Source organism: Oratosquilla oratoria, chromosome 12 (assembly GCF_046742065.1).
Source record: "Oratosquilla oratoria isolate Oo_2021 chromosome 12, ASM4674206v1, whole genome shotgun sequence".
Classification (NCBI taxonomy): domain Eukaryota; kingdom Metazoa; phylum Arthropoda; class Malacostraca; order Stomatopoda; family Squillidae; genus Oratosquilla; species Oratosquilla oratoria.
The window spans coordinates 33,644,045-33,716,133 of NC_134788.1; the positions used below are offsets into that span (position 1 = coordinate 33,644,045).

General features: G+C 35.6%; 3 protein-coding genes across 8 annotated transcripts in view; 2 read left to right on the forward strand and 1 right to left on the reverse strand.

The window, feature by feature from the left end:
• The first annotated feature begins 1,988 nt into the window (after window positions 1–1,988).
• On the forward strand, window positions 1,989–33,515 carry LOC143031309 (uncharacterized). 3 transcript variants are annotated; one of them, XM_076194982.1, is made up of 5 exons: window positions 1,989–2,158; window positions 6,238–6,321; window positions 13,326–13,415; window positions 15,472–16,856; window positions 32,845–33,515. In XM_076194982.1, the coding sequence occupies exons 4-5, from the start codon at window positions 15,480–15,482 to the stop codon at window positions 32,872–32,874; spliced, it is 1,407 nt and encodes a 468-aa protein (XP_076051097.1). In that variant the 5' UTR covers window positions 1,989–2,158; window positions 6,238–6,321; window positions 13,326–13,415; window positions 15,472–15,479; the 3' UTR covers window positions 32,875–33,515. The 3 variants fall into 3 exon arrangements, 2 of the variants coding, with proteins under 2 accessions (XP_076051097.1, XP_076051096.1); XR_012966994.1 differs by lacking the exon at window positions 15,472–16,856; XM_076194981.1 differs by lacking the exon at window positions 32,845–33,515 and having other exon boundaries at window positions 15,472–18,480.
• Window positions 33,516–36,853: 3,338 nt separating this feature from the next.
• On the reverse strand, window positions 36,854–55,460 carry LOC143031326 (uncharacterized). Of its 4 annotated transcripts, none has more exons than XM_076195017.1 (3): window positions 54,743–55,148; window positions 53,370–53,601; window positions 36,854–42,945 (listed from the first exon to the last, which is right to left on the reverse strand). In XM_076195017.1, exons 2-3 carry the CDS (start codon window positions 53,584–53,586, stop codon window positions 42,269–42,271), a joined length of 894 nt encoding a protein of 297 aa, XP_076051132.1. In that variant the 5' UTR covers window positions 53,587–53,601; window positions 54,743–55,148; the 3' UTR covers window positions 36,854–42,268. The 4 variants fall into 4 exon arrangements, with proteins under 4 accessions (XP_076051132.1, XP_076051130.1, XP_076051129.1 ...); XM_076195015.1 differs by having other exon boundaries at window positions 54,759–55,147; XM_076195014.1 differs by lacking the exon at window positions 54,743–55,148 and adding an exon at window positions 55,273–55,460 and having other exon boundaries at window positions 36,855–42,945; window positions 53,370–53,597.
• Window positions 55,461–64,426: 8,966 nt separating this feature from the next.
• Window positions 64,427–72,089, forward strand: part of LOC143030327 (uncharacterized) — a 14,606-nt gene continuing 6,943 nt past the window's right edge. The window contains exons 1-3 of the mRNA XM_076193480.1: window positions 64,427–64,706; window positions 68,002–68,218; window positions 70,260–70,472. Coding sequence (XP_076049595.1) covers window positions 68,017–68,218; window positions 70,260–70,472 — 415 coding nt within the window. The 5' untranslated portion in view covers window positions 64,427–64,706; window positions 68,002–68,016. The remainder of the gene's footprint in view (window positions 64,707–68,001; window positions 68,219–70,259; window positions 70,473–72,089) is intronic.

Consider the following 72,089-nt stretch of genomic DNA (forward strand, 5'->3'; position numbering starts at 1 on the left):
AAGTTATATGAGCTTCTTTGCAGATTATGCAAAACTGTTGAAAAAAGTGAAAACGGATGAAGATTGTGAGTCACTACAGAATGATCTGAACAAAGTACAGGAATGGAGTAGGAAGTGGGAGATGGAGTTCAACACTAAAAAGTGTAGTATAATGGAATTTGGAAAAAACAAAAACAGAATAATAGGATCATATAAATTGGGAGAAGAAGGATTAAAAAAAGTAGAGAATGAGAAGGACCTGGGAGTCATTGTTATGAATAATATGTCACCTGAGAAACATATAAATAAGATTTTTGGAGAAACTTATAATTTGATAAGAACAATCAAAGTGGCATTTGCATACCTGGATGAAGAAATGGTGAAGAAAATTCTAACCACTCTGATAAGACCAAAATTGGAATATGCAGCAACAGTATGGTCACCAAGTACAAAAAAATGTATAAAAAAAACTTGAAAGAATACAAAGAGCAATTACAAAATTGGCACCAACACTCTCAAAACTATCATATCAAGAGAGACTAGCAAAACTTGAACTACAGACATTAGAGCAAAGAAGAGAGAGAGGAGATTTGATAGCCATTTACAGAATCATGAAAGGCATAGAAGTTATTGATAGAGAGAATCTGATAAAATGGGATGATGGAAACACAAGAGGACACGGAAGGAAAATCAAGAAGGACAGCTATAGAAGAGATCTGAAAAAGAACAGCTTTCCTCACAGAGTAATAGACAGTTGGAACAAGTTGGATGAAAAAATAGTGTGTGCAAGAATAATACATGAATTTAAAAATAGTTTAGATAAAATGAGATATGGAGACGGGATCCCACGAGCGTAGCTCTCCTTCCCGTGAAATACAACTAGGTACAACTAGGTAAATACACACACACAAATATATATATATATATATATATATATATATATATATATATATATATATATATATATGTACACGCACACACATACATTGGTACAAAAGAAGTAAAAAGTAAGCTCGAAAAGGGACCTAGGAGTAACTATCTCAAATGACATGACACCGGACATACAAGTCAACAAATAAGTCAGAGAAACTTTTAACTTATTAAGATCAATAAAAGTAGCCTTAGACTACATGGATGAAGAAATGGTAAAGAAAATACTAGTTATACTGATTAGACCAACATTGGAATATGCAGCGTCACTATGGACACCTAGTTAAAAAAAATAAAGAAATTAGAAAGAATTGAGAGAGCAACGTCAAAGATGGCACCAACAATTTGCAATTTGACATTGGAACAAAGATTGAATAAACTAAAGTTACCAACCCTGGAACAAAGAAGAGGAAGAGGGGATTTGGTAACCGTTTACAGAATTATGAAAGGAATGGAAATTCTTGAAAGGGGTGACATAATAAAACGGGACGGATATACAAGAAGACACGAGAAGAAACTTAGAAAGACAGTTACAGAAGAGATCTGCAGGCAGAAGAATAGCTTCCCCCACAAAGTGATATATATATCTGGAACAAACAGAATGAGGAAATAGTGAGTGCTAAAACTATACATGATTTTAAGAAAAAAACTGGATGTGGAAAGATACAATAGCGGGCTACGAGCGCTCTCTTCCCGCATAATGGAACTAGATAAATACATACACATATTCCCGATTTCCATGGGTAGGCTATTTGCAATAAACCCTATCCTAGGTAAAGTAGGGTTAGCCATTTTATTTATTTGTTTATTCATGTTCTTTAATTAATTCTGTATATCATTAATTCGGCAATTTATTCACTCGTTTATTATTAGTTTTTTATTCTCTCAGTTTACATCTCATCACTTATTTCAAATATTCTTTTTCTTAACGCAGAAGTCGAGCAACACAATGGGTGTTCTCGCGATAATCACATCTTTTAACTTTATTTCTTTCCAAATTAAAATGTAAGTGCATGAACAAAAATCAAGGTTGTTTTGACACCCCGTTAATAATGGTGTACACAACTGATGTGGTTTAGCGTCCTCAATTTGTGAACTGCAACTTGTGCTTGTTTATAATAAAACGATCAATTATATATGTTAGAGAGATAGAATTGATATGGGAAACCAATTTATTTCGACAAGGAAGAGTTGTAGATTCAAATACGTGCAACAAGCTTGATGTAGTTTGCAGTTCTACCGCAGGCAGGTAGGCCTAAAATAACAATGTCATGTCAGCCAATCGGAAAGACTAGGTCTACCGGTCCCCAAAAGTATGAACCTGTTGGTTAATTTGTCTTTTAAACAACAGGGTATGTGGGGATTGGTGCAGATATCAGGATATTCGTTTCATGTTTAGGCTAGTCTTAACTTGGTGTATTATTTTATATTATTTTTTGTCAGAATTCATTTTAGGTGGAGCTAACTTGTTTAGGCAAAGTTTTAAGTCACACAAATAATATAGACATCATCACACATTGCACATAAGTTACAGTAACAGTGATGATGTAATGCTACAAAGGACAACTGTGGGTAGTTGCATTAGTTATACAGAGAAATGCAACTACTGCAATGAAGACATTCCAAATTCACACAGTAATGTAAAATATAAACTATTTAACTGATCCTAAGCTTGTCTGACATTGACACAGGCATTACCTGGTAACAGTAATAGTATTGAAATAATGGGGCTTGATATTTATTTGATGGTTGTTGTGAAGAAGGGGAGATTGCTGCCCAGTCTAATATAAATTTATGCGATAGGGTGATGGTATTTATTTTGGGATTTTATAAATTGCAGACTTCTAGAATTTTTCATGTATGATGTCCCCATAAAATCTGGTACTTTATGTTGAATGCAAATTGGTGTTAAACCTTTCAAGAATGGTGACAACCTTTTTTTGTCCAAGGACGGGTGAATTAATGGAAGGAGCAGATGGACTCTATAGAGTAAAAGGAGTTCTGATTTAGTTAAGATTTACTTTAATCAGAAATCACCTACCCATTGCTAGAATAAAACCCTCATTGATTTTTTTTAACCAAATTACCCTTCCTGCATCTAATTCATGTATTGCTAGGACGGTAACAAATAGATGTGCAGAGGTAATTATTAAACTCTATCTAGCGATAGTTAGACCCATCCTTGACTATGCAGTACAGTTTTGGTCTCTGTCCTACAGAATGGACATCAATTCACTAGAATCAGTACAGAGAAGAATGACCAAAATGATACATGGACTCAGAAATTTGCCTTATGAAGAGAGGCTACCTTAACTTACACTCTCTAGAAAGATGCAGAGTACAGGGTGATCTAATAGAGGTGTTCAAGTGGATCAAAGGCTTTAACAAGGGTGATGCAAACAAGATCATCATATTAAAACAACAGGGCAAAACTTGCAGTAATGGTTATAAACTGGACAAATTTAGATTTAATAAGGAAATAGGCAAGAATTGGTTTACTAACAGGGTGGTTGATGAATGGAATAAACTTAGTAACCACATAGTAAGCGCTGAAACTATCTGTTGCTTTAAGAAACTATTAGACAACTTTATGGATGGGGATGACAGGTGGTGATGGATATGGAGCTGCCTAGTGTAGGCCTTATGGTCTCTTGCAGTCTCCTTTATTCTTATGTTCTTATCCATGAGTTTATTAACATGTTTGTAATTAGGTTGATTAGATCCTATTTTGTTAGTCATTAATTCACTAACATTTCAATCCTTGTGGACAATATCACCATGGACTGATTAGACCATTTCTTTAAGTTCTCTTCCTTTGGTTTGAAGTTCCCTATCTGCATTTTACACCCTTCATGTTTTCCTTATTATTTGGTTGTAAATTTACCCAGTTTATAAGTTGCTCTTCCAATGTTGAAGTCTTGTAACTATTTTTAATAGCCAACATATTTTCTGTGGTGCTTTTTATTATAGTTCCATGGTTTAATGCATCTCATGCCTTTTTTGTATACTGTCCTCATCATAATTTTATCCTTACCAGAACATAATTTGATGGATGTTGTCTTCAAATTGCTTCTTGTTTAGCTACCACATCTTCCATACTGAGGATTGCTGTCTCTTCTTGTTGTTCCATCCCATTTACAGCAGCTTCTTACATCTAGCAATTTAACTTTGGTATCATCATTAGGTTTTGTTGCTATAAGAAATGTATCAGGTATTTTCTTAAATGTCCATGATATGGAGAAGCTTTTTAGACAGATCAGTTATTGTTATCTAGAGATATTTATTACTTTCCCCACTTTTATTGAAATCAATCTTCCTTACATACCATTTGAAAGCCTTACCCTCCTTTGCTTTGTTGAAGATTCCTCTTCTTCTGTGTTCCTCTCATTATTTAATCTTTTGTTTCATTGGTTTTCTCTGTGTTGGTTGTTTGTCCATTGATAAGTTGTCTGAGTTTTATTTATTTGGATCCATCTTTATTCAGTTTTGGGCCCTTTTTGGTCATTTAGTCAATGTGCTGCCTTGGTTCTCTAGCAGGACACTTTCACCACAAAGAAAATGGCTATGGCCACCTGGTTATTCCATAGGTAACTCAGGGAAGATATTTTGTTTAATTGTGTGGATTTAATTCAGGACAGTGGAGGATACTGTGATTTCTCCTCTGTGTGGTGATTACACCTTGGATACATAGTGTCTGTTGCTAGGTCAATTTTGTCCAGGTATTCTTTTAGTATTGGGTGATGACATGAGTGTAGGTATTTTAATTCTACTCGTGCATGTCTTGGGAGTGATTTCCCGGCAGCATTGATGTCTGGGGGTGTCAGGTGAAGGAATTATCATTTAGACCATTGTATTAAGGATTTTTATAAAAAATTTGAATAGTTTAGCTTTAACTCCTGTGTATTTGCCATATATTTTGCCATAAAAGGTTTCATTCATTTCAGTAGGAGAATTTAGCAATTTCATTTGACTCTTGGGTGCAAACATATAATCTTTAGCCCACACATCAAGGACCAATGAAGCAAAATAAAAAACTGAAGATTCTGAAAATAGTGGGGATTTGGACAGTAGAAAGAAAAACTTATCACTGTACAAATAACTCTTAAGAACCAAATTATGCTTCCCAAAGCATGGTATCCAATGATGAAGAAAACAAAGATATCCTTCAAACAACTCAAAATAAAGCATTAGAAATAATATCAAGCTGTACTAAGATATATATATATATATATATATATATATATATATATATATATATATATATATACACACATATGTATCTGATATACTCAGAAACTAAAGTCCTTGTTATAGAGTGACACATGAGAATGCTAGATATAGAGCTCCAAGAGCCGTGAATCTTTCTCACCCTTCACCACATCACTCAAATATTGCCCATGGATGCAGTAATAATAATTCTGCCTGCCTTCTACTCAAACATCTGCAATTACTTGGGGGCAATGTGGTGCCCATGGCCATTTGGGGGTCATAGATCTTCTGCAAAAGAAAACCAATGCAATAGATTGATTGAATCTATTCATTTTGAAATTTCAAGGCCTTTTTCACAATTTCATTTTATGATTGATAAGTTGATGAATTATACAAAGATTGGAGAAATTACATATAGAGGGGATTAACATTTGAGTTATTATTACACTTTGGACAAATGTGAAATAATTTAATTGGTACAAGTAAATTTGTATGTCAGTTATAATCAATTAACACAATTGGTCTTTGTATGATATATTCTGTTTGGTAAGTGGACAATTCAGCTCCTGCTGTTTCAGCTGCAGATAACTCGGCTCCAGACAAATTGGTGGTGTTTTTTCACCCTAGGCACCATTCAACCTTTTTTACTGAGATATGGTACACCTTTTAAAATAATCACATAAAAAATATTGCTACATTAACCAATATGTACATATTCAACAATACATCACATGATATGGCTCACAATCATATTTAAGATAGCATTCCATTAATAACACACATTCACATTTAAGATATCACATCAGCAGGATTTCCATGATGTATAAAATGGCTTTTCTTAAACCTTGGTGTGGCTTATCACCTTTAGATACCATGATCTCAACAATTTATGTTTGAAATATCACCCATAATAATTATATCAGCTTCAAAATATTTTCAAAATTTGGCAACAAGTTGTTCAAAGAGTAAACCTTTGTGGTGTCAAATTCCTGAATGCTGAATAGTCTTTAGCCAAATCAGCAGAAGCTAATTTGCCCTTGATTCACTTAGTATGGTTTGTTGTATAAGATTTTCAAGCATCTGTATAAATATTCATGTCTTAATGCTTTTTGCCCCCAGAACTGTGGTGTGAATGTTGTATTACCATGATGGTTTCTGCCTGGCACTGACTACATCTTTCCCAAGGAATACTGGATACTCAAGGTTAGCTGATATCCACATAAATTTTATTGATGTATTTATTTGTTTATATGTATTTGTTTTTCCTGTTGTCAGTATTGTCTAAAGGGCTGCCCCCAAATGTCATTAACCACTTTGGTATGAGTCAAATTTTTGCATGCAGCATCAGCTGCCATATGTACGATTCATCACACCACTCGCATTATAAAATATAAATTCACTGCTGTATTACTCATTCTCTATTACTCTTAATGATAAACACAGAAAATGTGATCAAACCAGTTCATAGAATCTGGTGATAATTGATGTACAACTACAAAAAATATAATCAAGACGACAGTGCATCCTCAAATACCCACTTTTGCCTCATGACTCCTACGTAGACATCAACGTACTGAAGTGGTTAAAGAAATCCAATAGTAATGACATCTCTCTATCATTCAGTGTGATAGTGCTTTTATTTTGTTGTGGGAAGATTTTATTAACTAGTGTTTCAATCAATTCATGTGATATCAAGAGAAAAAAAATGATAGGCGTTCCTGAAATTTAGTATTCTTTTTAGGAGTGTTGCATCCAGGAAGTCCAGTGTGAGGGAATTTTAGTTTTGTGGCCATCATATATGGATGGAAATAACACAATACTCATGGGTGATTTTAATTGCAAAGAAAAATATTGGGAAGAGATGACAGTGAAAGGTGAAGAGGATCAATGGGGAAACGTATTACTCAACGTGACCATGGAACACACAATGACACAATGAAGAACTATTGAGACTAGATTTAATATGTATGTCAGAACTTGAAATAGTAGACAAAATTGAATACAAGACACCAATTGCAAAGTGACCACATACTACTTGAGAAGAATTAGAGGAAATATGTATAAAGAGAAATGAGAAACACAGAAAAGGTAGACTGATATATGGCAAAATGGACTTTGAGAATCTTAAGAAAAAAATTTCTTCGAGCAAACTGGGAAAATTTCTACAAAGAAAAAACACAAATGGAAGAAAAATGGATGATTCTGATGAAGATCCATAAAGGAGTGGAGAAATATGTACCAAAGCAAAAACAGGAAAGGGTGTACATTAAGTGCTGGTTTAAAAGAAGGTGCAGTGAAATAAAGGAGAAGAGACAAAGCTTGGAAGAAATGGAGAAAAGACAGGAAATCTAAAAAGTGGCAAATACATGTTAATCACAGGAATGAATATTTAGAAATATGCAGGGAAGAAAAATGTGTCTATGAGAAAGACATAATAGAAAAATGTCAGGATCAACCAAAGCTATTCTATAGATATGTAAATGGGAAACTGAAAAACAAACAGAAAATAGTGAAACTATGCCAAGGGAATCACAGAAGATACTGAAATGGCTGAAGTTATGTGCAAACACTTCAAGTCAGTTTTCACTAGAGAAAAAATAGAACAACGGGTTGAAGTTGAGAGAAGTGAAATCCCCCCCATGAAGAAAATAATAATAACACAGAAGGAAATTATGGATCAAATAATTAACCTCAATGTCAGAAAATCACACGGCCCAGATGGAATAGTAAATTGGATATTAAAATAATGTAAAGAACTAGCAGATGAAATATACAACATAATAAGTTGCTTGCTCAAAGAAGGAAAAATGCCAGAAGACTGGAAAAATGTTGATATCATGCCAATTTATAAAGGAGGAAATAAAGAAGACCCAACAAATTACAGACTGGTTTCCCTTTCAAGTACAGTAGCTAAAATCTGTGAAAAAGTTATAAAAAGTAGATGGATAAAACATATGGAGGATAACAATATAATGAATCCGAGACAATTCGGATTTAGACAGGGAAAATCATATACCATGGATTTGATCTGCTTTTACTCAAGAATACTAGATATAATACAAGGGACAGATGGGCTGATTGCACTTTCCTAGATGTACAAAAAGCATTTAATAAAGTTCTGCACAAAAAAACTACCAAGAAAACCGGAAACCATAGGAGTGATACAAGGTAAACTATTGAAATAGATGGAGGACTTTTTGCATGGAAGAAAAATGAGGGTGGTGCTCAGAGATAAGATGGGTCATCCTAAAATGCATCCAAACGCATGTGATGGCAACCTATGGCATCCAATCACTTTAACCCCTTCGATATGATGACGCCTATGTAGGCATCACGAGGAGCAAGTGGGTACTCAAGGATGCCGATTTTGGCGTCTTGATTATATATCTTGTAGTTGTACCTGCTTGACCCCCATACGCTATAAACTGGCTTCATCATATTTTCTATGGTTATCAAAATTCACGGGTGAAAGAGAATGAGCAATACAGTGGTAACTTTATTTTTTGTAATGTGAGTATTATGACGCAACATTGCACGTCTGGCAGCTAATGCCCGCGAGATTTTGGCCCGGAGTGAAGGGGTTGAATGTTTATCAATTTGTCTAGAAACAATTCAGAAATAAAGATATATTGCAAGTGACTGGTCTTTGTGAGTTTCATGTACTTTGTGCTATTAACAGTGAAGTTGTGTACCTTGGAATTTGCCCAATCGATATAGCACCCAGACCTCCTGGCCGCCATCTTTGTTTTCATGGTTCCCGGTCGGGTCTGTGTACACATGGTAGGGTGTGACACTAAATTTTTTCCACAGTTCCTTCAAGAGTCAATCATATGGTTCATCCCAAGACTAAACATAGTGCCAGAAAGACAATTTATTTTATTATGTTTGCAGAACTTGGTTAGTTGGGGCTTGGAGGAAATATACTGACAGTATAATTGTTATAATGAATTATAATGACAGTATTCATGGTGAAACTTCATAAAGTTTTCTCAATAAAACTAATGCTCAACAAAATAGAATTAAGGAAAACATGCCAATCTGATGTTTGTGCTTATTTCATGTTTTACACCGACCTGACCGGGAACTGTGAAAACAAAGATGGCAGCCAGGAGGTTTGGGCGCTATCTTGATTGGGGAAATTCCAATGTAGATAACTTCACTGTTAATGGCACAAAGTACATGAAACTTACAAAGACGACCCACTTGCAATATATCTTTATTTCTGAATTGTTTCTAGACAAATTGATAAACATTTAAACTGATTGGATGCCATAGGTCACCATCAGACACGCTTGGATGCATTTTAGGATGACCGAGATAAGACTTCTACTTGGGAAGAGGTAATTGGTGGAGTCCCACAAGGATCAGTGCTGGCTCCAATAAAATTTGCAATTTATGTGAATGACATGGACGAGAGAGTGGAATGTTACATGAGCTTCGGAGATGATGCAAAATTGTTTAAGAAAGTAAGTACTGAAACAGACTGTGACTCATTACAGAGATCTGAACAAGGTTTGGGAATGGAGTCATAAGTGGGAAGTAGAATTCAACATAAAAAATGTAGCATAATGGAGTTTGGAAAAAGTAAAAAAAAAAAAAAAAAAAAAAAAGGATATTATGAAGATATGAAATTGGAGAAAAAGAAGTAAAGAAAGAGATATCTGAAAAAGACCAAGGAGTGATCATCACAAAAGATATGTCCCCTGACAAATATATAAACAAAATTGTTGGCAAAACCTATAACATGCTAAGATCAATAAAAGTGGCTTTTACCTACTTGGACGAAGAAATGGTAAAGAAAATACTATTCACATTGATAAGGCCTACATTGGAGTATGCAATGACACTATGGTCACTCAGTACAAAGAAGAATATAAGAAAAATTGAGAGAATCCAGAGAGCAGCTACGAAGATGGCCCTAGAATTAACAAAACTCTCATATGAAGAAAGATGGTTAAAATTGGAGTTGCCAACTCTGGAACAGAGAAGAGAAAGAGGTGAATTGTTGACCATCTATAGAATTATGAAAGGCATGGAAGTTCTTGATAGAGGAGACTTACTAAATTGGGATAGGAGAAACACAAGAGGACATGGCAAAGAAGCTTAACCCCTTCAATACGGGCCAAAATCTCACAGGCAGCATTAGCTGCCAGATGTGCAATGTTGTGTCATAATACTCGCATTATAAAAAATAAAGTTACCGCTGTATTGCTCATTCTCTTTCACCTGTGAATTTTGATAACCATAGAAAATATGATGAAGCCAGTTTACATAGTATGGGGGTCACACAGGTACAACTACAATATATATATAATCAAGACGCCGACATCGGCATCCTCACGTACCCACTTGCTCCTCATGACGCCTATGTAGGCGTCATCATATCGAAGGGGTTATAAAGGACAATTATAGAAGAGACCTGAAAAAAAAACAGCTTTCACCACAGAGTGGTGGATGTATGGAACACATTAGATGAAAGAACAGTGTGTGCAAAAACAATACAAGAATTTAAGAGCAAACTAGATATGGAGAGATGCAAAGATGGAAGACCAAGAGCTTAGCTCCCCTTCCTGTAAAATGCAACTAGGTAAATGCAATGTGTGGAGCACTTGTTCTAGCTTGGGGTCATACATTTATGGGCCTGGCACCATAGTGTACCATAAAAATCCATGCTATACAAACCCATGCATAAGGCAACTTAAGTTTTAGCTGGCATGATTCAATGCATTTTTATAAATATTGTGTTTGTGCATGTTTTTCCAACTATTGCAAGAAAGTGTTAATGTATTGAAATGCTTATGTACTATTTTTTTTTTTTTTTTTTTTTTTTTTAATATTATGTGATAAAAGTGTGATATCAGCATACAGTTGCCATGGTTAGTAAACATACTGCTAATGGTAATGCTAGTGATAGCACTCTGAAGCATGCAGTTGTGTGATTCAGCCCCCATATTTGCATTAGTTTTTATAGAGAAAGTAGGTTTGAATTACACAATTTTATTGTTTTATGGTTTAAACTTGTAGTGTTTTTTTTTTTTTTTTTTTTCCATTATGATATATCAGAGAACAACGTAATGTCAGAATCAAGATGTTGTTCTGGACATAGAAAAAAAATTCTCGCATAAGTGATTTTTATGATTACTGTACCCTGTACGTATTTATAATCATACCATTAAAGACAGTATGCATATATTGAAATAATTAAGCTGGACTGATTTTTTTCTGTAAATGGGAAACATTGTAAAAATTATTTGTATCAACTTTTATGGAAATCCATTGAAAAATGGAAAAAAAATGATAATAATGTCTTTTATCTTTTATATATTTTTTTTATAACTTAGTAACTAATAAACACTGTGATCTGTTGATTTTTGTTTGATAAAGATTATCTTGTTAACTTGTTACTATATGTCCAAAGGTTACATCATAATATATTTTTCTTTGTGAATCAACAAAATTTGTATATAAAAAAAGAATCATGTAATTGTGTTGCTAAAAGCTATAGTTTTACCCATAGAGACATAATTCAACAAAACAATTTAGAAAAAAGGGATAAGTATTGTATAAACAAAAAAAATAATACAGAAAAAGAAGTTTCTGAGTTATAAGCATGAATGTGATAAAAATACCGTTACCGAGATATTGAGCCACAAAGATAAAACAAAAATTTTCACCCTCTGTATGAAAAAACTATTAGCAGTATAGATGAAAAGTGCATAGATAATGATGAATTAGATATTATAAATGAAATGGAGTGTTGTGTAAATATTTACCTAGTTGTATTTTACAGGAAGAGAGCTGTGCTCGTAGTGACCCACTTTTGTATCTTTCAGCATCCAGTTTGATCTTAAATTCTTGTATAGTTCTTGCACTTAATGTTTCTTCATTCCGTTTGTTCCAGATATCTATCACTCTGTGTGGGAAGCTATTCTTTTTCAGATCTCTTATGTAACTATCCTTTTTAAGTTTCTTTTCATGTCCTCTGGTTTTTCTTCTATCCCACTTTAGTAAGTCATCTCTATTAAGGACTTCCATCCCTTTCATAATTCTGTAGATGGTTAGCAGGTCTCCTCTTTCTCTTCTTTGTTTCAGGGTTGGTAGTTCGAGTATGTCCAAGTTTTGTTCGTATGTCAAGTTGGAGAGTGTTGGTGCCATCTTTGTCATTGTTCTTTGAATTCTTTCTAATTTCTTTATGTTCTCTTTAGTACTGGGTCCATAGTTTCGCAGCATACTCCAATTTTGGTCTTCTCAATGTAACTGATATTTTCTTTACCATTTCTTCATCTGTGTAGTCAAAAGCCACTTTCATTGATCTTGATAAATTGAAAGTTTCTCCAACTAATTTGTTGATAAGTTTGTCTGGTGTCATATCATTGGTGATAGTTACTCCTATGTCCCTTTCTGAGTTGACTTTTTTTTTAATTTCCTTTGAACCAATTTTGTATTGTCCCAATGTTCTGTTTTTGCTTTTTCCAAATTCCATTATACTACATTTCTTGATGTTAGAAATTCACTTCACTCTCTTCTGACTCCATTTCCAAATTTTGTCCAGGTCTTGTAATGATTTGTAATCTTCCTCTGTACTTACTCTCTTAAGTAGTTTCGGATCATCTGCAAAGAAGTTCATATAACATTCCACACATTTATCCATGCCATTTATATATATGGCAAACATTATTGGAGCCAATACGGAGCCTTGTGGGAGTCCACTTATCATTTCACCCCAATTTGAATTCTTGTCTCTGAGTACCACCCTCATTTTTCTCCTGTTCAAGAAATCTTTCATCCATTCCAATAACTTTCCATGTATTCCACCCTTTGTTTCAATTTTTTTTAGTAGCTTTGTGTGTGGTACTTTGTTGCCTTTTGTAAATATAAGAAGGCACAATCTGCCCATCCGCCCCATTCTTGAATTATTTCTATTAATTGTGAGTAAAAGCATGTTAAGTTTGTGGCACATGGGGTGAGGATAGTGAGCAATGTGTTGGTAGGATGGCTCTCCAGAAAGAGCCAAGATTATCTTAGCTCTTTCTGGAGATGGGTGGGCATGGGGTGGGTGTATACCTTGGCTGGCTACTGCACTTATAAATGGAAAATAGCCTATTATTGTATAGAGATATATGTGATGTTAGGTGTGTGTGTCTTTATATGTACAATTATATTAAATATCCTCTTAAACCATTATCTTTTAATACATTTTTTTACAGACCTGCGATGTGAATGTTATGCTGCTTTTCAATGATTCCTGCTATGTGCTGATTTGCCATATTTCTCTGAAGGAATACTCTATAAGCAAGGTTAGTTTATACATATTTTAGGTGTGTTCCTTTAATTATTATAGCATTTACATGGAGCTATATTAAATGCCAATGAGGGCCTCACAAGCAATATTATTTGAACTTTTGCCATGGAGTATGATAATATTTCTGAACATATAACTTGAATTACTATAGACATGCTCTTGTGATCATTTTGGCCAGGTTAGACAAGTAGTAAAACCTCATAAGATTATTGGGCTAGGAACTCAGGGCTGTACTAAGACATATGTTGCCACAAGAGGTAGGAGACAAAATAACATTGTCACCAATTAGTGGACCACCTTGTTGAATGTCCTCTTACCTGATTTTACTATATTAGGATTTTTTGTCTAATGGGCTGTAATGGTGTAATCCCAGCTATGATGGATGTGGCAAAAAAAAAAAAAAAAAAGGATCCCCACATCCCTGTGTTATAAAGCAGAGCACCAGTAGTTACATCATTTGGGAGCCAGTGGACATGACTGTATCATTGTGTATTTACTTTTCTCTAAACCCATCCAGAAGTCCAGTAATGTGTGTGGAGGAGTTGCTTTACAGAGCCTCTGTGTTAGTATTTGGAAATTTCCCTCTCCAAGGATGATAGGATTCCTCTGCTGTTAAATAAGTCAAGAGGTCTCAGTATATATGTGTTGGGGTAGTAATAAACAAGGTGTGACACCTCAGTTATTATTATCATCAGTATCATATCTCAGAAGATAAGGATTAATCATATGAAGACAGGTTTCTTAACTCCCTGTGTATTCAGAAAGGAAAAGAAGACATCACCTGGTAGAGGAAACTTTCCTTTTTTTGCATGTGCTGCTGGAAAATATAACAGTGAGCCAATGCCTCTGTGCTCAGGCTTCTGTGGTGAATGAACAGGATTCAAGAAAAGATTAGAGTAAGCTTAAGGAAAGTAAGGATTGCTTTGGGACCAATGACAGGTACCTGTATGTGATGGTCCTGTAAAATGGATAATAAAGTATCTGTTTTCAGAACCTGTCAACACCCTATCCTCTATCAGGTGCAGCCCTGAGGAGCTAACAATTGGTTTCTGGACTGGGCCTAAGATCTTTGTCAACTTCAGCTGTATTCTTTACAGTCAACAAATGTTCCCCTTCCCCCACCACTTTCAGCTAGTGACACAGGAACTATCCACACTAATATAGTACAGACAGCAGTCCAAGGCTCTTATAGATATCTATTGGAGGACCTGAGAAGTGTTGCCAGCCGCTGTGGGGCCGTGAGTTTTCCACTTGGTGAAACTCGGGGCAACAATTAATGAATTAAGGATTGGTTTACCTCGTTCAGTACAGAACCCTACTGTTTTTTTTAAATATGTACAATTTCTTTTCACTAAAATTAGGAAGATGATACATGGCCCCATAGTATCCAGTGAAGATTAATGAACAAAAATATTGTTCATAATGTCCAGATTAGTTAAGAAATACTGTTAGATGGCATTTAGTTTTTGTACTTGAAAGTTATATTGTTTCTGGAGTTGAACCTATTGACAAGCTTAGCATGTAGTTAATAAGAATTATTGTGCTTTTGTGCATGATTAGTGTTAAAGATGGTTTATGGTTTGAAGTTATATATATATATATATATATATATATATATATATATATATATATATATATATATATATATATATATATGCTAGTACATTGTGACAAGTTGATTCAAGGTGGAAAAAGAAGTCATGAGTCTAGTCCAGAGTTTTTGAGTTTATTCCTGACTGGCTTTGCTCTATGCTTCTTCAGAAAATTTCCTCTGAAGAAGCATAGAGCGAAACCGGTCAGGAATAAACTCAGTTACTCGGAACTAGACCCGTGACTTCTTTTTCCACCTTCATATATATATATATATATGTGTGTGTGTATGTGTATATATGTATATATTATATATATATATATACATACATATATATATATATATATATATATAGATATATTACTTTAATGAGTTAACATTTTGTTAATACAATAGCAAACATGATGAAGAAAAAATATATATGTACATACATATAATAACAGGTTCCTGATCTCCATAGGTACTAAAATGTCAGATTCATCAAGTGAAAATGATATGGAAAAGGCAGTGCAGAAGTTGGAATCGTTAGAGAAGAGCCTTCCAGAAGAAAGTAATAAATCTGCCTCCTGTGTAATGCATGAAGGGCAAACAAGTTACGAGTTTGCATCCAGTTTCATGCTACCAGAAGAAGCAAGCACAGAAGCTGAATCACCCTTGCTGATGTCAGTAGAACCAAGTGTTGAAGCTGCATCCAGTTTAATACTTCCAGGTCAAACTGGTTATGAATTTACATCAGATCTTATGCTGCCACAGGAAACAGATACTGAAGCTGCAACCCATTTAGATCAGGCCCCTAAGAAAAAGAAACCTCGTAAATGTTCTTTGTGCGGTGCTTCATTTTCAAACTCCAGTCATCTTACGGCACACATAAAGACTCACACGGGCGAGAGGCCCTTTAAGTGCACTCAGTGTGGCTTTGCATTTGCTCACGCTCACAGTCTCAAAAGTCACATGGTCACTCATACAGGTGAGCGGCCCCATAAATGTCCCTACTGTGAGAAATCCTTTGCTCTGGCCGGCAACATGAAAAGACACATGCAGACTCACACAGATGAGAAACCGTTTAAGTGTCACATTTGTGGAGCTACATTTAGGGTCTCTTACAGTCTTGACAGACATATTCGGACTCACACGGGCGAAAAGTCTCACAAGTGTCCCCATTGTGATGCCTTATTTTCTGAAACGGATAAACTGAAACTTCATATTCGTACGCATACAGGCGAGAAGCCGCACAAGTGTTCTCATTGTGCCGCGTCGTTTTCTACCTCAAACCGTTTGAAGGAGCATTTTCGAATTCACACGGGAGAGAAGCCTCATAAATGTAGTTTTTGTGAGGCTTCCTTCCGTCTGCCACGAAATTTAAGGATACATACTTGGACTCACACCGGTAAAACGCCGTATAAATGTACTTATTGTGATCTTTCGTGTACTGATGCAAGTAGTCTGAAAATACACATTCGTACCCACACAGGAGAGAAACCTCACCAATGTTCCCTTTGCAAGGCTTCGTTCTCTACCTCGGGTAGTTTGACGACCCACATGCGAACTCATACAGGCGTCAAGCCTCATAAGTGTACTTATTGTGTGGCTTCATTTGCTCAGAGTGGGGGCTTAAGCAGGCATTTGATGACTCACACTGAAACGTTTACTGTGGGTGGTCGTTCAGATGAGGCATCAGAGGAATCAAATTCTGAGAACCTTTCTGGAGGCTCCAGTCCTGAAATTAGATCTGTTGCATTACATAGACGTACTATCAAAAAGGAACCAGTACAGGAGTCAGTCAATGAAAGTTCACATAACATGTCAAGGAATGAAAAAGAGGTGATGGAAGTCAAAACAGAGGAGGTAATGATCAAAATAGAAAAAGAAGAATTCGGTAATATCTTTGTAATTTAGATGTATCCATGTGTGAATGTTTGTGATAGAAATAGAAATCTTGACCTTCCATATCTAGGTATACTTGCAAAAGAAATTAATAATAGTTATTACAAACTTAACATGGTTTACAGCACTAAGATCATGTAGAAAATGAAGGGTTGTTATTGCTGAAGTTGTTACATTTAGTTATTGTAGGTTATATGATTGCCTTTAACTTATGAATAAAAACTTAACAGTAAGATGTAACATAAATAGATCAAGTAGATGTATGTAGAGCATTTACCATACTCAATAGTGTTATAAAGCAGCTTGATGTTGAGTGTATATTGTACATGTGACCCAACTTGGTTGTTCTTAGTTTGAAGTTAATCAAGTACTTACAATATTAATGAACATGTTTTTTTTTATTTTTGGAAATAAATTAACCTATCTGGAGCATCCCTCAAAGGTGGAAGTGATTCAAACTGCAGCCTGCCTCATTAAGAACTATTTAAAAATCTTATGCTTTATATTACTTTTATAATTTACTGTATATGAACCAAGGTTATTTAGAAATATTGAATATTAATCAAGAATTAATTCTTCCAATTTGTTGGAGAAAAATGTTTCACAAACTTTGGAAAGTTGGTGATATATTTTAAAATTCCTTTATTGGGACGTGGTGAGCCAGATTTCTAATTCTAAAACTCATTGCACAACAACCAGTGTGAATTAAGATGTAGAATATAGATAATGTGGGGGCAAGTCTTATATGAGGGCAATGTGTACAGTCACTCCTAAGAAAAAACTATCACTCCTATGATGACATCACACTCTCAGAGGAAGATCAAGATCACAACACCACCATTTTGATTTAATGCCTATGTATTTGAATAATGAAATTAGCCATATTAATGTGATTCCAAGTGAAAACAGTGACCAAATAAACGAAAATGGCTCCTTGAGCTTTGAAGGAAGAAATGTTTGTCATCAGGGGCCATGTGTGTATGGGCAATCCATACAGGCAAATTTTGGATGTGCTTTTTTTTCACAAAAGTGTTTACTTGTTGAGATAATGATGAAATAACATAGTACATGGAAAATGGTGCTGAGAAATCAGTGATTTTTTTTTTTCTCAAATATATTTAAAGTTCAATGAAATTACATTTTAGATGCAATATAAAGTGTCAATTAAATTGTACATGTTGCACCACACCCCATATGGGTCGCCCCCATATAGGGGGTGACCTGTACAAAAAAGATATTTTCAAATCCCCAAAAAACATATGTGCCCTAACTGAGAAACCTTGAGGTGGATGCCATACGCTAAATGATTGAAATTGATTTTGCACCCATTGTGATTTCTTTCACCTCAAAAACTGACTTTTAAGAAATATTTTTCCACTAATAGTACAATTTGCCCCAACATTATGCCATATGCTAATCCAGAACAATATACAGCTTAAATGTGATCTATCATTAAAAAATATTGTTTGTTTTATTCTTATTGTTCTTGTTATGATTATTATTATTACTATTATATATACATGTATATACATATATATGTAAATATATGTATATATATAAATATCCAAAGTGAGTTGCTAGTAGCTGCAAATATCATACAAATAATTTCCAACAGTCATCCAGGGATTCAAACTGAGGCCTTGCTTGACATCAGGCCAATACTTTACTGACTGGGCTATAAGAGCTACAAAAGACTCCAACTTGGAGTTGATCTAACTACCTAGATTCTTTGGGAGTTAGATCAATTCAAAGTTGGAGTCTTGAAGCTCCTATAGCCCAGTCAGTAAAGTATTGGCCTAGTGTTAATCAAGGCCTTGTTTTAAATTCCAGGGTGACTGTTAGGAAATATTTGTATATAATATATATACTGTATTTATATATGTATATATATATATATATGGGCTCTATAATGGTAACCAGGAGAATAGTAGGAAGAGTTAAGGATGTACAAGTTGTAAGGGGAGAGAGTTGGGGAATATCAGATAATTTTCTGGTAGAAGGTAAGTTGAGAGTGGAGGATAGATGGAGAAAGAGGAAAAGGACAGAAGGTAGGGAGGTATTTACCTAGTTGTATTTAGCTAGTTGTAATAAACAGGAGGGGAGCTATGCTCGTGGTGACCCATCTTTGTATCAAGTTTTATCTTAAAATCTTATATAGTGTTTGCACATACTGTTTTGTTGTCTAATTTGTTCCATGCATTAATCGCTATGTGTGGGAAACTTCCTTTTCAATTTTTTTCTATAACTATCCTTTTTCAGTTTTTTTCCATGTCCTCTCGTTTTACCGTTGTCCCACACTAACAGGTCGTTCCTGTCTAAAACTTCCATTCCTTTCATTATTCTGTAGATAGTCAGCAAATCTCCTCTTTCTCTTTCTTGTTCCAGAGTTGGTAGGTTCAGTTTGGATAGTCTTCGCTCATATGTTTGGTGAGAGTCGGTGATAGTTTGGTTGTCGCTCTTTGTAATCTTTCTAGTTTCTTAATATTTGTTTTGGTACTGGGTATCCAAAGTGATGCTGTGTACTCAAGTTTTGGTCTTATTAGTGTAGTTAGTATTTTCTTTATCATTTCTTCATCCATATAAGTAAATGCCACTTTGATTGACCGCAATAAATTGTAGGTTTCTCCGAATATTTTATTTATATGCTTATCAGGTTTCATGTCCTTTCCAATCATCACTCCAAGATCTTTTTCAGAGTTTGCTTTTATTATTTTTTTTCTCCAATTCTGTAATCTTTTGATATTCTGCTTTTACTCATTCCAAATTCCATTATACTGCATTTCTTTATATTAAATTTCACTTCCCACTTTTGAGTCCAATTCCATATCGTGTCCAGATCTTGTTGCAATGAGTTGCAGTCCTCTTCCGTTTTTACCTTAAGTAATTTTGCATCATCTGCAAAAAAATTCATATAGCACTACACGCATTCATTCATGTCATTAATGTATACGGCAAAACATGATCGAGGCCAGTACCGATCCTTGCGGGACACCGCTTTTTACTTCTTCCCAGTTGGAGAATTTTTCTCTAATTACAATTCTCATTTTCCTCCTAATCAGGAAGTCTTTCATCCATTCCAATAATTTTCCTCTAATGCCACCCTTTGACTCTATCTTATTTATTAGTTTCCTATGAGGTACCTTATCGAATGCCTTTTGCAGGTCCAGAAAAGCACAGTCTGCCCATCCATCTCTTTCTTGTATTATGTCTACTAATCTTGAATAAAAGATCAGATTTGTTGTACATGATCTCCCTTGTCTGAATCCAAATTGATTTGGGTTCAGTATAGATTTTTCTTCCAGGTATTTAACCCATCTCTTTTTGAAAACTCTTTCACAAATTTTTGCTATTGAGCTTGTTAGTGAGACCAGTCTGTAGTTAGATGAATCTTCTTTATCACCTCCCTTATAAATTGGTACAATGTTTGCCTTTTTCCAGTCCAATGGTACTTTTCCTTCTTGAAGTGAAGATTTAATTATATTATATATTTTATCAGTTAATTCCTCCATACATTCCTTCAGTATCCAGTTTGCAATTCCATCTGGGCCATGTGATTTTCTGACATCAAGGGTTTTGATTTGATCACTGATTTCTTTTTGTGTTACATTTATTTCTTTCATTGCTGGGGATAATTCTCTCTATCTACACTGTTAGCCGAGTTTTCTATTGTGAATACTGATCTGAAGTGGTTCATAATTTCAGCCATCTCCAGTTCTTCTGTATATTCCTTTTTATCTTGGCACAGTTTTTCTATTTCTTTATTTGTTTTTCAGTTTTCCATTTACATATTTGTAAAATAGTTTGGGTTCTTCCTTACATTTGTCTATTATCTTATTTTCATCATTCCTCTTTTCATCTCTGCGTATTTTTACATATTCGTTTCTTAGTTTGATGTACGTTTGCCATTTGCTTTGTTTCTTATCTCTTTTCCACTTTTTCCAAGCTTTGTCTCTTTTTTTTCCTTAGCTTCACTACATCTTTTGTTGTACCAGCTCTTTATGTATGCCTTTTCCATTTTTTGTTGTGGTACATATATGTTCACTCCTTCATTATAAATTTCTTTTAATATGTTCCATATTTCTTCTATCCCTGTATCTTCGTTTTGGATTTTTTCCCAGTTTGCATTGCAAAAGAATGTTTTAAGTTTCTCAAAGTTTTTGTTATACATAGGTCTTCCTATTCTATGTTTATCATTTTTACTTTGGTCCATTTGTTCTTTCAATTCCATTTCTATTAGTACGTGGTCACTTTTTCCTATCGGAGTTTTATAATCAATTTTTTCAATAATCTCAGGTTCTGTCGTAAGTATTAAATCCAATTTTGAGGGTTCTTCATCTCCTCTGTATCTAGTATTTTCTCTAATCCACTGGGTCATTGTGTATTCAATGGTCAAGTCAAGGAGTACATTGCCCCAGTGTTTCCTCCCTTCACTGTCATTTCTTCCCAGCATATTTCTTTTGAATTAAAGTCACGCATAATTACTGTATTTCCTCCATCTTTCAGTGTTTAAATTAATTCATCTTTTGTATCTTCTAGTAACTCAGAATGATCCCTTTCTGTCCAGGCTTGTGTTTTAGGAGGTACATATACCACTGCAAATTTTCTTTTCTTCATTTGTTTACCTGCTTAAACTGCTTAAATGAGAAAGAAAAGGAGAAGGAGTACAAGAAGCTGAGAGAGGAGTGGGAGGGAGTGAAGAATAGAGTAGAACTAGGAGGGGAGGAAGAATGAGGATGGTTCAAGGAGGGAGACAAGATGGGCAAAGATAGTGTGTGGAGCAAGGATGACAGGAGGAAATAGAAGGAAGGGTAATGAGTGATGGGTTGATAAAGCAAAGTAGGTAGTAGAAGAGAAGAAGCAAGTATTCAGAGATTGGTTACAAAATAGGATGAAAGAATCATATGAGAAGTACAAAAAAAAGTAAAGCATAAGATAAAGGAGGCAAAGAGGAGAGCAAATGTGAAATGGGGTAAGAATATGACAGCGAATTTTAAAAGTAATAATAGGTTTTGGAAAAAAAAATTAAGAGGAAGAGGAGGCAATTCAAGTAGAGAAGAAAAGGTAAAAGGTGGATATGATAATGGAAAAGATGGCAGTAAGAGGAAGATGGGAAGTGCATTTTTGGGAGTTAAATATGAAGGAGGATAGGGAGGGGAAGGTAGTTGCAGTGGAAAACGCTAAGAAAATGAGTCATGAGTGAAGAAAATAGAGTTGCGGTGAAGGCAGTTGTTAAGATGATGAGAACAGGTAAGGCACCTGAGTTGGATGGGTGTCATGCAGTGCCTAAAAAAGGGAGGTACAGTGATGGTGGACTGGCTGGTGAGATTATTTAATGTTTGTTTAAAAGAGGGTAGGCCTGAGGACTTAAGGAGTGCCTGTATAGTTCTGCTTTACAAAGGAAAAAGGGACAAGTGTGAGGGTAGTAGTTTTAGAGATCAGTTTGTTAAAAGTAGTAGGGAAGGCTTATGGGAGGGGATTGATTGAAAGGAACAGAGGGAGTAATTGGTGAGGAACAGTGTGGATTTAGGACAGGTAGTGGGTTGCATGGATCAGATTTTTGTGGTAAGGATGTTTTTTGGGCCTTTATGGATTTGGAAAAGGCTTATGACGGAGTAGACAGGAAGGCACTGTGGGAAGTATTGCAGATATATGGGATAGAAAGAAAGCTATTAAGAGCAGTCAAGAGTTTTTATGAGAGTAATAGAGCCTGTTGGAATCAGAAATGGAGAGAGTGAGTGGTTTGAGGTAAAGATGGGACTTCACCAGGGATGTGTTATGTCACCTTGGATGTTCAATTTATACATGAATGGGGTGGCATGAGAGGTAAATGAAGGGTAATGGGTCAGGGGATTGAAGATAGTTAAATAAAATGAAGACAGGTGGGAGATAAGACAGTTGTTTACTGATGACACTTCACTTGTGGCAGGATGAGGGGAGGGATTGAGGAAGTTGACAAGGTTTGGAGGATGTGCATAAGAAGGAAGTTGAAAATGAATGTGGGTAAAAAGTATAATAGAGGTTACTAGGCTGGATAGAGTGAGAAATAAGGAGGAGAACAAGGGTGGAAAGGGAGTTGGGAGAGTGTTGATGAAAGAGTATTGGGATGGTTTGGACACATGGAAAGAATGAAGAAAGATTAGTAAAAGATGTGTGGAAGGATTGAACATGAGGAGGCGACCAAGGATGAGATGGATGGGTTGAAATGGGCATTGGGAAAGAGGGGAATGTTTGTTGAAGGAGGACAGAATACAAGAGAGGGGTGAATGGAGAATGGTTGTGTATGGAAGATGCTGTGATGCATGAAATGGAGTGGGGGGGATAGTATATGTGGAAAAGAATTTAATGCAGCTCAAAGGGATTTCTCTCCATCTCTTTTTCTGCATAAGGAGACAGAGAGGAGGGGAGGTCACCAGTTAATTAAAGTGGCCTTGCTGTGGATGTGCTGTGTCTTGTGACACTACTTCTGACCCGGGGCAGTGGGTGAGATGCAGGAATGACCCATCATCCCGGAGGAACCAAAATAAGAGGGAGGGAGGGGGGGGGAATGGGAGTGGAGTATGGGGGGATGGAATGGGTGGGAGTGGATTTATGCCTTTGATTTTTGGATACCTCACTTGTAAGATGAAAAAAGCCTTTGATATATATATATATACATATATATATTGGAACTTTGTAACAAGTTTGAAAATGAAGACATGGATCTAGTTACAAGTTTATTTCTGACCTCTGAAAAAGCTTGGAGCACAACCAGTCAGGAAATTCTCAGAACTAGACCCATGTATTTTTTTTTTTATACCTTTTTCAGTGTATATGTATTTATGTGTATATACATATTTATATATATATATTCCAACATTTTAGAAAATCTTATTTTGTGGTATTTTATGAAATAATCCCATTCCAAGAATTTCCTGACTTCCTGGCATAGCAGTTAAAAGAAATGTGGCACTTTTGCCAGCACTAGGCTTAGCAAGGTCACCTGACTGTAGTGACAGCGCAGACTTAATTCCTCACAGATTCATTGGCTTGGAACTATGCTCTTGGATGAAAAAATAAGTGCCAGAATGTATTCTTCATTTACAGGCCATCAGTGGCCCATCACATGTCCAAAATACTTGATACCCATAAAAGCAACAGCCCTGCCCAAGATCTTCCATGCATCATAAATACACCTTCATTTAAGTCAGTTTGAGTTTATTTAAATAAGATGAAACATATGTTGCATAATTCATTGCTTATAGTTCAAAAGAATCACATTCTAGAAAAATTTACAATCTTTTGTTAAATTCAATGTTTCAGTACCTGTTTGGTCCTCAAGGTACCAAAAAAAGGACCACCATATGTATATATATTTGCTCAAAATCACTGGGAAATAAGAGACATTAACCAAATGTTTTGTCTATTAAGACATCTTCAGTTTTTTATTATTTTGCATTCCCAGCTATCATAATAGTTTAAAGTGTTTGGAATACACATCTTATTTCACAGTGAATTTTAGCAGATAAATCATATAAGGAAAGACTAAAAACACTAGGTCTGCCAATTTTGAAAGATTGAGGAGAAAGAAATTATGCAATTACAGTAACCAGGTCACCAAAAGGAATAGATTGAATTGACAGAAGAGATCTCTTGATTAAGGAGAGGAAGGCTTTCAGATTTTATGAAAAAAAAAGGAAAAGTACATGTCTGAAGGATGTGAAAAATTAGTTTTCCATTGAGATGCATAAATATTTGAAATGGCTTAGGAAATATAGCCCAAACTGTATCAATACTTAAATTCAAATTTAGATATCATTGGTAATGCCAAATGATTATGATATAGATGAATGAATATGAGGCTAGGTATGATCAATCTGAGCATTGTTCCTTTCCTCTAAACTACAATTGGATAAATACATGTCTGTGAATTGTGTGGCTTATGTAATATACAGTATATATCACTGGGACAGAATGTAATAGCACATTTGTGAAATGCACAAAAATACCACAGTGAGAACTAAAAAGAAAGTTATAATTCTATACCAGCACTTAATGTACAGCCTTTCCTGCTTCTGCTTTGGTATGTATTTATCTCTCTATAGATTTCTTTTAATAGACTCCTTTTCTCTTCCATCTTGTTTCTTCATTAAAGAACTTTTTCCAATTCACTTTTGGAGAGAATTTTCTGAGTTTCTCTGAATCCATTTTGTTGTACATTAGTCTTCCTTTTCTGTGTTTCTCATTTCTTCCCAAATAAATTTCCTCTTTTAGTTCAAACTTGATTAGTATGTGGTCACTCTGCCCAATTGGTGTCTTGTATTCCATTTTATCCACAATTTCATACTCTGACATAAATATTAAGTTTAGTCTTGATAGTTCTTCATTGTTTCTATATCTGGTATTTTCCTTCACCCATTGAGTCATTGTGTATTCTGTGGTCATATCCAGTAGTATATTTCCCCAAAGGTTGTCTCCACCTTTCACTTTCATCTCTTCCCAACATATTTATTTAGAGTTAAAGTCACCCATAATCACTATGTTTTCTCCTTTGAGTACAGGTACTCCTCGTTTAACGACCTACTCGGTTAACGACAACTCGGAGTAACGACGGGCTTTATGACATTCGTTTAACGTAAATCTCCCGAAGTTACGACGTCGTGTACGATAATTAAGTTGGCTGAGGCAAATTTGTATGTTATAAATGACCTTGTACAGTGGATGTTAGCTGTGAGGTAAAGTGTTCTGAAGCTTAGGTCTACATTACCATTCTGCAAGCTGGAAAAACTACCTGGGGTACAATATATACCGACAGTGGTAAATTTTTAGTTTCGACCAAGGGCGCAATATAGCAATAGAAAATTAATTACTAATTTTGTAAATTATAATGTATCAACGTAATATGCAATTTTGTGAGCGGAAAAAAAAGGGTGCTAAAACAAATTTCGTAAGTAACGAAGTCATGTCGGACGAATGGTACACCATATTTGTTATGATAGATGCCGATGTCGAGGAAATGAAAGGATGATAAATTAGCTTAACCTAAACTAACCTAACCTGTATTTGATAAATCATTACCTGCAAATTAAATGTCATCCGGCTCGTCCTCGTTGTCGTCGTCGTGAGAGACGTTGGCAGACGACAAGATGGCGTCCCGATCCTATGCTACCGACTTCGTTCATTAGCATATTTTCTTGTAGCATGGTATTTTTTACTTTCATTTCCGCCCACAAAATTGCATATTACGTTGATACATTTTAATTTACAAATTTAATAATTAATTTTCTATTGCTATATTGCGCCCATGGTCGAAACTAATAAAAATACCCCGGTATTCAATATGGAATGTCAGCATACGCGGATTTGGTCATATACGGTAATTTCGGGAAAATAACCACCGTAAATAAAGCTTTAATGTACTGTATAAAAGAGGGAAATACACGAAAATAAAGATACATGTATTGCTGGACATTGTACATACAGTACATGTACGTACATGTATACACTTTCGCTTAATGACCAATCCGGTTAACGACGGCGCGCTGGTCCCAATTGTCGTTAAACGAGGAGTACCTGTAATTCATTTAATGCATGCTTTGTGTCTACCAACATTTTGGAATGGTCATTCTCTGTCCAAGAATATGTTTTTGGGGCACATATATCTACAAAGTTTCTACTTTTTATGTCACTGTTTTCAACTTTTATCATAATCAGCTCCAGATTATTATTTTCTTCTGTTATCTTTGTCACATTTAAGCCTTTTTTAGTCAAGAACATGACTCCTTCCTGTTTCTCCTTTCTATTTTTTATCCAATGATTATATAAATCTTGGCCCACAGTATTAGGTGGTGGTGGACCTTTTAATTTCGTCTCTACAATTCCCATTATATCCAGTTTCTCTTCTGCCAGATAGTCATTTAATTCATTTAGTCCTGAAAACATGCCATGTTTGTATACATTATTTTTACATTTTCCCTTCCTCCTTTTTTGTTTCTTGTGTTGCTTTTATACACACACACACATATATATATATATGCACCATTTTCTCAGCCTCAGGTCTACTCTCCAAAAAAACTCATTCTTTTTGGTCTCCTCTCTCGTTTTTCTCATCTGCTCCATTTCTTAGTGCTTTTCCCCCCTCTTTTTTCTCATTGCTCATTTCTCTTTTATTCATACATTTTTGTAATTTTCGTTTTTGGTCAACTTTAGTTTTGATAGTACTGCCATCATTTGAGACTTTTTTTTTTTTTTTTTTATAGACCCATTCTATGCACTTCCTCTGTTTCTTATTAAATTTCTTGCCCCTCTTCTATTTCTCAGAATTTCTTTTGTAATTTCTCTTTTTCTCTTAGGTATCTAGCTACATCGTGTTTTTCTTTAATACCATAAACTAATATTCACTTTTTAATCCACTGGGTCTCTGATCCAGTTCTCTTTCTCCTTGATTACTTTAATAATTGTTTCTTTTGCATTCTCTTCCACTTGTTGCTGTACTATTTCTTTAAAATTTATATTCAGGTTTTCTTGTTCCACTTTCCATTGATTTCTTATTTCTTGGAGATCTGTCTCTTTTATTGTTTTTCCAACTTTCTTGAATTTGTTCTTTTACTTTTTTTTTTTTCAAAGCCTCATTTTTGTTTATATCTTAATTTTTTCATTCTTTCGTTCTCACTTTTGACTGTTTAATTCCTTTTTAGATTGTTAAGCTCTCTGTTGGTTTCAGCATATTATCTTTTCAACTGGTTCACTTCTTTATAAATTGCCCTGTATTCAGCTGTCAGATCTATAACTTAATTAATAATTCTGTCATCTGATTTCTTAGGATATTTTTATATCTTGATCCAACTTCGGTTTTTTCACTTTTATATTGCAACTTATTTTGGGGGGATAACACCTAACGGTGTGTGTATTTACCTAGTTGTATTTACCTAGTTGTATTTTGCGGGAAGGGGAGCTATGCTCGTGTTGTCCCGCCTTTGTATCTTGCAGTGTCTAGTTTGTTTTTAAACTCATGAATGGTTTTTGCGCATACTATTTCATTGTCCAGTTTGTTCCAAGTGTCCAAAACTCTATGAGGAAAACTGTTTTTCTTCAGTTCTCTTCTATAGCTATGTTTTTTTATTTTCTTTCCATGTCCTCTTGTGTTTCTTTTGTCCCAGTTAAGTAAGTTCTCACTATCGAGTACCTCTGTGCCTTTCATGATTCTGTAGATGGTCAATAGGTCACCTCTCTCTCTTCTTTGCTCCAGTGTCGGTAACTCCAGTTTAGCCAATCTCTCTTCGTATGATAGGTTTGCAAGTGCAGGTGCCATTTTTGTAGCTGCTCTTTGGATTCTTTCTATTTTCTTTATATTCTTTTTGGTACTGGGGGACCACAATGTCGCTGCATACTCTAATCTAGGCCTTATCAATGTAACCAATATTTTTTTCATCATGTCTTCGTCCAAGTATGTAAACGCCACTTTTATTGATCTTAGCAAGTTGTAAGTCTCCCCGACAATTTTGTTAATCTGTATATCATAGGACAAGTCGTTCGTGATAATTACTCCCAAATCTTTTTCGGATCCTACTTTCTTTACTTCTTTGGTTCCAATTGTATATTTTCCTGATATTCTGTTTTTGCTTTTTCCAAACTCCATTATGCTACACTTCTTAGTATTAAAGTCCACTTCCCATTTCTGACTCCAGTTCCATACCCTATTTAGGTCTTCTTGCAGTGCTTCACAGTCCTCATCAGTTTCTATTTTCCTTAGCAGTTTGGCGTCATCGGCAAAGAAGCTCATGTAGCAGTTCACGTCCTCATCCATGTCATTCATATAGATAGCAAACATTATTGGTGCCAGCACAGATCCTTGCGGTACTCCACTGATCACCTCTTTCCAGTCTGAATATTTTTCTCTGAGCACTACTCTCATCTTTCTACCAGTCAGAAAGTCCTCTATCCATTTTAGTAGGTTTCCCTGTATTCCTCCTATGTGTTCCAGTTTTTTTTAGTAGTTTTCTGTGTGGTACTTTGTCAAAGGCTTTTTGCAAGTCTAGGAATGCACAATCAGCCCATCCATTTCTTTCTTGCACTATGTCTATTAGTCTTGAGTAAAAGCATATTAAGTTTGTGGAGCATGATCTTCCTTGTCTGAATCCGAATTGTCTTGGGTTTAATATGTCATTGTCTTCCAGATGTTTTACCCATCTATTCTTGATTATTTTCTCACAAATTTTGGCAATGGTGCTTGTTAGTGATACTGGCCTATAGTTGGTGGGTTCTTCTTTGTTTCCTCCTTTGTGTATTGGTACAATGTTAGCGTTTTTCCAGTCCTCGGGTATCTTTCCTTCTTTGAGTGAGCTGTTTATTAAGATGTGTATTTTGTCTGTTAGTTCTTCTTTGCACTCCTTTAGAATCCAATTTGCAATACCGTCCGGGCCATGTGATTTTCTGACATCCAGCCTTGATAAATGTTCTGATATTTCCTTTAGTGATGCTGTAAACTCATTCATGAGGGGAGATTTCTTGTTTTTGTCTATGTCACAATTCGGTATTTTCTCTCTGGTGAAAACAGATTTAAAGTGATTGTTCATGACTTCGGCCATCTCTAAATCTTCTGTGTATTCTATGTTTCCTTGGCATAGTTTCACCAATTCCTGTTTGTTTTTAAGTTTACCATTCACATACCGATAGAATAGTTTGGGTTGCTCTTTGCATTTGTCTATAATATCCTTCTCATGGTTCCATTTCTCCTCTCTTCTCACATTAACATACTCATTTCTATAGTTAACATAAATTTGCCATTTGCTTTGTTTTTTGTCTTTTATCCACTTTTTCCAAGCTTTGTCCCTTCTGTCTTTTGCCTCACTGCATCTTTTGTTGAACCAACATTTAATGTACTCTCTCTCTCGCTTTTGTCTTGGTACATGCCTGTTTACCCCTTCATTGTAGTTTTCCATCAATATATTCCATTTCTCTTCCACTGCTGTTTCTTCCCTGTAAAATATTTCCCAGTTTGCATTCCGGAAGAATGTCTTTAGTTTTGTAAAGTCTGTTTTGTTGTACCTCAGTCTTCCTTTCCTATGCTTTTCGTTCCTCTCTATGTCTATTTCTTCCTTTAGTATAGTTTCGATGAGTACATGGTCACTCTTTCCAATTGGTGTCTCATACTGGACTTTATGCACTATTTCAGGCTGTGTGTGTATATATATGTGTGTATATATATGTATATATATATATATATAATATATATATATGTATATCATATGTATTTATAAACATATATGTGGGTGTGTATATATTATAATAGTGGAACCTTAGTTTTGCAAAATTCAGTTATGTGAAAGGTGTGAATATCCAGAGTGGAATTTTCATTCAAATATGATTATCTGCATGATTTATGAAAACATACATAAGCTCCTCAGAAAAAAATCCCTCCCCCACCTAATAAGAACCATTATGGCATACCTGCACTGAGGGACCATGTGGCATTAAGACAGTACCAACATAGAATATCCCTAGCCACAGATTCAAAGTGACTCAGATGTAACTGCTACACAGGCAATATAGAGCTATTACTACAATGCCCTGCACTAACAATCTTGAGACATCAATACAATATATCTTCCCTAAGTGACTTATGATCCTACCTGGAGGCTATTGTAGGTTACTTGAAGGCCATACGTTTTCTGCAAGAGAGACCAGTGTCAACAGATTAAATATGTGTGTGTGTGTATATATATATGTATATATACATGTATATATATGTTGAAATATGTAAGACAGATGAGTGGATGGGTGGTGAGATAAACACAGGGAACCATTAGGGATTTATTCTGATGTTTCATCCTTACCAGGACTTCTTCAGAGTACATACACCTTCAAACAATTCACACCCTAAATACCCGCCGAATCTATCCACGCTCCACCATGATCAACCTGACCTCTCGTCCTCCTACTCTCTGCCTCATGAAGTATCAAATGGCTCATTGTTTTTGTTAATTTAAGAAACCCATTGCAGTGGTTGTTGTTTGGATGGGAAGCGATGTAAGCTGCTTCAGTTATTTTTCTTCTTTTCTTAGGAAATCCTTTCTGCAGCACCTCTACTCTGCCCCAGTCTGGTAAGAGCCCATGAGTATCTACATGAACCACTAGTGAGTTTGATACTCGGTGTGCCTTGATTTCATTCCTGTGCTCAAATGTCCACTGCTGGTTTCCCCGTAGTAGCTCATAGGACAGTTTTCACATGGTATCTTGTAGACGATACTATTTTCTTCTCCGTTGGCCATGACTTTGTTCTGGTTCTTAACAATGTCTCCTATTTTCGTTCCCGTGCTGATCGCAATCTTGACACTGGCTCTAGTGAGCAACTGTCCCAAATTGCCTGAGTGGTTTGAGTTTGGCATGGACCAATACCCCCTGCTATCATTTTCAGTCACGTCTCCTCTGTTCCTTATGCTTCTTTCTGCTATCTTTAAAGCCTTTTCTCTAAGTGCAACAGCCCTTCTGGATAACAGAGTTTGGTGAAAACGTTGAAAATGTAATCTATTTCATCTTTAATAAATTCTTCACTGCAAATGCGCTATGCTCTCAGGAAGAATCCTATGACCACTCCACTCTTTATTCTCTCATTGTGACCAGAGTAGTAGTGAATGATGTCGTCTTTATTGGTACTTTTTCTATGAACCGAGAATGCGGTCTTGTTATCTTTCCTCCAGATGACACCTAGACACCGTCATTTGGAGGAAAGATAACAAGACCGCATTCTCGGTTCATAGAAAAAGTACCAATATATATATATATATATATATATATATTTATGTGTGTGTGTGTGTATGTAAATATACATATATCTATAAGTACATATATATGTGTGTGTGTGTATATACACATATATATATATATATATATATACACACACACACACCTAGGTCTCTTAATCCAACACTCACCAAAAGCCACTTGTGCAGACATTTGAGCCCAGGACATAAACCCATTTCGGGATTTGGTGGTATTTCATGTCCTGGGCCAATTCCCAATGTCCAATTTTAATCATGGTCCCAAATGTCCACACAATTAGTGGTTGGCCCAGGACATAAACCCACACCAGGCATTGTCCCAAGACATAAGACACTACCAATTCCCAAAGTGGGTTTATGTCCTGAGCCCAAATGTCTGCACAAGTAGGTATTGGTTGGCAAATGTTGGATTAGAAAGCCTAGATGTATGTACCCCAAAATATCATTCACAAAAAATTATTTGTTAACTGATTTGTTCATTAAATGGGGCATTCATTATCTGGGTTTCAATTGTATGTATATATTTGATTGATTAGATTTTCTCACAAAAAGTAAAGCAGCTGATTTCTACAAGTAATCACTGGAGGGACAAAGGTTTTAGTAATACTGGTAATGGTCAGGTTGAAATCATAGTACTTGACATATTATGTCGTAGTTATGATAACAATATAGAGCTGATAAGTTGCAGTAAGAGGTTTAGGTTATGTTTGTGTGCTATATTACTTGGGTGTTGTATTTGCATACAACAGTAAAATAAACTAGTAGGATATAAGCATAATATATGAAGTAAATGTTGTCTGCAGTAGTTGTAGTTCTGGGTGCTGGCAGCTCATTGACTTCAATAAAGAAATTTTTAATTCAGAATTTTTCATTGATGGCACAGTGTTGGCTATGTTTTTAGTCTGCAAAAGTAATCTTAAAAACTATTTATAAAAGAAAGAAGTACCATAGAAATATTGCACGAAAACATAATAGAGAAGAGTATATGTTCATCCATTTGATGAATTATAACCTTCATGTATGACAGTACTGTATACATACACTTTTAGAGTGTAGCAATGTAATAAATTATGTTTTGGAGAATTTCCAGGTCATAAAACACAAACATTAACAAAGTTATGTGGAAAGTCATGCTTTGCATAGATTAAAAATGTTTGACAAAGGTCTAAGTGTTTTATGTGGCATCTTTACAGGTTTGGTCAAATTACCTGAGAAGTCAGTAGAGCTTGCTTACAATACCTTGTAGCAAGACACTATTGATGTTGGATAAGGAGCACCTCCCTCTGCCTTATTTCTACATAGGTTCAGTGCTGTAGAATGGTGCCTGTTCACCCAAGTGAAAAGCAGCTTATCAGTAACATTTACTGTGGAGCAGCTAGTTGACAGGAAACCTTTTGGTCTACAGCAAGGTCAAGTGAAAAAAGTAATTACAGCATATGGGTTAGATATTCATGTAGCTGAATGTTAATATTTTAGCTGCATTTCATGCAATTGCCTCTGCAGGAAGTTTGTTAAATTTATTAACTATGCATTTAGTAATTATTTTTTAATGAAGCCATCCTGATAGCTTAAGCTCATTATTTCTCATCTTATTTGCATTAATTTTGAAAATATATTAATATCTGATGTTGCCTGTTCCTTTTAGAATCTTGAAGGCTTGTATCAAGTCACCATAAGTCTCTGTTTTTAAGAGAAAAATTATTCACATATTTTAGGGAATTCATTTGATTCTTGTTTCTGGTATTTGGTATCCATGTAGTATCTGAGCATGATATTTGGTATCAGATTAGTATCAGAACGCTATGTCTTGAATCTAATTCATGAATGTGTATACTGTATGCTCATCATGGTCTAATAAATATGTACTGCAAAAAAGTTTTTAAATGGCCCAAGAATAGTAGAAGTGAGAATAATCAAATACCTTACAACACCCAAGCACACTAAAGAACCCCAATTGCAGCAACCAACAAATTCTGCACCAACCACCATTGATTATTATCATACTCTAACAACCCAAATATTAGTGCTCTTCAGTAAAATTCCTGAGAACTTATCTCAACTGGAATTGGAATTAAGATCAACCAGGTCATACATTATTGATTTTTGTGGGAGAGGAAAAATAGTTTTTAAGAATATGAAAGGATAGTCGTAGAAGTGGCTGTATTGCCAATGAAAAGGTATAAGAATGCCAGAAGCTGAAAAAAGTGAGAAAGATAGTGAAAGATAAAAGAGAAATAGTAGAGAATAACCAGAGAGGGGGTTTCAAGGAGGAAGTGCTAAAATGCACACAGTACGTATGTAGGATGAGGAGGATGGAAGGAAACAAGAGAGGCAACAAATGGTGAGATGAAGAGATGAAAGCAGTGGTGTTAGAAAAGAAGTGATTATATCATGAAGATTAGTTGTAAATTAAAACTAGGGAAGCACATGAGAGGTACAGAATAGGTGAAAGCAAAATGTGAGGTGAATGATGTTAATAAGTAATAATTAGCCATATAATTAATCTTTGTTGAACAATGTCTAGTTGTTGGTTGGTGTATGTACAGACATGTCAAATATATAGAGATATGTTTTGCACATCTTGTGGGACCGCAGGCATGATTCACCAAGAGGAATACATTTTGAATGCATTTCTTAAGTGAAATCATACCCGTGTGAATATATAGGCAAGCATTAAAGGACACAGAGATGGATTATGATTTTTTATACAACTCCAATGGGATGCACAACCCTGTCTATCAGTCTCCACTGACCCTATCATTGCCCCTGACAGAGGACCTTCTACATGTGACTGGAATTGCTTATCCTTCATTATATCATCATCCCCCCTGACCAATCCTTACAATGCCCCGGCAGAGGAACTTTTACAAGTGACCCAGTCGCTTGTCTTTATTATATTGGCCCTCTTGGCCAATCCTTACAACAACCTTGACAGAGGACTCGGAAAGTGATTGTTGTTCACAATCACCTTTGTAAATAGGTAATTGCTATATCTTCTCAAAGCTTATCTAAAGTGTTATCCTAAAGTGTTATAAAGTTATATCCTGAAGTATTATAAAGTGATAAAGAAATTTTGAACATTCCACTTCTCACACTTAGGTACTATTTTGCTCTAAATGTTCATAAATGAAGTGTTAGCAATAGGATCATTAATATAATTTTAATGCATGGGTAAGATTTTATAATAAAATAACATTTGTTAAATGTTCATGATTTTCCTCCTCCCTCTGATTTGATACAGAACCCATAAATATACATTATATTAGTCTCATTAGAGAGTGGCATGATACAAAGAAAACTAAGCTATTTTTTTCCTCTGTAGAAAAATATATAGGTAAGAAATTAGATTGATTTCTATGGTAGATGCACAAAACATGCATTTGTGAGAATTTCATTTATAGAGTAGACCTACACCTACATGCATTTATGAGGATTTTATTTTTGTTGAGTGAATGAAAAAATATTATTACAATTTCTCATTACAAGTGTAGTTTCACATATTGTATAAGAGTACAAACTGTCATGTATTGATTCTAGCTATGTAGTCATGTACTAATACCAGAGGACTTGCTTTGTTTATTGTTTTTAAATAGGCTGTCTTACAGTTTTTGCTCATTGAAGAGTGATATCATTGTCTTATTATTTTCCTTCTCAGGTGTGCATGGTAAGGACTATAATGTTTCGTTTTAATAAAAAAAATATGTATATATATATTAAATCAATCTTTGTGGAACAGTATTTTCAAAACTGGTTTTCTAATATAGCTTACAGTGCTGTTTTATATGCCTTCTACCTGACATTTGCATATATTTTAACAGTATTGATAATTCAGTGATATAACATACTTTTCACAATCACTTTTATAATCATAACATATGAAGAAATTTCCAAAGAAATCTAATGCCATGTCTAAGGAAATTCCCCTCTTTCCCAATGCCCCTTTTACCCCAACCATCCATCTCATCCTAGGATGCCCCCTCATGTTCACTTCTTCCACCTCTGCCTTCCACACCTCTTTTACTAATCTTTCTTCACTCATTTTTTCCATGTGTCCAAACCATCCCAATACTCCAACTCCCTTTCCACCCCTGTTCACCTCCTCACCTCTTCATTTCTCACTCTATCTAGCCTAGTAACCCCTATCATACTTCTCAGGCATTTCATCTCAAACATATTCAAACTCCTTCTCTCTTACTCTCTTATGTTCCATGTTTCTACCTCATACAGTGCTGTCAGCACAATCACTCCTTCATACAGTCTCCTTTTAGCATTCATTCCCAAAGTAAATGCCTTGGGAGATTAAAAAGTGTAATGAGAAATATATATATATATATATATATATATATATCTATATATATATAGATATATATAGATATATATATATATGTATAAACTAATACCACAGTTGGAGCAGAAAAGACTGGAAATGGTAAGTCTATATATTTTGACTGTGAGCTACAGTACTCTTCTATATATAGCATTCTCTTACAAAAAGAACAGCAGAAAGACCAAAGATGCCTACCCTTACTCAATTAGTGACCTAGAGGTCATGTGTTGGGGTTAGGTGGAAGATGCCTATTAACAATGTTGGTGACCATAATTCTGGATGTTATGTCCAGAGACCACTGCCCCTTTGAAATATTCATAATAGAATATATTCTCAATATGAATATTTAAAAGGGGCATATCTTATTTGTGCCTTCTATGTAAGAGTTTTTAAATTTCTTTATTGCTCATTCCACATCCTTTGCTGGAGAAGGGGTGTGTGTGAGACATCTGTGTCTACTTTGATATTTTCCACAGATCTTTAGGAGGGTCCAATGACCACTGCTAGTCATTGGGGGGTTTTGAATTTCCATTTAGTGAAACTTGAGGAAAATATTATTGTAATTAGATACATGCTCACTCCATGGCACTGAAGCATGAAAATCTAAATTCTGCTGGCAAGAACTGCACTATAGAAATAAAATATAAGGTTCAATTTAAACACCTCATTTTAGTTTCAATGATATTATACACATCAAAAGATCTTGCAGATAGCTATGAAATCTTCTGTAACATATTTTGTGTAAGTCTAAATCATCTTTTATCAGAGGACAACCTTACTTAACTTGGAACACTATTCAAGGCAATAACAATTCTTGTCTTAGCAATAGTGTCCAAAATATATCTCTTACAAGTGAAAATATGACTGATGTGACCACAATTTTTTCACATACAGTACTTTTATGTAAATGAAAAATAAATACAAAGTATATTAAATATATACACTGTAACCCTGGAATAATTAAAAAAAAACCACATGTGACTCATGTACAGAAGTTTTATTAGACTTATATTTGTCATACACATTAAGGAATGGGCCATGAAGAAAAAATCCAACCTTACAATTTGTTTCTTAAAACTTACTGTACATATTAAACTCTATGCCAATGAAATAGCTATAAACAGTCCTCTGCTTCACTTAATTTCATTCCACCTAAAGAATCCTGCAGATGAATGGATTATATCATATTCCAATTCTATTCCATGAGACTGTTAGAAAAGTGAATATTACAAATATTGAGAAAATTTCCCATCAGAAAGTACATAAATTGGAGTAATCCATCCCACTCCCTGAAAAATTACTCCTTATAAAATTCAAGTAAAAATATTATTTATTTAAACCTGTACTATAAAATTTACATGTGTGATTGCTATCTAAAAAAAATCAAAGACTTTGTACAATTTTTTGTAAATGAGAGCACACAAGACAGCACAATACTGTGTGCCAAGTTTTATTTGAATGGACCACTTAAGGGTTAGATAAAATATCAGGAATGCATCTAGATATAATCCTTTTTCTTAAGGGTTTATATTGCATTGTATAAATTGAGAGCCATACAAATATTGAGATTTCACTGTACTTTACATTCAGTGCTCCAAAGATTAAAGCATCTGGCTTTTTACCTGCATATTTAAGTTTGACCAACACTGTTCAGACTTTTCCCTAGATTTTTCCATTCCTATGAGTGCCAGGAAAATATTTCTTCTCATTATGAAAAATTCACCAGATCTAACACCCTGTACATTGTATCTTCAATAAAAAAAATACTGCATTATGATTATCTCAGCAGGAGGCATCAACTGATATTAGTGTTGTTGTTATACATTTGGGTAAGGTGATGAGAGGTACAAAATAAGGGGTTGGCAGCAATTTGGAAGTAAGTCTTAAAGGAGAGAGGCTAGAGGAAGTGTATAGCTTTAGGTCCTTGGGATTGCATGTTGCAAGAAAGGGAGGTGTGAAGATGGAGGTAACTTGTAGATTGAGAGAAGCAAGTGCCTTGGGAGATTCAAAATTGTAATGAGAAATAGACATTTGGGAATGGATGTAAAGAGGAGATTATAGGAAGGGGTGATTGTAACTGTATGAAGCAGAGACTCGGATTTTAATAGAGCTGGGTGCATTCCTCGGTGTATTACTAGGTGTGTTCCTCAGTGTGCTAATTATATATATCTCAGGACACTGAGGAACTCACCTATGAATGCACTGAAGAATGTGCCCAGCTCTGTAATTTAAAAAATACAGAGAGGAAAAATTTAAATGTAGTTACCTAGTTGTATTTTATGGGAAGGGGAGCTATGCTTGTGGTGTCCCGTCTTCATATCTCATTTTAGCTAGACTGTTTTTAAATTCGTGTATCGTTTTTGCACACACCAAATTTTCATCTAACTTGTTCCAAACATCTATTACCCTGTGGGGAATGCTGTTCTTTTTCAGGTCTCTTCTGTAATTGTCTTTCTTGATTTTCTTTCCATGTCCTCTTGTATCTCTACCATCCCATTTTATTAGAAAAGTATGGTAGGGGTTACAAGGTTGGATAGAGAGAGAAACAAGGTGAGGAGGAGAGCAGGGGTGGAAAAAGAGATGGCAGATGGGATTGATGAAAGAGTATTCGGACACATGGAAAGGATGAATGATGAAAGATTTGTAAAAGAAATGTGGAAGGCAGAGGTGGATGGGGTGAAAGGGGCATTGAGCAAGAGGGGGGGATGTCTACTGGGGAAGGGAGAAGGCTAGAGATAGGGGTGAGGGGAGAATGGCTGTGTATAGATAATACTGTGATGCAAGGGAGGGGATGGGGGGTTAGAGAATGGTTGTGTGTGAATGATGATTTGACACAGCCCAAAGGGATTTCTCCCCATCTATTTTTCAGCATGAGGGAACTGGGAGGTGTGTTACTGATTAAGTGAAGTGGCATTACTTCTTACCCAGGTCAGCAGACATGATATAGGGATGACCTGTCATCCATGAGGAGCTAAGATGAAAGGGGGACTAGGAGTGGAATGGGTGGGAATGAAATAGGTGGAGTGTGTATATGCCTTCTGACTTTGGCTACCTTTCTGGTCAGGGAGAAAAAGCCTTTAGTGTATGGATAGAGTTCAGTCTTCCTCTTTGAGTCCTCTGCTTTTTCACCCTAACCACCTTTTGAAGCCATCTTGAATAATGTGAGCTACTATCCCTACTCATTGAGTCCTCCCTTACCTCTCCAGGCACTGTCACATGCTCAAAAACGTCATAATCATGAACCATAAAAAAAAAGTCATGAAAACTTTCATCATTATGATTTCTGGAAGGATTTTCAAAATCAGAATCTTCAGAATTTCTATACATTTTATTATTGATATTCCTTGTCAGAACTTGTATATCATATTTTTTCATAAATTGCCTGAGGACTTTTGCCTTTGTCATTCCTAGCAAATTTCTCCATCTTACAGTCTTCAGAACTCCCACAATATTGCAATTCTTTGAAGAGCTTTCCAACTTATACTTTTGTATTATTTTCTGAGGAACTGCTTTACTGTAACTTGAAATTGGAACTATCAAATACTCTATTTTTGGATTCTCCGAGTTATATTCTAAGTTCCCACATATGTTTGTATTATTGTTATTTGTAAGCAGGGCTGTGGAGTCGGAGTTGGAGTCGTGGAGTCGGAGTCGGTTTTGGAAGCAATTACAGTGTCACTGGAGTCGGAGTCGGTAAAAATATACAGACTCCGACTCCAGTTAAATTTACACTTTGTTTAGTCTGTAGAGTTATGCAGTGCACACTCCTTGTAAGTAGATTATATATATAAAAAAAAAAAAAAACTAATTTTATAAAATGTAATAAATTTCATCGTCTTATCTTTGTGGTCATTCCACTAAACCCCCAAAACGTCCTTGTGCAACGCTGGCTTTCAAATTTATACATAGACCAATAAGCATCCAAAGCATTACATGAATAAATTAAACACCTCCATTTTACACCTGTTGACACACACTCACAGCTGTAATATTCCTGTCAAGTTCCATATGCATCATTTCCATCACTCCATCAGTTTGGTGGTTTCTCCCACTGCTGTTTTGTCAAACAGTAGGATAATTGTGATTTCAACTGTAGACTACCGCAATAATACTATCTCTTCTCTCCTTTCCCCTCTATACTTTTTAACACTGAATTATTGAAATAACGATATTTAAAGTTGAAAAAAAAAAAGTTATATCTTTCAAACATGTTCAGCTGTATCTTGTTTTGTACTCGTATCAATAAGATCAGTTCCAGAACCAGAGTAATGTCCATTGCAATAATCGTATAGCAGTACCAGTATGTAGTTAAACCAAAAGGTACTTGTGTCAATTTCAGTACATTAAGATAAAAGGTATGAAAACATATGAAGTATAAAGATACCCAAAAAGTATGTATGATACATATAACTTTCAGTATCATACATGTTCAGCTGTAACACTTGACCTTGTACTGTACTCATATCAATACAGTTATTTACTGTTTCCTTTCAAGAAATTTGTCCAAACCTTTTATAAAGTATTTTAATTTTTTCTTTTTTTTTGTAAAACTATATATGTAAAAAAAATCTTACATTATATTTTTTTTATTATTAGGTTTGTACAGGTACTCCTCGTTTAACGATGACAATTGGGACCAGCGTGCCGTCGTTAAACGAATTGGTCGTTAAGCAAGTGTATATATATACGTACATGTACTGTATGTACAATGTCCAGCAATACATGTATCTTTATTTTCGTGTATTTTCCCTCTTTTATACAGTACATTAAAGCTTTATTTACTGTTTATTTACAGTGGTTAGGTTTCTGAAATTACCGTATATGACCAAATCCGTGTATGCTGACATTCCATATTGAATACCGGGGTATTTTTTTTAGTTTCGACCATGGTCGCAATATAGCAATAGAAATTTAATTATTAATCTTGTAAATTAAAATCTATCAACGTAATATGCAATTTTGTGGGCGGAAATGAAAGTAAAAAATACTATGCTACAAGAAAATATGCTAATGAACGAAGTCGTCTCCCAACGTCTCTCACGACGATGACAACGAGGACGAGCCGGATGACATTTAATTTGCAGGTAATTATTTATCAAACACAGATTAGGTTAGTTTAGTTTAGGTTAGACGAATTTATCATTCTTTAATTTCTTCGACATTGGCATCTATCATAACAAACATGGTGTACCATTCATCCGACATGACTTCGTTGCTTACGAAATTTGTTTTAGCACCTTTTTTTTCCGCTCACAAAATTGCATATTACGTTGATACATTATAATTTACAAAATTAATAATTAATTTTCTATTGCTATATTGCGCCCTTGGTCGAAACTAAAAATTTACCACTACCGGTATATACTGTACCCCAGGTAGTTTTTTCAGCTTGCAGAATGGTAATGTAGACCTAAGCTTCAGAACACTTTACCTCACAGGTAATATCCACCATACAAGTTCATTTATAACATCATATAAATTTGCCTCAGCCAACTTAATTATCGTACACAATGTCGTAACTTCGGGAGATTTACGTTAAACGAATGTCATAAAGCCCGTCGTTACTCTGAGTTGTCGTTAACCGAGTAGGTCATTAAACAAGGAGTACCTGTATATCCTTTACAAAGGTTACATTTCAACTTTTGTTATAAAGAACAGTATTTTTGTTTTTGAAATGTACTTATCACTTATTTGCAAAGATATATATTATGTAAAATGTCTTATATTATAGATTCTTTTTTTACTGAATTTTCTTCAATATCCTTTCAAAATTTTTGTCTCTACTTCAGTTATAAAGTATTAATGAAGAGGTCAAACATAGGAAAGCCACACTATAACATATATATTTATTCTTTGATATAAACCAGTTATAATGATATGAGTCTACTCAATATTGGAGCGTATGTGTGTTGTATAGGCTTTATAAAACATGTAGGCCATAATCGGTTAATTACATGAAGAGGAGTCGGAGTCGGAGTCGGAGGGGTCAAAAATAGAGGAGTCGGAGTCGGAAGTTTGTGTTCAGACTCCACAGCCCTGTTTGTAAGAGTCTCTAACTTGAGTTCATCAAAATTTCCTGTGTCCCTGGCTGAAACTGACTTCTGAATCACTACTATGCATATGTTCCTTTACTATAATGAACAGCTAAATTCCCATTCAGAGTATTTACACGGGCAAATTGTTACAAACAGTACAATTGTACTGTTTGTAACAATTCATTCGCCCATGTGAATCTTCCAATGAACCTTGAGATCAGAAGATTGGGAAAAAAAAATTAATAAAAAAAATCTCTAAGGTTTCATACCAGTGTGCAACATCTGATGAGACTTTAAGGTAGAGGAATGGGGGAAAGCCGCTGCGCAAAATTTACATTTATAAGGCTTTTCTCCTGTATGAACCCTCATGTGAACTTTAAGACCCGATGACTGAGAACACGAAATGTTACAATACGGACAAGTGTAAGGTTTCTCCCCTGTGTGGCTCCGAAAGTGAGTCTTGAGGTTCCCCGACGTGGAGAATGAAGCCTCGCATGCGGTGCATTTGTAAGGCTTCTCGCCTGTATGAATTCTCATGTGAATTTTCATGTAGGACGACTGAGAAAACGAGGCCTTGCAAAAGGTACATTCGTAAGGCTTCTCTCCTGTGTGAGTCCTCATATGAACTTTAAGATTGCTGTGTTGAGTAAACGAGGACTTGCAAATTTTACATCTGTATGGCTTTTCACCTGTGTGAGTTTGAATGTGTACATTTAGCTCTGCTGGACGAGTAAATTTTGCCTGGCACAGCGAACACTGATGGGGCCTCTTTTCGCCCTTTCTCTCAGAGGAGCTTGGAGTAGAAGCATAAGAAGATTTTGGAGTAGAAGCACACGAAGAGCTTGGAGTGGAAGCATAAGATGCTCTGGATTCTTCTGGTAGGTTTTTCCTAAATATTTTCTTCTGTAATTTTGTAGGATATCTTCCTGCACCTTTGGAAATGCACAACAAATGAGACACTTTTAATACTTTCTTGGACAATTATAGTGATATATTAAACAACAAATCATAAAAAGAAATTCTTTAAATCTGTCATGGTCTTTTGTCATATGGTTAGTTCATGAGGAAATCCATTATTACATAAATTGATTTCATATATAGTACAGTGGCCGCGAAAAGTTTGGGCACAAAATTATAGGCGCCCCAACTTTCCCCTAAACTCAAAACATGCGAAAAATACAACTTTCCACCCAAACTTTTCGCAATTTTTCAATGCTAGCGTTTGTACCCGTATTTAGCCGAGACAATACACACTATTTGGCAACTCTGTTTAGGCGCACTCGATGTCACATGGAGTCAGTTTCTAAACATCTCTCACGGAGAGTAGTCTTTTTTTGTGGTGGTCTCTGTGTTTGTGCCTTGATATCTCCGTAATGGGAAGTGGTAAAGAGCTGGAAAGAGACACAGTTGTTACAATCATAACCCTCTATAAGGAGGGTTATAAGTGTAAAGATATTGCTACTCGTGTGGGAATTGGAGTGCGTCAAGTGCAAAAGTGGACCAAGAAATTTCGAGACGAAGGAAGTGACATCATTCATACTCCAAAGCATCGCTCTGGTCGGCCAAGGAAGATATCAAATCGTACTTCTACGGTTCTAACTGCCTCCTACGGTTATTAGGAGGCAGTTAGAACCGTAGAAGTATGATTTGATATCTTCCTTGGCCGACCAGAGCGATGCTTTGGAGTACGAATGATGTCACTTCCTTCGTCTCGAAATTTCTTGGTCCACTTTTGCAATTGACACACTCCAATTCCCACATGAGTAGCAATATCTTTACACTTATAACCCTCCTTATAGAGGGTTATGATTGTAACAACTGTGTCTCTTTCCAGCTCTTTACCACTTCCCATTACGGAGATATCAAGGCACAAAAACAGAGACCACCGCAAAAAAAAGACTACTCTCCGTGAGAGATGTTTGGAAACTGACTCCATGTGACATCGAGTGCGCCTAAACAGAGTTGCCAAATAGTGTGTATTGTCTCGGCTAAATACGGGTACAAACGCTACCATTGAAAAATAGCGAAAAGTTTGGGTGGAAAGTTGTATTTTTCGCATGTTTTGAGTTTTGGGGAAAGTTGGGGCGCCTATAATTTTGCGCCCAAACTTTTCGCGGCTACTGTATATGTCACACCCTTATCATGAATAGAATCCTGTGGTTGTGCTGTGTCATCCCCTTGTGTAAATAGTCTCCCGTTTGTATTTTCTCCATGTCTTGTGTGAATATGTGTATTATATATATATATATAATTTGAATTGTATTTCATTATATGTTAATTGTAAAACATTGCACAATACCTTTCTGTTGGGGTAGGCCTCATTATGCACTATCAGATGATGCCAAGCTCAGAAATGTAACATATTTTGGTGGGAAAGCTCATTCTGGCTTCCCACTAGTTGAAGGAGTTTCAAATACCACTTTACAAATGTTTTGTCATCCAAAATTTTTTTAGCTCCCATTCCCAGGCTATCCAAGGTGAAGCAGAGAGCAACCCAAGAGAGACATACAGAATCAATAGAAGAGAGAATCAACAGGGAAGAAAAGTAGAGAGATCCAGAATGTGAAAGGAAGAGAGAAGACAAAAAAGAACTAGACAATCAGGGCCCACCTGAATTTATGTAGAAATTATTCTACATTCGTCCATTACAACTCCACTAAACAAGTCCTTTGGACCACAACGATTGCCTATCTCCACACATGAAGGCTGTGCACTTTGCACAGCCTTCATGTTTTTCCAAATTTTTTCGGGCATCGCCAGACTGCTGCTGAACTAAGTGCGACTCTACACTCTCTCTTATTTCTCCACTATGAAACATCAACCAATATCTAATGTGTTTCCAACTATCAGAAGCTTCACCTACCAGAGGTTATTGTACACCAGCACCTCACCTCAAACTACTCATTTGTTCCTGAGACCGTGTAATAATATTCTAATTTACACCAGCATCTCACCTCAAACTACTCATTTGTTCCCAAGACTGGAGAGTTGTCCAATATGATAAATCTGTTAGTGCAACTTCAAGCAACCAGTATCAAGACTCGTCTACACTATAATCATGACTTTGTTTTGCCCACCTGCTCTTACGTTCTGAATATAAGAGTACACCCAGCTACTCTACTTAGTACCTAATTTTCCATATTTATCCATGATAAGAGGGAGGGAGGGGGGTGGTGGATGGGAGTGGAGTATGTGGGGATGGAATGGGTGAGAGTGGATTTTATGCCTTTGTTTTTGTTTTTAGCTACCTCCCTTGTAAGGGGGAAAAAGCCTTTGGTATATGTATGTTTATAATCTATCTTAATTTATGTTGAATGAGTTACTTTTATTTATGTAATAATGTTTAATTTTAATGAAGTTTAATTATCCTGCCTGAGCTGTCACTCATCTGAATTGTGCATTGTCTAAATTTCTTTTTCTTTTCATACCACAGCTAGCTTGGCTCGTAGGTGGTCATGACAGTATACTTTAGAGTAAAGCACAGAATACAAGAAATATCCTTAACAACTGCATAAATATAAATATTGAGTGACACACTATGTATACATATCCTAGGATACGTTCTTTACTTTCCCCAGCTATATTCAATCTTTACAAGTGTTCTCCAGAATATACCACCAAAGCTCTTACTTATGCAGATGACATAACAGTGATAATCCAACAAAGTAATTATAAAACATTTGCTAAGAACACCCAAATTTACTTAGATGACTAAAACAGTGGTTATGCATGGTTACAGTGAGACAAAAACAGCATGAGAACATGGGGTGTTGTAGCTGCCAGTGTGCTGTGACAAGTCATGTGTAATTTGAATCTCAGGAGTAACTCAAGAATTTTCAACACTATATATCCTTTCTCATGACAACCCATGTATATTCAAAACGGTATATATTCCTCTCAGCAGTAATCTGTTAATCCATGTATTTTCAAAACTATGTATGTTCTTAGACCTTCCTACAAATCTCTCTGAGAAGAAACTTTGGACTGTTGTCTGTGTTGTATTTACCTAGTTGTATTACACGGGAAGGGAGCTATGCTCGTGGTGACCCATCTTTGTATCTTTCAGCATCAAGTTTTTTCTTAAAATCTTGAATAGTATTTGCACACATTGTTCCTTTATCTAAGTTATTCCAGATATCCGGCACTCTGTGTGGGAAGATTTTTTTCTTTTTTCTGATCTCTTCTATAGTTATCCTTTTTGAGTTTCTTTTCATGACCTCTTGTTTTTCCATTGTCATTTTTTAGTAAATCATTCCTGTCAAGGATTTCCATTCCTTTCATGATTCTAAATATGGTCAGTAGATCACCTTTTTCTCTTCTCTGCCCCAGTGTTGGTAGTTTCAATTTCGATAATCTTTGTTCGTATGTTAATTTGAAAAGAGCTGGTGCCAACTTTGCCATTGCTCTCTGTATTCTTTCTAATTTCCTTATATTCTTTTTAGTATTGGGTGTCCATAGTGTCACTGCATATTCCAGTTTTGGTCTAATCAATGTAACTAATATCTTTTTAATCATTTCTTCATCCAAGTAATCAAATGCCACTTTCATTGACCTTAATAGATTGAAGGTTTCTCTAACTATTTTGTTTATATGTTTTTCCGGTGTCATGTTTTGCTGATTATTACTCCAAGGTCCCTTTCTGAGTGCATTTTTTCTATTACAAAGGCAAAGGATTACAAAGGCGGAGCATGCCGACAGGAGACCTTTTGATCCATATCTAGGTCGGATGCAAAAAAAAAAAAAAAAAAAAAAAAAAAAAAAAAAAAAATAAAAAAAAAAAACTATAATAATTTAAAAAAAAAAAATTAAAAATAAAAAAAAAAAAAAAAAAAATAATAATAAAATCATAATAAAATAATAAATAAAAACTATAATAATGTAAATAAATAAAATACATAAATAAATGCATAGGTATAGTTAAAATAATAAACAAACAGGTAAATAATAAATTGACATATAACTAATGATAAATGAAAATCAGACAGACAAATGATAATACAAAAACAAATATTACAAGATAAATTATAATCATTACAGCATCCTACTTAGGTATTTATCTAAATGATTCTTAAAGCTTCGAACTGAACTACATTGCACTACCTGTGCAGGAAGTTTATTCCATTCATTAACTACACGGTTGGCAAAGTTGTTTCTATCTACTTCCAAATTGAATCTATTTCCGGACAGTTTGAGACCATTGTTTCATGTCTGATTCTCATTCAATGTGAACATTTTGTCACTTTTGATGTTGTCAATTCCCTTTAAAATCTTAAAGACCTGTATCAAGTCACCTCTGAGTCTACGCTTTTTTAGGGAAAACAGATTCATGTGCTTTAGTCGATTTTCGTATGATTTATTTTTTATATTTGGAATCAGTTTTGTGGCTCGCCGTTGTACTTTTTCCAGTCTGTCAATGTCTTTAATGAGATTCGGTGACCATACGGAAACAGCATATTCCAAATGTGGACGAACTAACGATTTATATAGCTTGTTAATGAGTGATGGGCTTTTGAAATCAAAAGATCGCGCAATCAGTCCCAGAATCTTATTTGCTTTTTCAGAGGCTGAAATACATTGCTTGGATGATTTGAGGTCGTTACTGATAATTACGCCGAGATCTTTTTCACTATCCACTTTTGTTAACGAATTTCCAAATAACTTGTAATCGTACTTACTGTTATCTTTACCTATGTGCATAACCTTGCATTTACTTGTGTTAAATTTCATTAGCCACTTTTCAGACCATTGCTGTAATTTATCTAAATCTTCTTGAATATCTAATTGGTTTGAGTGATCATTTGCCACTCCGCACAGTTTTGTATCATCAGCAAATTTGGAAACAGTAGATTTTAGTCCATGGTCTATATCATTTATATATACTATGAATAAAAGTGGCCCAAGAACGGAACCCTGAGGAACTCCACTTGCAACACTTTTCCATCCTGAAGTTTTTCCATTTAAAACAACTCTCTGTTTTCGACCATTCAACCAATTACTAGTCCAACCTAATAGGCTACCACTTATTCCATGCAAAGCTAATTTAGTAAGTAGTCTTTCGTGTGGGACGGTATCAAAAGCTTTTGCAAAGTCTAGATATATTAAATCTATATTGTTTCTTTTGTCATAATTCGAGATGTCTGTGTTGTAAAATTCGAGTAAGTTAGTCACGCAAGAACGTTTCCGTCTGAAACCATGCTGGCTATCATTTATCAAACGGTTACTTTCTAAATGATGTTCGATAGCATCTCTGATGATAGTTTCCATTATTTTTCCTACGATTGAAGTCAAACTTATAGGCCTATAGTTATTTGGTTTCTTTTTGTCACCTTTTTTTAATATGGGAGTAACGTTAGCTAGCTTCCATTCTCTTGGGACATCTCCGGATATGATGGATTTCTCAAAAATAATTTCTAATGGAACAACAATCTCATTTTTCATTTCCTTTAAGATTCTTGGATGCCAACCGTCAGGCCCTGGTGTTTTATTAACTTTGAGTTTGTCTATACACCTTTTAATTTTTTCTTTTGTTATATTTACCGTAGTGAGTAAGTTTACCCTAGACTTTTCACAAGTTTCAGTTTGGAATTCACTTTGAGGTGTTTCGTTTACGAATACTGAGCTAAAATAATTGTTTAAGATATTACACATTCCTTCATTTGAATATTCAAGTTGACCGTCAGCAGATAATAGTGGACCAATGTGATTCCTAACAACCCTTTTATCTCTAATGTAACTATAGAATTCTTTGGGATTCTCTTTGGATTTGTCAGCAATGTTCATTTCGTATTGTCGTTTTCTTTTTCTTATTGTCTTTTTTAAATCTCTCTGTATTGATACATAAGTTTCATAGTCATTAGATGCACCCGAGCACTTATATTTCTTATAAGCCTGTCTCTTTTTAGCAATACTTTTTTCAGTTTCTTTGTCGAGCCACTTTGGGCGAGCCTGATTTGGGGGACGTCTGTACTTAAAAGGAATGTAAGTTTGAATCATCTTAGTGAGCGTATTTTGAAATATTTCCCCACATCTGATCTACAGGCCTTTCATTTAATTTTGCCTCCCAATCTGTAAGCTGAAGCTCCTGACGTAGTCCTATGAACTGAGCTTTACTGAAATCAGGTATTTTAGAAGCACAAGTATCTATTCTAAAATTGTTTAGGAGTTTGAATCTGACTAAGTTGTGATCGCTATTTGCAACAGATTCACCGACTTCTACATCACTTACCATGCTTTCGCGGCTAGTGATCAAAAGATCGAGTAAGTTTCCATATCTTGTGGGCTCTTTTACATGCTGAATTAAGTAATTGTCACCAAGAAAATCAATCAAGCGATTACCTATATGGCCATGTTCAAGGGTCATCCAATCAATGTCAGTAAAATTAAAATCACCCATTATCAATAAATCCCGGTTGCAGAAACTAGACAGTTCTTGAAATAGCAGTTTGTCGTCTGCTAATGATAATGTCTTTGGCCTATATATTACACCTATATTCATTTTTTGTCCATTTGTTAGGGTTAACTCAACCCACAAACTATCATATGCATCCTGTTTCACTTTCTCTAAAACACAAGCATGAACATTGTTTTTAACGTACAATAGAACACCCCCACCTTTCTTGTGGTTTCTATTCTGATGAAAGTGTTTAAATCCCGCAATATTAAATTCAGCTACCTATTCACCAATTTCATTTTTTAAATTCTGCTTTTACTTTTTCCAAACTCCATTATGCTACATTTCTTGATATTGAAGTTCACTTCTCACTTTTAAGTCCATTTCCAGATTTTGTCCAGGTCCGATTGTAATAAATCACACTCCTCTTCTGTTCTTACTTCAATATTTTTGCGTCATCTGCGAAGAAATTCATATAACATTCAACTCCTTCATCCATGTCACTCATGATAAATATAATTGGAGCCAGCACCGACCCTTGTGGAACACCACTTATCATTTCTTCCCATTTTGAGTATTTGTCTCTAATTACTACCCTCATTTTTCTCCCAGTCAGGAAGTCTTTCATCCATGCTAATAATTTACCTGCGATCCTATCTATTGATTTTAATTTTTTTTATTATTAATTTCTTGTGTGGTACTTTGTCAAATGCCTTTTGTAGGTCTAGATAGGCACAGACTGTTTTTGTCACCAACTGAAAGTAAAAGTAGGGGAACAGTTGCCAGTTGTCAGCTATCCATGTGTGAAAAGGTGAACAAAATACAGTTGAAATTGATAAAAGATCTTGGGCTCAGTCTGGAGATGGAGTGGCAGATACTCAGGGCTTCACCTCCTGATGGTGTGTGCGTGTATCTACCTAGTTGTATTTTGCAGGAAGGGGAGCTATGCTCGTGGTGTCCCGCCATTGTATCTCGCAGTGTCTAGTTTGCACTTAAACTCATGAATGGTTTTTGTACATACTATTTCATTATCCAGTTTGTTCCAAGTGTCCAAAACTCTATGTGGAAAACTGTTTTTCTTCAGTTCTCTTCTATAGCTATGTTTTTTTATTTTCTTTCCATGTCCTCTTGTGTTTCTCTTGTCCCAGTAAAGTAAGTCCTCTCTATCAAGTATCTCTGTGCCTTTCATGATTCTATAGATGGTCAGTAGGTCACCTCTCTCTCTTCTTTGCTCCAGTGTCGGTAACTCCAGTTTAGCCAATCTCTCCTTGTATGATAGGTTTGCAAGTGCAGGTGCCATTTTTGTAGCTGCTCTTTGGATTCTTTCTAATTTCTTTATATTCTTTTTGGTACTGGGGGACCACAATGTCACCACATACTCTAGTCTAGGCCTTATCAATGTAACCAATATTTTTTTTATAATGTCTTCGTCCAAGTATGCAAATGCCACTTTTATTGATCTTAGCAAGTTGTAAGTCTCCCCGACAATTTTGTTAATCTGTTTATCATAGGACAAGTTGTTTGTGATAATTACTCCCAAGTCTTTTTCGGATCCTACTTTCTTTACTTCCTTGGTTCCAATTGTATATTTTCCTGATATTCTGTTTTTGCTTTTTCCAAACTCCATTATGCTACACTTCTTAATATTAAAGTCCACTTCCCATTTCTGACTCCAGTTCCATACCCTATTCAGGTCTTCTTGCAGTGCTTCACAGTCCTTATCAGTTTCTACTTTCCTTAACAGTTTGGCGTCGTCAGCAAAGAAGCTCATGTAACAGTTAACGTCTTTGTCCATGTCATTCATATAGATAGCAAACATTATTGGTGCCAGTACAGATCCTTGCGGTACTCCACTGATCACATCTTTCCAATCTGAATATTTTTCTCTGAGCACTACTCTCATCTTTCTACCAGTCAGGAAATCCTTCATCCATTTTAGTAGGTTCCCTTGTATTCCTCCTATGTGTTCCAGTTTTTTTTTAGTAATTTTCTGTGTGGTACTTTGTCAAAGGCTTTTTGCAAGTCTAGGAATGCACAATCAGCCCATCCATTTCTTTCTTGCACTATGTCTATTAGCCTTGAGCAGAAGCATATTAAGTTTGTGGTGCATGATCTTCCTTGTCTGAACCCGAATTGTCTTGGGTTTATTATGTTGTCTTCCAGACGTTTTTCCCATCTATTCTTGATGACTTTCTCACAAATTTTGGCAATAGTGCTTGTTAGTGATACTGGCCTATAGTTGGTGGGTTCTTCCTAGTTTCCTCCTTTACATATTGGTACAATGTTAGCATTTTTCCAGTCATTAGGTATCTTTCCTTCTTTGAGTGAGCTATTTATTATGATGTGTATTTTGTCTGTTAGTTCTTCTTTGCATTCCTTTAGAATCCAATTTGCATTATCATCCAGGCCATGTGATTTTCTGACGTCCAGTTTTGATAGATGTTCTGATATTTCTTTTTGTGATATTGTGAACTCACTCATGTGGGGAGATTGCTTTTTATTATCTACATCCCAATTTTGTATTTTCTCTCTGGTGAACAGATTTAAAGTGGTTGTTCATGACTTCGGCCATCTCTAATTCTTCTGTGTATTCTATATTTCCTTGGCGTAGTTTCACCATTTCCTGTTTGGTTTTAAGTTTACCATTCACATATTGATAGAATAGCTTGGGTTGATCTTTGCATTTATCTATAATATCCTTCTCATGGTTCCTTTTTTCCTCTCTTCTCACATTAACATACTCATTTCTATAGTTTATATAAATTTGCCATTTGCTTTGTTTTTTGTCTTTTCTCCACTTTTTCCAAGCTTTGTCCCTTCTGTCTTTTGCCTCACTGCATCTTTTGTTGAACCAACATTTAATGTACTCTCACGTTTTTGTCTTGGTACATGCCTGTTTACCCCTTCATTGTAATTATCCATCAATATATTCCATTTCTCTTCCACTGTTGTCTCTTCCATATAGAATTTTTCCCAGTTTGCATTGCGGAAAAATGTCTTTAGTTTTGCAAAGTCTGTTTTGTTGTACATCAATCTTCCTTTCCTATGCTTTTCATTCCTCTCCATGTCTATTTCTTCCTTTAGTACAGTTTCGATGAGTACATGGTCACTTTCCAATTGGTGTCTTGTACTGGACTTTGTCCACTATTTCAGGTTCTGTTGTAAATATTAAATCTAGTTTCAATGGCTCTTCATTGTTTCTGTACCTTGTGTTTTCACTGACCCATTGGGTCATTGTGTACTCCATGTGTGTGTGTGTATGGGGGGGGGGGGGTAGTTCCACTGTTGATCTTGCAGGACCACCACAAGCAAGTAATTGCTATTGGTCCAAGCAACATAAGCCAGCAGTATTTTGCTTGGACATCTACATGATAACCTGCATCCAGTGGTCAATAATAAAGATACATAAACACATACACACTCATAAGAGAAGCAATGATTTTACAAATTCTATATTTCACCAACTTCCCCAGAAATCAATCTAACAGAAAAAAGCACCTTATACTACACTGCCCTACAAACATTCATTCTAGGCAGCAACACAAAATCTCTTCACTGAGTGATTTGGGGCTAAACCGGTTGCTGAGGTTGGTTTCACAAGTACTATGGGTCTCCTGCAAGCAAGAACTTGGGGGAACAGACTGATTGATATCTAGCAGTTTTGCTCTCACCCTATTGCAGTAACTGAGTTGGTCCTATTATTTGTCATTCTGCATTCCAGGTGTCAGCATAAAAAAAAAAAGTCCTACAAATATAAAACCTGTTCTTACAGCTGTATATGTTTCTGTGGTGCCTGTGTAGTCCAAGATACAGATAAAAAAATCTTTATGGTATAAAAACTTACCAATGCAATTTCAGCATACATCTGAAATTTGTCTTTTTCCTATTTCCCATGGTCATTTATAGATGTGTGTTGTATAAATATAGCTTGAGGTATTATTATATATACAGATCATGATTATTTACCAGTATTTATAATGATGTAACTGGAGTATGGGTTGAACCCTAGGTTTGGCTTAGCCACAGATTTTGTGCTGTGAACCTCCTTTGGGTTGAACACTGGATCTGACTCAGACTTCAGTTCTGTCTTCAATATCACCTCCGGTTCATATGTCAAGTTCACCTTTGGGAATGCATCTGGCTCCAACTTTACCTGCAACTGGTTTGAGCTGCTGGATGCCATAGCTGCAGCAACTGGCTAGAAAAACGTAAAAGAGCATTACTGATTTTGCATGTTTTCTTAGGGAAAAAAAATCATACAATAGTATATTCATTTATTTCTACGGCTTTGCTCCACAACTGTTCTAATAATCTGCAGTTGCACCTTAAGTTTCACATTTCATAGTATGAGCACTTGTGATTATTAGTATCAGTCATGCTTGTGACATCAGACCATTTCTATGTAAATGACACACATATATTCACAACAGAGGGCTCAGGTAAAAGCCCAAAACAAAATTGGGTATTAAAAAATGGTTCTCTTAGAACAGGCAGAAGTTTTGAAGGAGCATGACAAATAGATTCATTGGGCTTACCAAGTTGCATACCTTAGGTAAAAATCTACCTTAATAGATAAGCTGTCAGCAAATGTTTTCAATTTGTTCAGTACCTTCTAGGACTTAACCCAACTATAATCTAGCAATGGAGAGATTGCTGTTCCCCTATCATGAACTAGTGGGAAAAAAGTGAAACAAGTTTATCTTGGACCTTGCCCTCTATTGTATAATACCCTGAAAAATATGCATGGGGGCATGACCAACATTGCAGTATTGTTTTAGAAGTGCACAACAACACAATATAGTAATAGAAAATTAATAATTTTCTAAAATTATAATATATCAACATAATATACATTACTCTTGGAAATCAATAAGAGAAACAATTGCTAAAATCTATAATGTTGCATAGACTCCTTTAAATGCCATCTTTGTTTCGATAAATTCAGAGGTTGGAGATGACAATGACAGCCTGATGACCTCTAGAACTACAGGTACCACATTATTAAATGCAGGTTAAGTAGGCAGGTTTGGTTAGGTTAGAATATACAAGTTTAGCATACTTTTATTTTCTTTACCTTTGCCTCTACCAAAACAAAAATGGTACCTCAAGTTGTCAAAGCGGCTACAGTTGTATCTTAATAGCTTTTAGCAACTGTCTCTATTATCAGTTTCTGCCAAGAATGTATATGTTGATGTATTATATTTTACATACTTAAGTTTCTATTACTATATCACATGGGTATGCAGTTCTTACTAACATTGCTACATACAGAGGGGTTGCCCTGTTACTAAACTGTAAAATGCAACAAAATTGGTTGGGTTCATTCCTGATTCATCTACCTTACATTGGGTTTACCTAGAACATCGAAAGTTAAAATCAAAATTGACAAAATGGTTTTCTCCTAAAGATTTAGGATTTCCCCAGATAATCATTGTGTGCGATTTCGTCTTTTATTCCCAGTTCCTCCACAGGGTTACAATTTACTCCTATCTCTTGGCACAGAGTTCTATTCATCTTTCTCCCTGGTTGGCTAAAACAGGGGATTCTGTAGGAATATTTCTTTCCCCGAGCCCCGCTGCTCAAACACAGCGGGGCACGGGGAAAGTTAACCATAACTACAATTCTCCGAATTCTGAATTCTCTCTTTAATGCCTTCTCGTTCTCTGTTTGGACTCCAATCTAACGAACTAATTTCGTTACTGGTTAGGACTTCATCATGTCATCATAAACATAAATCACGTGTCCCCTGACGTCACGCGGGAGCGTTCTACATTTTGTACCACCCGCTTACCTAATCTACATATCTTTCTTTAATACCTCATGTAAAATAAATTAACAACTGCATTTTACACTCTTAATGTAAGCTTGCCTTATGCCGATAGGAGGAATAATTTCAGCTGAACTGTCCTTTCATTCTGCTTTGTTTATGACATGAAGTCATCCTCCATGTTGAACATCCGCCTAGAGACATGCGCAATGTTGACACTAATGTATTGTAAACAGTCGAAAACTCGACTACTGTTGAACTTCGAGGATTCTAAACCGTCATACAATACCGGAACCAAGGTCTAAATATACAGGTCAGACCGTTTGAATTCTTCTGCGCAGCTTCTGACGTCATTTGGCTGAGTCCATTTTCTCTTTGTGGTACACTGAAGAAAACTGTGAAACGCCAAGGAAGACAGGAACTATAATATTTCATATTATATATATATATATATATATTCATATATATAGACAGGAACTATGATATTTTATATATATATTTTTTATATAATATTTGTCAGAATATAACTAATTGCGTGGAGCGGTGCGAGCGAAGGCGACGTCATTTTCGAACGACGGACCAGCTTCAACTGACAGCTATAGGACCCGCTAACCCCACTTTGAACAGCCAGGTGACGTTCACGGACCCGCTGCGCCAACTCCCTCGAAATTCGGTCGGAAGTGGTTAGACCTTATATTCTTAGATCTTGACCGGAACAAGGTTTCGGGTGATTTCGACCCAGCGAAAATAACCTTTTAAGCTTGAAGGCTTGGTGCAATGTATAATTTCAATTTAGATCATTTGTTTCATAAATTTCATTTCGTTTTCACACGGTATGTGCCAAAATATTGTTACTTGAAATGATATATAAATATTTTTTTTTTAATTCTTTTAATAAAAAAAGTTGCCTAACATTGATAACATATTATAACATGGAGTCTATGGTTGGGTTGTTCAAAAAAGTAATTCTGGCGTTAGTTTATCTTGATGTTAAATGTCATGGTAACGCTCTGTGTTACCATGATGTTTAATGTCAAGATAGATTTAACGCCAAGATAGTGCAAAAATTTGTTTTGAACAACCCAGCCCAGAAGTTCAACATCATTAGTGATCATGCACGAGGGGACCGCATCGAATGTAGGAAGTTTCGGCCCCTGACGTTTCGGCCAGAACTCTGCAAGGTAGGATGTTTCGGCCAGTCCCTCAAATGTTGCTATTATTATGTACTTATTATTGAAAGAAAATATATTATTAAAAGAAATTAAAAAAATTACTTATATACCATTTCAAGTAACAATATTTATTGCACATAGTGTGTGAAAACGAAATGAAATTTATGAAACAAATGATCTAAATTGAAATTATACGGTGCACCAAGCCAGGGCACCAAGCCAGGGCACCAAGCCTTCAAGCTTAAAAGGTTATTTTCGCGAGGCCCAAATCACCTGATCCCCCGGCAAGAAAACGAAGCATATATTTCCTCTTCAATGCAAACATGCAATTTGGAATAGAGTTTTGATGACAAAAAGTAAACGGGATAAGTAGGACGAGAGAGAAGTACCAGACCAAGACAAAAAACGTCGTCAAAAGAGGCAACGCGAATAAAGTAAAAGAAATCCTTATGAAGAATACATAGCTGGCGAAGAAACATTGCTTTACATTTAAGTTAGGTTATATATTCATACAGAATACAAACGTGACTTTTATGTCTATCAATGTCTTGGGTGTTTAGTAAGTGGTAGAAACTACACTAATGAAGAAATATAAGAAATATGTATGATGCATCAGCCACGTATCCAGAACTCAAATTATGAAAGCCTGTTTCTATCGATAAGGTTCGTCGCTGCGCTGTAAGGTGGTGGCTGACCGGACGTTGTACGGAGATACTTGTACCAAGATATGACGTTGGAACAATCTATCTGCTATTTCGCAGTATTGTTCGTCGTCCTTATCGCCGGCTAGAGCTTCCAGGTGTAAGTGGGGGGCGTCCGGCATCTTGGAGAGGTGAATGGAGCGGAGGAGTTCCTTGGGCAATGACACCTTTGCCCGGGTGTTGAGGGCGGCCATACGGGTGTATAATTGTGACGGGGTGGTGTCGCCGAGTTCACTATGCTGGATATCTCGATAGAGCTGGTCGTCGGGCCCGGTGTATAGCTTCCGTAAGGCAGTCTTGAGGGCGGAGCACTTGCCTTCTTGCGGAGGAGAGGAGTCGACGTTACGGACAAGGCCGATGACGTCCGTTGGTAGAGCGGCGATGTGCGCGCCGAAGGTTCGGTGGTCTGGCACGTTACCTTGAGTGGCTAAATAGGCCTCTGTGTGAACTAGCCAGCACTCCAAGTCACGGGAGAAACTGGGAAGTTTCACTTGTGCGTTTTCCATATTCCTGGTTGTCCTTCACCGGGGTCACCACTTTGTAGTAGTTTTAGTTCGGAACAACGGCAGGACAATGGAATTCGCCACGAATTATTTATTTATTTATTCATTTATTTATTTATTTTATATTTTTATTTATTTGTTTTATTATTATTATTATCATTATTATTATTATTATTATTATTATTATTATTATTATTATTATTATTATTATTATTATTATTATTATTATTATTATTATTATTATCATTATTATTATTATTATCATTATCATTATTATTATTATTATTATTATTATTAATTTTTTTTTTTTTTTTTTGTAATTAGCCACAAGGTGCGACACTAGAAGTGTCACACGAGGAATGTAGGTGCAGCTCGGACCAGATTAGTGGAGCTGATTAGTTATAGCTGGACGGGGAGCCTAACGTCAGAGAGGCGGTGGCAGCTGATGACGGCGAGACTCGATGGGAAGGTTACAAGACTGGACGAGAAGATGTTGTTGGTTCACGAGTCGGTAGTGTTCTGAATTCTGAATTCCTAGGAAAGACCATCCGCTTGCGCGGGATCGGTTTTTGTGGGAGGGAAGAATATCTGTAAGAAAATGAAAAGATAGTAATGTGTACCGGGTGGCTATAATGTACAATAATGGTATGATATACAATCATACCACGCTAATACAAGTGTATAAAAGAGGGCTATTGCCACCGGGCGATTTAGCGAGCGATTAGGGGCTGCTGGTGGTAGGTGGCACGGGAGAAATGGACTGGGAGCTTGGACGGCGGTATGGCTGCCCTATTTAACGGTTGCCCTCAGCTCAGTGTAGTTGGCAAGGAAGGTCACGAGTCTCTCGAGTCCGCTTTGCTGGTTCCTGATTGGCTAGCGCATATTCACCGTTTGCCAACCATGGATCAGTGTGTGACCGGTCGTAGGATGCGTCACTACAACGTCAAGGCGCATACGCAAAAGACAACAAACCCGAAGAAGACCAACGATTAATTCTTTCAAAATTAATTCTTTCTCCTTTCTCTCTTTCCTTTGTTATCTAATTTTATGTTTTATCTTTTTGATCTATTAATGTATTTCTTTGTTATATATATATATATTTTTTATCTACCAGTCTCTGCTCATGACGTCACGGCGCATTCGTAAAAGACAATAAACCCGACGACGACCAACGATTAACCTAAAATTCAAAATTTATTCTTTCTCCTCTCTCTCTTTTCTTAATTGTCTAATTCTATGTTTTATCTTTTTGGTCTATTAATGTATTTCTTCGTTATTAATTTTTTTTATCTACCAGTCTCTGCCTATGACGTCACGGCGCATGCGTAAAAGACAACAAACCCGAAGACGACCAACGATTAATTCTTTCAAAAATTAATTCTTTCCCCTTTCTCTCTTTCCTTTGTTATCTAATTTTATGTTTTATATTTTGATCTATTAATGTATTTCTTTATTATTTATTTTTTTATCTACCAGTCTTTGTTCATGACGTCACGGCGCATGCGCAAAAGACAACAAATCCGAAGACGACCAACAATTAATTCTTTCAAAATTAATTCTTTCTCCTTTCTCTCTTTTTTATTATCTAATTTTATATTTTATTTAATTCTTTGTTTTATTATTTTGATCTATTAATGTATTTCTTCGTTATTTATTATTTTATCTACCAGTCTCTGCCTATGACGTCACGACACATGCGCAAAAGATAACAAACCCGAATTCTTTCTCCTTCTTCTCTTTCTCTCTTTTCTTTGTTATTTAATGTTATGCTTTATCTTCTCTTTGTGTCTATCAATCTATTTCTTCGTTATTTAATTTTCTTTTTATATGTATTTTTTTATCTACCAGTCTCTGCCCATGACATCACGACGCATGCGCAAAAGACAACAAACCGACGACGACCAACGATTAACCTAAAATTCAAAATTAATTCTTTCTCCGTTCTCTCTTTCCCTTGTTATCTAATTTTATGTTTTATTTTTTTCTTCTATTTATGTATTTCTTCGTTATTTATTTTTTTATCTACCAGTCTCTGCCCATGACGTCACGACGCATGCGCAAAAGACAACAAATCCGACGACGACCAGCAATTAATTCTTTCAAAATTAATTTTTTCCCCTTTCTCTCTTTTCTTTATCATTTAATTCTGTGTTTTATCTTTTTGATCTATTAATGTATTTCTTCGTTATTTATTATTTTATCTACCAGTCTCTGCCTATGACGTCACGACGCATGCGCAAAAGATAACAAACCCGAATTCTTTCTCCTTCTTCTCTTTCTCTCTTTTCTTTGTTATTTAATGTTATGCTTTATCTTTTCTTTGTGTCTATCAATCTATTTCTTCGTTACTTAATTTTCTTTTTATCTTTTTTTTTTATCTACCAGTCTCTGCCTATGACGTCACGGCGCATGCGCAAAAGACAACAAACCGACGACGACCAACGATTAACCTAAAATTCAAAATTAATTCTTTCCCCTTTCTCTCTTTCCTTTGCTATCTAATTTTATGTTTTATTTTTTTTTCTATTAATGTATTTCTTCGTTATTTTTTTTTTTTTTTTATCTACCAGTCTCTGCCCATGACGTCACGGCGCATGCGCAAAAGACAACAAACCCGAAGACGACCAACAATTAATTCTTTCAAAATTAATTCTTTCTCCTTTCTCTCTTTTCTTTATAATTTCATTTTATATTTTATTGAATTCTATGTTTCATCTTTTTCATCTATTAATGTATTTCTTCGTTATTTATTATTTTATCTACCAGTCTCTGCCTATGACGTCACGACGCATGCGCAAAAGATAACAAACCCAAATTCTTTCTCCTTCTTCTCTTTCTCTCTTTTCTTTGTTATTTAATGTTATGCTTTATCTTCTCTTTGTGTCTATCAATCTATTTCTTCGTTACTTAATTTTCTTTTTATATATATTTTTTATCTACCAGTCTCTGCCCATGACGTCACGGCGTATGCGCAAAAGACAACAAACCCAACGACGACCAATGATTAACCTATAATTCAAAATTAATTCTTTCTCCTTTCTATCTTTCCCTTGTTATCTAATTTTATGTTTTATCTTTTTGATCTATTAATGTATTTCTTTATTATTTATTTATTTTATCTACCAGTCTCTGTCCATGACGTCACAACGCATGCACAAAAGACAACAAACTCGAAAACGACCAACAATTAATTCTTTCAAAATTGATTCTTTCTCCTTTCTGTCTTTTCTTTATTATTCAATTTCATGTTTTATCTTTTTGATCTATTAATGTATTTCTTCGTTATTTATTTTTTTATCTACCAGTCTCTACTCATGACGTCACGGCGCATGCGCAAAAGACAACAAACCCGACGTCGACCAATGATTAACCTAAAATTCAAAATCAATTCTTTGTCCTTTCTTTCTTTTCTTTGTTATTTAATTCTATGTTTTATCTTTTTAATCTATTATTGTATTTCTTTATTGCTTATTTTTTTATCTACCAGTCTCTGCCCATGACGTCACGACGCATGCGCAAAAGAGAACAAACCCGAAGACGACTAACAATTAATTCATTCAAAATTAATTCTTTCTCCTTTCTCTCTTTTCTTTATTATTTAATTTTATGTTTTATCTTTTTCATCTATTCTTCTTTTTTTTATCTACCAGTCTCTGCCCATGACGTCACGACGCATGCGCAAAAGATAACAAACCCGAATTCGTTCGCCTTATTTTCTTTCTCTCTTTCCTTTGTTATTTAATGTTATGTTTTACCTTTTAGTTTTGTCATCAATCTATTTCTTTGTTATTAAGTTTTCTTTTTTTCTCTTTTTTTTATCTACCAGTCTCTGCCCATGACGTCATGGCGCATGCGCAAAAGACAACAAACCCGAAGACGACCAACGATTAATTCTTTCAAATTTAATTCTTTCTCCTTTCTCTCTTTCCTTTGTTATCTTTTTGATCTATTAACGTATTTCTTCGTTATTTATTATTTTATCTACCAGTCTCTGCCCATGACGTCACAGTGCATGCGCAAAAGACAACAAACACGACGACGACCAACGATTAACCTAAAATTCCAAATCAATTCTTCCTCCTTTCTTTCTTTTCTTTTTTATTTAATCCCGTCTTTTATCTTTTTAATCTATTATTGTATTTCTTTATTATTTATTATTTTATCTACCAGTCTCTGCTCATGATGTCACGACGCATGCGCAAAAGACAACAAACGCGACGACGACCTAAAATTCAAAATTAATTCTTTCTCCTTTCTCTCTTTTCTTTGTTATTCAATTGTATCTTTTATCTTTTTGTTCTATTAATGTATTTCTACGTTATTCATTTTTTTATCTACCAGTCTCTGCCCATGACGTTGTAGTGGGTTTGGTTCAGTATGGACAAGCCAGTGAAAATGAAACTCACAATAACATTAAAACTGATGTTTAATGGTTAATATGCTCGGAGGGAATGGTCGTAGTCTCATTGGGAGAAGGTCCGGAGTGATCGGGGGCCTCATCAAGCGTCGTGGCTGTGGGCAAAGAGCCACAGGAGGGAGTGAGACGACTTGCTGGCGGCTTGCTGTAGCGAACTGGTCCCGAGGCAGCTTGCTGGAGAGGACTGGTCACGAGGCCTCTTGCTGGAGAGGACTGCTGCTTGGAGTTGAGCCCGGGAGAGAAGTCGGGAGAAATTTGAATTCTGAATTTCTAGGAAAGACCACCCGCTCGCGCGAGATCGGTTTTTGTGGGAGTGGAAGAATGTCTGTAAGAAAATAAAAAGATATTAGTGTATAAAAGAGGGCTATTGCCACCGGGCGAATTAGCGAGCGATTAGGGGTTGCTGATGGTCGTGGCACGGGAGAAATGGACTGGGAGCTTGGACGGCGGCGCCGACGCTGGGATTAAAAACAGATTACAATCACCAAAAGTTCAGAAAACGATAGGAGGCGTAGTAGGAGAGAAATGTGGAAAAACGGAAAAATCTTTAGTGGGAGGTAAACTGAAATGAGGAGATGTAGTATAAGAGAAAGTAAGTGTAGATGTTTGTGCGTTGGTCGTGGTTATGTTCGTGAGAGGTGTGTGTGTGTGTATCTTACGGGAAGTGAGTAGAGTTCACTTCCCGCGTGTAGAGCGCGTTCCTGATTAGCCCCAGATAAGGCATGAGCTCTCCTGCTTTTCCCCAGGTTGGGTTGGAGTTGTTTGTGCATGCTTGCAGGCTGTCAGTTAACGGGCTACATGCAATATTATATAAACGCCGACATTTTTTAAAGGAGGCTGGCGGGAACGTGGGGAGCTTTCCAACTTTCTAATTGGCTGACCAGCGGCGCGTCACCACAACGTCACGACGCATGCGCAAAAGACAACAAACCCGAGGACGACCAACAATTCGTTCAAAATTAATTCTTTCCCTATTTTCTTTTTTATTTAATTTATTTTTTATACTTTTTATCTATTAATGTATTTCTTCGTTATTTATTTTCTTATCTACCAGTCTCTGCTCATGATGTCACAGCGCATGCGCAAAAGACAACAAACCCGAAGACGACCAACGACTTGTAGTGTTTTTTTTTTCTTTTTTCGGGACAACGGCAGGACAATGAAATTCAACAGATAAGTATATCTAACATTTTTTTTTTTTTTTTTTTTTTTGTAATTAGCCACAAGGTGCGACACTAGAAGTGTCACATGAGAAATGTAGGTGAAGCTCGGACTAAGGCCACAGCTTAGTGGAGCTGATTAGTTGTAGATGGACGGGGAGCCTAACGTCAGAGAGAGACGGCAGTTGATGACGACGAGGCTCGATGGGACGGCTAGAAGACTGGACGAGGAGATGTTAATTGTGCGCTGGTCGGTACTGTTCTGGATTCTGGATTCCAAGAAAACACCACCTCGCCTGCGCGGGATCGGGTTTTGTGGGAGGGGAAGAATGTCTGTTAGAAAATGAAAAGATAGTACTGTTCTGAGTGGTATGGCCGCTGGTTGCCCTATTTAACGGTCGCCCGCAGCTCAGCTTAGTTGGCAAGGAAGGTCGCGCGCCTCTCGAGCCCGATTTCCTGGTTCCTGATTGGCTAGCGCATATTCACCATTTGCCAACTATGGGAACTATAAAAGGCTAGCTCCGGAGGTGTCACGTCACTTCAGTGTGAATATTCTTAACTTAACGAAAGAAAGAAAAGCTGCAAACCATGGAAACAACGTCCATAACTGCACAAACGTACACTCTAATGGGAGAAACTGGCGCATCAAATATATACAAAAATAGTGATAAAAGGAAAAAATATACATGGAATTAGTAAGAGAAGAACATAATAAAGAAAAACGAATCATTAAAAGAAGTAAATGCAAGAAAATTATCCACAGATAGGTAAGGAGCATAGAAAAAAATTCGAAAGTGTGAATTACATCAAAAGATATATCAAAAAGGAAGATTTTAAAGCAGGAATAAAAAAGTGGGGCACTAAGAACTGGAAAAATGAAATAAGTGAATAATCCAGTCTTGAAAAATACTAAATAAGAATATCATGTGATGAACATATATACGGTAATACATACTCATTAATAATAATAATAATAATAATAATAATAATAATAATAATAATAATAATAATAATAATAATAATAATAATAATAATAATAATAATAATAATAATAATAATAATAATAATAATAATAATAATAATAATAACAATAATAATAATAATAATAATAATAATAATATTAAAATACAAAGCAAGAACCAACAATCTAGAATTAGAAGTTAGGAAATGTTTCTAAATTGAAAGTACAATGTGTAAAATGTATAATATAGAAGAAGAAAATCTAGGACATTTTATTTTAAGATGTACACGCTAACAGGAGCTGCGCATCGCGACCGTAACATTACAATTTTCTTTCCGGAAAGAAGACAACACAACAAATGAAGCGTCTCTGTTCGCACACTAAGAAAACAACTCGTAGAACATAAAGAAATATTATATAAAATGTGGATGGGAAGAGAAAACATACGATAAGCTCTACAGTAAGATATCAAGAAAACTAGAAGAATCCACAAGCTGTCAGTATAAAGACCATAGCTCCGCATCTATATATATATTCTAGCTGAAACTATATATCCTATCAGCAGAAGGCAATTTTACACTGAGAATGTAAAGAAAACAGCTGTTTGTTTAATTTCCGTGAGGTATTTGACAAAGATATGTAAATTAGGTAAACTGATGGTACAAAATGAGTCCATGTTAGCCAAAGGTCGATTAGCAGTCATAAGTATAGGGATCGATTGCGTTCACAAGTTCTCATAAATTCATACAAAGTTAATGGGGACATTATCAGCTCGCATAGAAACGGTTGATGAACCACAGAACACTTCAAAAAATTCATAACATTAACCAGAATAGTACCCCCAGACTCCATGTAATTACTGTTATGGCTGAACTTTCCATTAATCACTCATAAACTCCCATTCTTTCCCATAAGGCCAAGTAAAGTAAAGTTACCCCCTCCCAGTAATAGTTCTTACAGTGGAAATTATGCTTCAGACCTAGATCCTTTCTTTCCTCATTTTATTTCCCAAGGGACTATAAACAATTCCATAAGGGAAGTACTTAATCCTTTTCCTGATATTTGTCAAGTCCAATCATTCTATTTGTCATGCTCCTTTAAGTTTTGTGTGGTCTTCCAAACAACAAACCAAAATAGACCAAAGGTTGGAGATGGCACAAATATGCAGTTTGAAGCATTACTTGATCAATATTTATATTGTTTGAAATTTTGTTTTTCAAATATTTAAGTTTTATATTTGGTTGATGGAATGTTAAGATTTGAGTCTCACAATAAACCAACCATGGCTATAAACTTACCAACCAAGAGCTGCTACTGTACAGGGCAGATGAGATGTTGGTGTTATTCCAGTATTAAGCAAACTTTATTTTTTCCATACAGAATGGTTAGCTTACATTTTTTTAGGTTAGGATATATGTTGAGAGCTATTGGGCAACATCAATTTCATGTTAAAGAAAGAAGTGACATGTATATAAGATGAAAATAAAAGATAATGAGAGGAACATTTTATTTTGGATATTGACAGTAGAAATAGATTCCTTGAGTCATATTTTTACAAGGCTGATTATAGAAATATATAATTATAAACCATATTAGGTCATATGGAACATGCTTTGATTAATGCAAGAAATAAGCCCTGTAAAAGGCTCAATAACAATTGAGAACACTGAGCGGACAGCATGCTCCACCACTAACTGACTGTTCTTCACCTAGGACTTAGTCTTCCACTCACCATAACGTAGGTGGAACTACATCTAATCATCTCCCATCTTGAGGCACACCCTCAGTTTCTTGGGGGCACACCCTCCCCATGGCTCAGGACATCTCTGTTAATAAGAGTGACATCGCATTGTACAACAAACTGTGTATATGAACTGTTTTGGACCACCTACAAGGTTAAGATCTGAGCAGTTACTAACCCCCCCCCTAAAAAAAAAATCATGGTGAATGTTCATGTATTTTCCCTTGATTGTGCTCAAGTGTGTTATTCATATGATTAAGTGCAAAAGTCAATCTCAAGCTAACCATTCCCATGCAAACTCAAAAGTAGCACTTGAGTGTCACTGATATGTGTTTGTGTGATACTGGAATAATACCAAGATTTCGTGTTCACCCTGTACTGCAGTGGCCTTTGGTCAAGTTTATAGCCATGGTTGGTTTATTGAGAGGCTAAAATCTTTACATCAGTGAAATGATGTGAAACTTATAGATTTGAGAGACAAATGCAATATAAGCATTGATCAAATAATGCATGAAACTGCATATTTGGGCTATGTTCAACCTTTAATCAGTCAATGGGTCTCCCTAATAACCTACCAAAACTACCCTATACACAGTAGTAGCCTTTGGTCAGTATGTTCATAGCCGTGGTCAGTTTATTGATAGGCTAAAGTCTTAACTTCCCATCAGTCAGATGATATGAAACTTACAGATTTGAAATACAATTTTCAGACAATGTAAATATTGATCAAATAACATTTCAAACTGCATATGTGTGCACTAATGTCTGCAAGGCATCAGATAGCAATGATAGTTATGATGTTATTTACCTTGACTCTAGCAAAATATTCAGTAAGGTTCCCCACCAGAGACTACTAGATAAAGTCAAAGTCCATGTGACAGAAAACAGCGGGTCACCATAAATGGTGTAACATCCAAATGAGGGAGTGTCACTGGTGGGGTTCCCCAGGGCTCAGTTTTTGGTTCCATGTGTATATAAACAACTTAGACAATGGGATTAATAGTGATGTTAGTAAGTTTGTTGAGATACTGCAGATCTTAACAAATGGTTTATATAGTGAAATGGCAACTTGACTTCAAAATCTCAAAGTTGCAGTTTGTTAAATGTAGGTTTACACAACCCAGAAAGCAGGTATACCTTAAATAACATCCTTTTAGAGAAAAATGAGTGTGAGAGACTTGAGTTTTAGTGAGTCCAGAAATTAATTACAGGAAACAGTGCATTAGCACCACGAATAGAGCTAACAGAGCACTAGGTTTCATTGCTAAGACCATTATGAATAGTGCAGAGGTAGTTATCAATTATCTGGCATTAGTTAGACTCATCCTTGATTAAGCAATGCAGTTTTGGTCTCCATTCTAAAGAATGGATATTGATTCACTAGAATTGGTAGAGGAGAATAACCAAAATTATACATGGGCTCAGAAAGATGCATAGTGTAGAGTGATCTAATAGAGGTGTTCAAGTGGATCGAGAGGGATGCAGACAAGGTAATCATGTCCAAACAATAGGGCAAGACTCACAGTAATGGACAAGTTTAGATATAGGAAGGAAATAGGCAAGAACTGGTTTACCAATAAAGTTGTCAATGAATGGAATAGACTTAGTAACCTTGATGTAGTGAGCACTGAAACTATCAGTTGTTTTAAGAAAAGGCTAGACAACTTAATGGATGAAGATGACAGGTGGTGATGGACATGGAACTGCCTGGTGTAGGCTTTATGGCCTCTTGCAGTCTCCATTTTTATTTTCTTGTATCTGATCTCTGGTTGGTTATGGTTGCTTCTGGTCTGTTTGGGTCAGTTATTAAGGAGACCTGACAGTTCCATAGGGGAAATCTCTAATCCTTTTCCTGGTACTTGATAGGCCCAATCAATCTGTTTGTCATGCTCCTTTAAGACTTGTGCCTACTCTAGAAGATCCATTCTTGATTTTGTAATGGACTGTGTTGGACTTTTACCTGAATCATCTGTTATGAGTATGTGTGCACCATTTACATTGAAATGGTCTTATGTTACAAGCATGACTGATGCTTACTAATGATTACAATTGCTTATGCTATGAAATGCAAAACTTGTGCTAAAATTGAATATAGTATTGTAAGATCTTTTTCTCTAGGAAAATATTTGTGGTAAATGAGTAATATTCTCTTACTTTTTTTTCTTCTTCTTTCTAGCCACTTGCTGTAGCTATGGCATCCAACAGCTCAAACCAGTTACAGGTTAGATTGAAGCCAGATGCATTCCCAAAGGTGAACTTGTTATTTGAACCAGAGGTGATATTGAAGACAGAGCTGAAGTCTGAGTCGGACCCAGTGCTCAGCCCAAATTCTGTACCCAAGCCAAACCTGAGGTTTACCCCATACTCCAGTTCCATCTTCTTTGCAAATACTGGTAAATTATCATTATCTGTGTACATAATAAATTTCTACCTCAAACTATATATGGATACACCACATATTCATAAATGACCATGATAAATAGGAAAAAGACAAGTCTCAAATATAGTATTAGATTGGTAAGTTTTTACACCATAAGGCTTTTCCTATCCATATCTTGGACTACACTAACAGTACCTGAAGTGTTACTGCTGTCAATGAGGCCACAACCTCACTGAGGGTACATCAATGAGGTCATGGGGTTTCCTTGCTGGAGGCTCTTTTTTCAAGTTTTGATAAAAAAAAAAAAAAAAAAAACATATTATGCTACGTGTCATAGGTCAATTTTTTTCTTATTTGGTTTATAATTATTCATATGTACATTTCAGAAAAATATATATTTTTAATGTATCATGTACAATAGAATACTCATACTATACAAATTTGTATACATCAAAATAACCAATGACTAATGAAATATTCAATTCTGCAGTCTGTATGGATTTTTTTGACAAAGAAACTATAACACTATATGTTACCCCATCTCTTTATATACAGTACTTATATTTGCTGAAAATATAATAAGTTTTCTTAAATCAGAATTCATTATGACATACCTCAAAATATTTGCCTGATTATGTTACTTATTTCATACTTTTGAATAGATATGTAAGTAGATAATATATATATGTGTGTGTGTGTGTATATATATATATATGTATATATATATATATATATGTATATATATATATATATATATATATATATATATATATATATATATATATATATATGTATATAACACTATATGTTACCCCATCTCTTCATATACAGTACTTATATTTGCTGAAAATATGTTAAGTTTTCTTAAGTCAGAATTGATTATGATATACCTCAAAATATTTGCCAGATTATGTTACTTATTTAATACTTTTAAATATATATGTTTATACATTATGTATATATATATATATATACAGTATATATATATATATATATATATATATATATATATATATATATATATATATATATATATATATATATATGTTTACACACTGAATGGTTCCCAGTGATCAGTTAATATCTTTTTCACCACATATCACTTTTAATTCCATACCATCGCAAACGAGACTGAGAATCGCTTGAAGGAAGCATCTGTTGGAAATTGAAATATGGACAAGCCGAGGATTCGAACCCAGCTAACCTGTAACAAAGTTACATTGACGTAAACCAATACGCTGTCAAGAGGTGATAGCGTATTGGTTTACGTCAATGTAACTTTGTTACGAGTTAGCTGGGTTCGAATCCTCGGCTCATCCATGTTTCAATTTCCAATGGATGCCTCCTTCAAGCGACTCTCAGTCTCGTTTGCGATGGTATGGAATTAAAAGTGATACGTGGTTGAAAAAAATATATATATATATATATATATATATATATATATATTTATTTACATACATCAAAATCTATTAATACAATGCATATTATTTTAATGGAGAGTTGATTTCCAGTAGAACTGAAATCATGAAGCATGAATAGAATTTATCATTTTATTATTCTACGAATGATTTTTATATATGGAACCTGTTTGGATATATTAAAAAATAACTTTTCAACCATGAGGAGGAATATGCTGTCAATTGTTATGCTTCAAAGAGCTTTTTACAATACAATTGAGGGTGTTCCACATAGGTAAACAGTAGAGCAGACAGTTGTGGTCCAGTAAAAATTATTGCAATTTATTAATTGTTTTTGTATACATTTAATTTATCTTGGAAAGAGAGAGAGACTTTATCATAAAGCATATTGATCTGTGCTCATATTTCTGTCACTACATAAGATTGTTCATTTCGAAGAGTGCACCAGACACCAGGAGTTGTCATGGGAACATTATTGTATGACAGCTGGATGATTGAGTCTGTTGACACTTTTGTAAACTGTTGATATTTTGAATATACCATATATATATTTTTCACCCCTCTATAAAGGCACTCAAATTTGTTTTAGACTTTCACTTCATCAAATTCATATATGTTATCTAATTGCAATTATAGTTCATATTACAGTGCTGCAAGAACACCATGACCCATTACAGGTGTTCAGTCTTGAGCCTTGCTCAGGATGTTTTGCTGGGTGTGATGGAAAGCCTTCTTGCTTCCACTGTCCAATTTGCCCTGTTTCCAAGTTCAAGCCCACTTGGAGAAAGAGGGTAGAATCGCACCTGTCTGGCCATTTTACAAGAAATAAGGGAACTGTTCGTCTGAGAGGTATCAATGTTGTTTTAATTATTTGTTCTTCTTGAAGAGTAGTATTTTGAGACAGAGTTTGTTAAATGTTTCCCAAAAAGTAAACATTCACTGTTGTTTACCAATGTAACTGACAAATTCCAGGTGTTTTTTGCATTATACATTTAGTTTGAATGTTGTTTGCATAGCTGTCTGTGTCTTGTCTCTATGAAGTTACTTCATACTGATTGCAAATTTGCATATAGCAAGACAAGTACTATTTTTCTATTGCATATATTTTTCAGTTTTATAGTGTATGTTATTTGCAACATTATAAAATATGTAATTGAATAACATGTTTATGATAGTAAGGATGTTTTTTGGGCCTTTATGGATTTGGAAAAGGCTTATGACAGGGCAGGAAGGCACTGGGAAGTATTGCATAATGATACAGGAGGAAAGCTGTTAAGAGCAGTCAAATTTTTTTACGAGAGTAGTAGAGCCTATGTTAGAATGAGAAATGGAGAGAGTGAGTGGGTGTAGGTAAAGATGGGACTTTGCCAGGGATGTGATATGTTGCCATGACTGTTCAATTTATACATGGGTGGGTTGGTGCAAGAGGTAAATGCAAGGATATTGGAGATGGTTAAAGGAAGTGGAGAAAAATTGGAGATAACCCAGTTGTTGTTTCCTGATGACACTGTGCTTGTAGTAGGATCTGAGGAGGGATTAAGGAAGTTAGTGACAGAATTTGGGAAGATGTGGAAAAGAAGGAAGTTGAAGATAAATGTGGGTAAAAATAAGGTGATGAAATGTATAAGGGGAGAATGTGGCAGCAACTTGGAAGTGAGTATTAAGGGAGAGTAGAGGAAGTTGATAGTTTTAGATACTTGGGTGTGAATATGGCAGGAAAGGGAGGAGTGTAGGTGGAGGTAGAATGTAGATTGAAAGAAGCAAGTAAATGCCTTGGGAGATTAAAAAATGTAATGAGAAATAGACATTTGGGAATGGATGCTAAGAGGAGATTGTATGAAGGAGTGATTGTGCTGACAACACTGTTTGAGGCAGAAACATGGAATATAAGAGAGGAAGAGTTAAAATGTGTTTGAGATAAGGTGCCTGAGAAGTGTGATAAAAGTTACTAGGCTGGATAGAGTGAAAAATGAGTAGGTGAGGAGGATAATGGGGGTGGAAAGGGAGTTGGGAGATAGGGTTGATGAAAGAGTATTGTGATGGTTTGGACACATGGAAAGAATGAGTGAAGAAAGATTAGTAAAAGAGGTGTGGAAAGCAGAGGTGGAAGGAGTGAATATGAGGATGCAACCAAGGATGAGATGGATGGATGGGGTAAAAGGGGCATTGGAAAAGAAGGGAATGTCTCTTGAGGAAGGAAGGGGGAAAACAGAAGATAGGGGTGAATGGAGAATGGTTGTGAATGGATGATGCTGTGATACATGGAAGGGAGTGGGTAGGGGATGGGGGGGGGTGACAGAGTATGTGTGAATGTTTTGATGCAGCCTGGAGAGATATTTCCCAGTCTTCTCTTTTTCTGTGTGAGGGGGCAAAGAGGGGGGTCACTGATTAAATGAAGCAGCCTTGCACTGGATGTGCTGTGTCTTGCTGCATTGCTTCTGACCCAGGGCAGTGGGCAAGATGCAA

Bases quoted from the DNA above. Each gene is read 5' to 3' on its own strand.
- LOC143031309 (XM_076194981.1), top strand. From the start codon at position 15,480: ATGTCAGATTCATCAAGTGAAAATGATATGGAAAAGGCAGTGCAGAAG.
- LOC143031326 (XM_076195017.1), bottom strand. From the start codon at position 53,586: ATGGCATCCAGCAGCTCAAACCAGTTGCAGGTAAAGTTGGAGCCAGAT. The intron at 42,946-53,369 runs GTAAATAATCAT...GCATTTCCAAAG, and splicing joins TTACATCATTATAAATACTG to GTGCAGGAAGATATCCTACA.